We start from the raw sequence: 62,826 nt of genomic DNA on the forward strand, positions 1-62,826 counted from the left end.
CGGGTCATTACATGAATATTAAAATACAATACATAATAATTCATTAATAAGAGTGTTACAAATTTGAAACTTTTAGAAAATTAAATGCAAATATAGTAGAAAATTTCGGTTGAAAAATATGTTTTACGTGCATATTTTCGCGTTTTTTAAGTACATATTACATACATATTTTGAGGAATTTAAGTACATACATATCCGCCCTATGTTCATAATATTGACAATCCACACCAAAAAGTGCACAGGTGGCAGTCGCACATCAATAAAATAAAATAATGTCATATGAGGAACGTAAAATAAGGCTTATTTTTAGAAAACCAATAAAGTTGGGATTTTCAACTAAACAAATCCTTTGAATTTAAAGTCGTACGCTTTCTCTCCGCAAATCAGTTTCAATGAGGAGTATCTAACGAGCATATATCTATTATACGGAGGGATGGATAATAAGAATGGGATAACGTGGCGTGTTTCATTATAACCGAGTGTATGTACATTCCTACTGCGAAAATGGGTGGCTCAAACTTTTTATTAAAAATTCAAACCTTTTTTGTCCATTTAAAAATTGGGTCCCAATATAGACTTCGTTATGCTGTGGTCCTGAAGGTTACATATTTATTATGTCACCAGCTGTGTGAACACAGCGGACATTACCACCATCAGCCGCAATGAACATTACTATAAGTCAACAATAAAATAGGGAGGATTACTGAAGAAGATCTAAAAAGGCAACCATCGGTACTTCCAAGCCCTTCCAAGTTACAATGGCAAGGTTCCCCGTCTGCAATCCTGGATATTGAAGACTTTAAAGTTGTAAATTCAAATTAGTGTAGGGGAAATAAAAGCAGTCGGACTTTTTTATGGAATTTGTAAATCAACGCAATATGCGAACATCTCTTAGGCGTTGAGTTCATTTATTACCTAGAATTTACTAGCGACGATCTACCAGTGAGGACAGAAATTTTCAACTATATATTAAAGTTTTTATCAGAAATGTTATCGATACAATCTCATGGAAAGGTGTATAGAAATTATGAACCAAGATATACATTTATTTACATATATGGGTAAGTACAGTAAAATTACACTAGCTTGCTATGAATAAGTATTGAAAATAAATTAATTTCCTTAATGTGTTTGTATGTACAATATTCATGTGTTACGTACAGGTGATAATTTTTACCACAAGAAATATGTAACGGGTAAAATTTTCAATTGCTGCCTAAATTATTGAAGAATTTTTTTTCCTTTGTATAAAATATCTACATAAGCCAATAGCTAAAATTAATTAAATCAAGAATTTGCGTAGATATGTCCATCAATTTTGTTAACATATGTACACAGTAAGTAACAAAGGCCTGTCACCAGCATTCTGCTATTTAATGACAATACTAATTAAATTCCTCCAGGCAAATTAATTTGTCAAAATTGCCTTCCTATGAAGTAAGGGTTGACGTTATCTCTAAATTCGGCAACCCCACAAAGTACATATGATATGATGCAAACCATATAAATACATATTTGCATTGTCATTATTTTAGATAATTTAATGAAATGATAATATTTTTTTAGATATTTAAGTCGAAATAAAAACAGTAAATGAGAAAATTATTTTACACAATTTATTCTTCACCTTCCACGAATTACGTTCTTCTTGCCATTTCGTCCCCTCCAAAAATGAGCGAATCCAGAACAACCCAAAATTTTAGAGCATTTGCCAAGTTCGGCTCTTTTTTCGCAAGTTTTCCCTATTACTTTTCTACCGAAAAAACAGTCAAAATCCCATTTCTCCTTAAACTTTACTGCTACGGAATTTTCTTGCTTTCTCTAATCATACTTGTGCAAATTACACCAGATTACTTGGCAAATCTTCAGTGGAAAACTACTTCAACTCGTCCCACAGATAATTTCTGTTTCACCTCCTTCATCGCCATATTTTTTATAGTTAAAATAGTTTCCTATGTTATTTGTCTCCTAAAAAATAGAAATATTGTCAAACTTCTAGCATACTTTGATTCATATGATGAGGAATCCCACTTTGACACTAAAAAGAACATAAGTCCGATCGACTTCCATTTTTGGGGTTTATTGACAGGCTCATTGATCACAATTGTTGGAAATTATCTCGTCGCACGGCATCAATTTGTTGTAATTTTGTCCTCAGATAATGCAAAATATTACTTGGTAACTTTGCTTTCTTGGGGAAATATCGACATTGCAATTTTCTTAAACTACGTAGCACACTGCTTTTGTGAGGTCTCTTTCATCTTTCACATGTGCACGCTGGTGTACTTTTTGCGATGTTTGAAGCAAAAAATGATCGCTCTGCAGAATCAAATTGTAGAAAAAAATTTAGCGAATGATAAAGTTGTGGTTTTTGAAAATATGTTATTATCTAGGAAAGTATTTCATATTAATAAAATACCTGGATATGAGAAAGCTGTAGTAGGATTTGAAAATCCAGTGGAAAAGCTGCAAAAACTTGTCAGAATTATGAGAGAGATTAATTGTTTTTGTGGCGAATTTATCTTTGTATTCATAAGTTTGACGTTATGCATGGGAATAGTTTTGCTATATGTAATCATAACTTCGCTAATTTATATGGCAACTGCCGACAGAAACCTGGAAATTATGAAACTTGGCATGTTCGCTCTGACGACGGTGTTTCTTTTTTCAGCATTGAAAGTTGCGGTTTTAGTTAATGCTGGCGAACAGTTGAAGAATGTGGTAAGATTTTTTTTACATTATGCTTTACATAATATGATGTTTTTATTGTGTATTGTTGGCATGGGATGCCTAAACATTTTCAAATATGTATGCACCAAAAAATTATGTACATTTCCTTGTTATGTATCAGAGACAGAATTTCATCTTTAACTTGGATATGATACGACATGAAAATATTCACCAGATTTATGATGATAATACCGTCGGGGATTTAAAGCAATTGATTAAAAACCATAAATTTGAAATAAATGCTTGCGGCTTTTTCATAGTGAACCGAAAATTGGTTGTAGCGGTGAGAAATAAATATGTTTGAAATATATTTTCCAAGCATAAAATTTTTAGTGAAATGTTAACCTCGCGTAATTTACATCCTTATATTTCTTAGATGATTGGATCAATGATATCTTTCATTGTTGTGCTCGTCCAATTTCGCTCCACGGAATGAAATAAATTGAAAGTCATGATTTCTTGATTATATAATAGAAGGCCGAAGATGGATAATTTAATTAGTTAAGATCTTTCGACAACTCAAAAAATTGAAGCATAGTAATTTTCCCTTTATATTGTGCAATTTTATTATGTTAGACATTTGTTAAGATGCATAATTTGTGCAGAGCGACGCTATCACCATTCCAGACTCATTGTACATAATTTGGTCCTTAGCATTGTGATAAAATAATGAATTTTTGTTCAGTTTATTTCATTACAAAACCTTCAATTGTTATCACTTGATCTTTAGAAAGGACTAATTGGCAAACTGTATTATTTCAATAACTAATAAGTAAATTTGACACACCCAGTCCTCAAACTTGGACAAAACCTAATTTCTAAAGTCTCAAAATTTATAAGACAATCATAAACTCTTAGTAATTGCTCCAACTAATTAGGATTAGTTTTCCTAGTTTATTTTTCAGACCCTTGTCAAGTAATCATTGCACGAAGTCTATTAATCTGTTCTAAAGCAAATGGAGACCATCATTGCTTTCAGCCTACATAAATACGAATAAAGTAAATAATTTATTTTCATGGAGAATTTGCATAGGGAGTGTTTGCTATTTTTCTGTTTATGAACGTGTACATGTATTACATTATGTACATTGTACATATGTACATGGTATATATATATGTATGTTCTTCCTAAATAAATACTAGAGTAGAGCAAGGAAATGTGAACAAGTCTAAAATAAACAATAATGCTGTAATTAATTAAAGAGATATCAGGACAAAAATAAATTTACATCACATTATATAACAAGCTTATGTATCAGTAATTATTGCGATCACTTAATTCGTGTCTTGTTCAATTTATTTATGTACATATTACCTTCTGGTGTCCAATGTCTAATTGCATTGACATCATTATAGCACTTAATCGAATCAATCTGCAAACCTATAAGATAAGCGAAAATATGTTCTGTCATTGCCAACTTGTCATCGATAAGTGATGTCCAACGTTCACGGTCAATCAGTACGAGACATCTCTCACACCTCTGCAGGCAAACATTCTGCTGCTTTCTTCCTGGATTTGCACAAAGTTCAGAGAAATATTTTTTGCAAACATGAGACAATCTTTAGCGATTGGGTTAACCATCTTGTCAACTTTCCTGGTTGCAAATGCAACTCAAAATTTTGTCTTTCCTAGTGATCAAGCAGGACAAGAAAAATTGTGGAATGATACAATTCAAGCGATTTTGAAATTTAAGGAAGAGTTCGAATCCAGAAGTCCAGCAGACGTTTTGCAGGCGGAGGACGGAGATGCATCGTTGACTGTGGTAGGTACAGGTAATTTTGTATCGTCAATAGTAATTTTAAATAAAAAAACTTAATCTGCACAGCCAGAGGTTATCCTGCGATATGGATACCCTGTCGAAGTTCACAATATTACGACGGAGGATGGCTACATAATTCAGGCCCACAGGATACCGTACGGTTTAGCGTGTGGTGCAGTTAATGAGGGTTCGCCGAAAAAACGGGTCGTGTGGATGCAACACGGACTGATGGGAGACTCTTCTAACTGGGTCATCACGGGGAATAAGAGTAGAGGATTGGGTATAGGATTAAGAAAAATCAGTAGTACGAAAGAGGTCAATTTTTGTCAAGGTTGAAATCTAATGGAGACATAATATTGCAGGATTCGCCTTGGCCGATGGTTGTTACGATGTGTGGATGGGTACTGAAAATATTCCATAAATTTAATTACGTTAAACTGATCAGTTAAGAGAGAATAACCGATAATTTAGGCAACTATCGAGGAAACACATACTCCACGATGCATACAACTTTACTCCCAAGCCAGCCCGAATTTTGGGATTTCTCGTAAGTTTTAGGATAAAAACGGGTTTCAAAATTATACAATTTTTTAAGCGCCTTATCAAATTTCAAGATGGCACGATCTTGGCATGTATGACATCCCCGCTGGCATCGATTACGTTCTTAATCACACCCAAGCCGAGTCTCTCTACTACATTGGTCACTCCATGGGGACGACGGGCTTTTTCGTCACGATGTCTGAAAGACCGGAATACAACGCCAAAGTTAAACTTATGTCCGCCTTGGCGCCAGCGTTATTCATGTCGCACTCGACCTCCGTCATCACTCGGCTCCTGGTAGAATTATTTGTTCCAATAATTGACCAAGTCCCATACGTTGAGGCATTTCCGATCGAGTGGACGAAAGACTTGGCGGCAGAGCTGTGCAAACGAGGCGCGCCGACGCAACCACTCTGTTCCATAATATTATATCTCATCGGAGGTAAAAATGAGCCCCAATTGGATTTGGTAAAAATAATTTTAACTGACTCTAGAATTGGAAGAAAAAAAAATATTTTTTACTCGATTTATCATCTATTTCAATTTATTTGTGTAGGATAGTTTGCCAGCGATTCTTGGCCATTCGCCGGCCGGATCATCAACTAAGACGTTCATGCATTACGGCCAAGGTATAGTGTCCGGGCAATTTGAAAAGTTCAATTATCGCGGTGCAAACCCTGATAAATATAACGGCTCTCTAACTCCGCCAAAATATGATCTTGGAAAAATTACGACACCGATTGCGATTTATTATGGGGATAACGACTTTCTGGCCGACCCGCAGGTATGCAAATCTATCCCATTAAAGTTCGGCGGTCCTTAAAAAGTCATACCAAACTTATCTTTGAACTTAGGATGTGCTACGTGGAGCACGAGAATTTTCGACACTAGTCAATTTGCACAGGGTAAATGACACCCTCTTCAGTCATTTGGATTTCGTATGGGCATTGGATCAGGGAACATTGATTAACAAGCCGGTCATGGATTTTATGGAAGAATTTGCTAACCGCCTACCACCAAATGGCGTGGCTGGAAGGGTGCAGTTTATGAATGGTTTACTATCGATGACCGTTATCCTTGTAATAAATAAAATGTTGTAATTTGTATTTACATGATAAATATTTGAAAATAATAGGAATAAACTTATGTGTAATTAAGCAACGCATACTAGTCGTCGTTATATTAATATTTAGGGGAAGTATGTATGTAGATATGGAAATCTTTGGAATCATATAATAATTAACTGTTGAATTGCTTGATAAAATTTTGTGCACTTTACCTGTCTCAAAGTTGTCTCGTGGAACAAGATATAGGTGGTCTCACTCGTTAGACAAAGTCAAAGAGAGTGGAATTCTCACACATCTATCGGCTTTGTACTAACTTGTAAAAAAATTATGACTTTGTAAATAATTTGTGTCTATTATTTTTTGTTGATCAAATCGGTCGTATAGATTGAAATATACTCATTTGCGTTGAATATATGTAGTAATTACAGTATTGCCGAGTCGAAATATGCCTTTCACCTGCTTTCTCTTTAAAACAAGTACGCTTAAAAGTAAAACAACGAACAGTAAAAAGTGTGCAGAATCTCTGCGGGGATACGTATGGAAGTCCATAAGAAAAACGTATGGGTGTACCTTGTACTCCTTGTGAATGCATATATGTACATACGTATGAGGTGCTGCAGTTATCTTAATCGGAATAATTTTTACTAAAACAGGGTGGAATTGATAAACTAAATGGTCAGTTTAATATAGAAGATATTTCTTCTGAGTTTCATCTTTCCAACTAAAACTGTAAAATTACAACTAAACAACATTCAGCATTGCAATCCCGGGAATTTGACGATGAAAAAATCTTCAGTAGTGTTATAGCAGACGAAATGTGAAATACTAGTTTGAAGTAATTAAGATTGACGTGGTTGTTCATAGTGAAATAAGTTTAAAAATGAGGATATCCTTAATCACGATACTAATTAAAGTACAGCCTCACTAACTAGATATAGACCAATTAATGGTATTATTTAAATATGTATTTTGATTTGGAAACCAGTTTATTTAAGTTGAGAATTGTTGAAAGGATTACTTGATTCTACTTAAATTAACATATCCAATCCATACAAGCTTTATGGAAAAATTCTTAAACAATGAAACTATGAGTGCGAGTGCTAGGAAGACTAGGAAACTTAATACCATGCCCATAAAACACATGGATACTTAATCAAATCCAGTTCACATTGGGTTGAAATTAAAAAAAACAAATTAGATTATACATACGTACATAAATATGTATGCAAATATGTATGTACATTAGTACAGTACAATAATTAAGGTCCCTATTTCCTGGCAAGTACATAATACAAGAAAAATCACAAAACAGTCATTAATTAATTGATATAATTCTTTTACTCCTTATTTACATAGTTCTTATGACATGCGGATTGGAGGTTGTCCTATTATTGGTCATATGTATATACATACTTTCCGTTATTAAGTCGAGTTTGTGGGCATATTGCAAATAGTGTCCGATTGAAAGCATGTATGTACATATGCAACAGTATCCTTATATCAATCTAATTTGGCTTTGTGGACAGAACTAATCGAGTGATGAGTTTTGTAAATGAACTGTCCATACAAGATGCGTCTGCTCATCAAACGACCATAAATGAGGTAATACTTATTCTTCCGATTCACGCTTCATTTGATTCATGGAGGGAATGAGGAGACGAAAACAGATAGCAAACATTGATAAAAAGTGTATGTATGTTATCTCAGTTGTAATATCTGCCATGACTGACGGAGGGGATGAAAGCAGACTCATCAGATAAGGTACAAGGAATGCACAAACAGCAAAATTATCCAGCTTTAAAACAACGGATGCTAAATAGATTGCATCGCTTTAATTAAAGCCTCCCCATCCCTACTAATCCCACATGAGCCTCTCAGTAAATTAGGGCGAACTGGACGTTGGTATAGCACATCTATTTACTAATATTATTAAAATGTAATTATTTTGAAACTATATATTCAAAGTTCGAAGGCTGGGCTGATATCCCAATCCAGTCATTCATTCATAAGTAGATGCTTAATTACTCTCGATCCAATTTCAAATATTTCTATTCCAAACTCCGTCAAATATCTATTCAACAAAGGACAATGGCTATAGTTAAATTAGATGTGTAGATGACCAAATTATTTTATTAGTTACATATACCAAAACCTCATTGTGTTTCACCCCAAAGGCGATTATGATACAATTGACTTAAATAAATTCCAAGCCACACCAGTAATTCTATTAGTGTAAGATATATTTCATTCGGATTGAGATTTTATTATTAGGATTTATGAGTCAATAATTAATAAATGAGTATATCATACACATGCCAAGTCGAATCTATGCTGTGCACTATTTTTTTACAGGATTCATTGATCAGAGTATGACTTGGGTGAAAGAGTTTTCTCTTTTTCTACTTGTGATTGACTGATTGAGTTTACATATGTACATAAATTAGGGTGGAGAAAGTTGTGATCTTCGGATTAGTTTAAACACGTTTAATGCCAATATTAACTACTCTTATCACAAAATTCATGGGCTAATTTCATGTGACATCGCATGTCCGCATGAGATATATAGCCATGAAATGTTTCTATGCATGAAATCTACAAACTGGAGGATGTGTATGTGATGGAGATTCTCTTGAATATGTTTCATCTAGTGCTCAAATGGTGTAGTGGCTATCACATCTGCCTCACACGCAGAGGGTCCCAGGTTCGAACCCTGGTTTGAGCAGATTTTTTGGCAAAATTTTTGCAATTCAATTTTTTGGCACATTTTTTCGCAAAACGATAGTCAGTCGTTTGCAATATCAGTGAAAATGTATGGCAAATTGGACCATGAAGTAATATGTGCGTAAGTATGTACGGAAAATATAAACATACTTACTATTAATTAAACATTGAATACGTTTTTGTAACACCATCGGAGTTATTTCAGTGTGTACATAGATACCCAATGCGTTGAAATATTACGTGATGTGATGATGCAAAAACTATGTCAAAACACAAATCGTGATTTTGTAAGTTAATGCTGACTCCAATGATGAAGTTCACTAACTCTTGAATATGCAAATTTTTGCACTCTTGAATATGCAAATTTTTGCATGACGCGAATACTTATTTTCAAAGTAATACGACTTTGAGTCAAATCAAATGTTAAATTTTATCCTCAGATTAATACTCTCATTAGTATTAAATCAATATCATTTCAATAAAACCATTTTCAAAATCAACAAGTGACTCATTTTTGCAACTACCGGATATGTCATGCATACATATGCACATGTACTTACTACAACTGCATGAAAAATAATACGCGCAACTTTCATCGTACGATTATTTGATTTCTCTTTTATTTCTCTGCATTATTTCATACAATTTTCATGAATGAATGTGTGAATATGCAACATGAGACGAATATTGAGTGAATTACCGAGCTTTTAACACGTCTAGAATGAAAACATTTTGCGTTAGAAACTCCGTGCAAAATAAACAATAGCAGTAAATTTTTGCAAAAAATTCTGCTCGAACCAGGGTTCGAACCTGGGACCATCTGCGTGTAAAGCAGATGTGATAACCACTACACTATTCGAGCACGCGGTAAAAGAGACGAGTTATTACATTCCCAAGCTCGGAGTGGATTTTTGTGATGTTTTTGCAATATTGCGAACTAACAGCTACGCATTTGCAAAAATTGTAGAAGCACAATTTCAATTTCAATTTACCTTTATTCAAATGTTAGTCACATTCAGTCTATCATTCAGATAAGACTGGACAGGGGCTGGATATTAGTGTGATTTGAGTGAAAAATGAGCATGCAGACATATATATTTCCTAGCAATATTCCTTATCCATATAATTCTAAATTTTTAATAGCAACAGATTAGCATATACTTGTAATAATGGATGAAAGGCTAGGTATGGAAATTGTACCGGAATATTTAATATTTCACTATAATTTTTGTATGCAATTATTAGTTAAGCCAGTTACTTATGCCCAATTAATGTTTTACCAAGTTATTGTGTGCAAAAGTTTTTTGACGATTTTCGTAGAGAATTTTATTTTTGTTTTAATTCTGCAAAATGGCTACAAATTATGAACCGGATACAACAAAATCAAGGGAGGTCTGATAATTTTTACTTTATTAGGTAGAATACTTCTTGGATTTACTTAATAATATATAGAGTAAATGAAACCATGATGCCCATTCAATGCATAAACTTAATAAATATATATATACTATTAACTATAGTATAAAAAGTATTAATTAAGCCCAAGTTGGTCAAGCCCTCTCTGTCACACACATATAGTAGCATTTATATATCTTCAATAGACTTAATTTTATTTACTTACAGATGTCCTCCTGTAAACCAAATCCAATAACATAATTCCCCCAAAGCTTTGTCGCTGATACTCTTATTTTTTATTCCATTTTCTCTCGAATCCACCAAATCAATTCCAAAGTAAACTGACACTGGCTGACAACTGAAGACCGGATTGGTCATAAAATACGAACATAAAAAATCGGCTGAAAAGGGTCGGTGAGGGTTGACACTAACCTGATTTGTTCTCCTACAATTGTTCCGTCGTATCAAGAGTACAGGCTGGTCGTCGTGGTCAATCTGATCGAAATTGAATAATACTTCAGGAAAGTGAAAGTTAGAATAAGTTATGTTTCTCTTTATATTTTTTATATTTGTAAAAGCTTAAACCGATTTTGGACACTCCAACACACCAGTGGGAATTTGTATTAAAGTGAAAGAGGCTTACTGTCAATCCCAAAAGATTCGGGTTTGTGTAGTATTTGGTAAGACTACAAATACACGTTGAAATTTCCAATAAGATTATTGCAATTTGATCCGATCAATTCTAAATAACTGAGTTAAGGAAGAGAACAAAATCAGTATTGGTATGTTGTTGTATGTACATACCGTACATAAGTTGAGGCAATATGAGACGAAATAAAGTTTATGCAATAATTTCACATAAAATGGCCAAATGAGGAATGCCCAAACCCAATTTATGATATGCCAGACGGCTGCAAAAATTAGCAATTGAGATCATCAAATAACGGAATAAAGTCATTATTGGCCAGGGTGTAAGGTGATATTCCACATGTTCCGTTCCGGGATGCAGCACTTATGAATGGCTGCAATTGGCTTTAGGAGAAAGTTCACGCTGCTTATATGTATGTACAATTCTATTGTATTTGAGACTTTTCAAACCAAAACCAATATTACCAAGTCTCAAAATTATGTGTGTATTAAAAATGTTACGCGTTAAAGTTGTGTAAAAATGAATGAAAAACTAGAATCACCACGCTCCCTTTCACAATTTGTTAGGTAAATGTTTATCCCATTATTCCATGTCAGGTAAGTATGTTGTATTGTATGACAGCACGCTTAAATTAAACTGACCTCACGCTATGCCATTGTCCAACGACTTTCCTCGTCATAACAAAGCCAACTATGACAAAGCTATATTTTCGTCGGACGAATTGGATGACTTTCTTAGAGTACATCTGATAACTTTGGTTTTTTGTCCATTGTGTGACACCCGAATTTTGGAAATCCACCCATTTATACTTTTAGACAAATAGCAAGTGTCAACATTCTCATGACAAAGGGGACAAAAAACTGGTCCGCTATCTTGATTCTCGTTCCGATTCATCGCTTGTGAAAATGAACAGCTTTTCCGGTCCAGCTGACAAAAAAATCACATCCGGGTCTTTTCCAAAAATCATGGTGCACTTTTTGCTTGCAACTGAATTAAATAAACTGGTGAAAGTTTTCAGTCGTCGTGATGGATGATTTCGGCGGTGTGTGTTATGCGAATGTTTTTTGTTGTGGTGGATCTAAGGATAAGTCTTCAAGTGTGATCAAGAAATTCTTGTGTCAGGCTTTCACGTTCTTAAAGTGGTGAATTTGAGATGGGAAAGTAAAATTTTGTATATTTTATCGCAGTGCTTTTTTATCCAGATTAAATAAAATAGACGAAAATCAGCAAATATTGCCTATTGCTCGCGAATGTTTGCCCACATGATTTCATCACAATCCGCTTTGTCATGAAGACAGTTTTTTTTAAGTTTGATACCTGACTTGGTATTCGTGATTTATTTTTAAATTTGCATGTGCAGCTTGAACCGCATGAAACGGGCCCCGGTAAAATAACCGGTGAAAGTCTTTCTCCCTCTACATAGTGAATTGGACGGTATGACTAATTCCGAATTTGCATATGTCAATTAAAACATCGTAATTTAATATTTTACTATTTTAGTCGGTGCCAGGAACAGACAAAGCTTTCGTGTTTATATCTTGCTCCCAATTTCCCATGGTTATTATGCAAATTAGAGAGATGGGTGGGTGAACCACTTCACTTTCTCTCCCTTAGTTTTAGACTCATTTACGAGAACAATTGGGCTTGTGCATCCAACACTTTCCTTGATTTATGACTGGATTCATATGCCCAGTTGACCGTGACGATATTTAAAGAGGAATTACTTAGCAGAGTGATTTTCCATGGTTGAACTGGTAGAGTTTATCCTGCTTTTGGTAACTTCCAAGTGTTTATTTGTAAGATAAACTGCTGATTCTAAATCAATTCCTATGTAGATACAATACATAGGTAGCATTTCAATATGAAATCCATTACCAGAATTAATATTGCACTTGTTCGGAGATACTCTATCAAACGAAAATAAACATTTTCTGGAAACTTTGATTACATCGTAGCTGTGTTTATTCAGTATGGTGAGTTTTCAATCCATTTTACAAGCTCAGGTAATTTAAAGTTGAATTTATGAATTGATAAATATATTATTTTACAAGTCCATTTTCTGAGAATTTATCTCCAAGAAGTCGTCATCAAGGAATTGCAAGTTTCCCAACCCAAAATTCCACTTTGAATGCAACTTTTATGAATTTGAGTTAACAATTTCCTAAACAATTACATATGTAACGTGATAGGATGCTTTTGATTTAAAAAATTATACGATTAAACTTCAAATGCGAACAAAAAATCAAAGCTTTGCGATTACACAGTTCAGAAATGATAACAATCCAAGTTTATGTACGAGTAGTCTAATCTCAATTCCTGCCTAAAAATTATGACATTTCGAATGATACCAATAACAAAACGGGAGTAATATTAATGTGTAGAAATATAAAAGTCTTAATTAAAGTGTGTTATTGTCTTCTCAATTCCTTGCTTATTATTAGTGCTATCATCACGCTGATCTAATGTCCTCCCCCTGTCGTCGTGGAGGCAGTGGTGCGATTACCATCCGAAATGCGTAATCATATTCTTTTTACACCCTCTCGTAACTTTTTATTGTTATTTGTCTCTGCTATTTTTAATGAGGCTTCTTATTTAATTGCGAGCTTAACTTTTTTACCCGGCTCGTTTCTCTTACTTTCATTTTGGCAGTTTCGTCCTAGCAAACATGCTGCCGTTTGGTTTCGGTAGCAAGCTCGAAGTGCCATTTGTTTAAGAAATATTTTAATCTAGGGATCAATTTTGCACCAAAATTTGATGATAAATTCTCACACAAATATTTTTATGTTTACTTAAAGCCCAAGTGCCACTAAGATTAAACGACCAATAATATCTTTATTTTCCAGAGTACTTATTTCTTAAACGTGCTTGCGACATGTCTCGTTCCGTCAAACCCATCGTCGTATCTTTGAAATTATTGCAAGGTCAGAAACTGTCAGATTTTACTCAATTTCGGAAATGAAATGGGGAGCAATTGTTCTTCATCTAATCTTCAAAGCCGGAGATTTGTACAGAATTTCTCCTTTTCATTATCAGGAGGAAAGGGAGATTTCGCATTCTAATCATCGAACGTAGATTCAGTATTAACAACTTATATTCGTGGATTGAATGATAAACTTGAATTCAAATCTCCTGTGAAAGGACATAAATCTAATTTGATATTGAAAAGTCCATCTAAATTGAGATAAACAAGATGGTTTAATTGTTATAATTGACACGAACCAGTCACCACATCGGGTTGGACAAAGCAATAAACTTGCCGTTCATGGGTGATTAAGCCATTATTTAACAATTCATTCAATTCCAAAGTCTCCTTCTCCGAAATAATTATGTCAATATCAAAACAAAACGACGAGTTTTCTAAGTAATGAGTCAGACTAATTATTTTTATTACTCACTTACGCAAATACACGTTAAAATAGAAACACGGTTGCAAAATCATTGTATTAATTACTTTAATCCATTAAGTAATCAGTTGGCTGAAAAGTCAAGTTTTTCAATGCTTTGTGAATATTTTTCCGTTTTCACTGTTCTCCAGAAATGCTCTGCTTCTGAGCAGTTCCACATCGTTGATGTCGCATCTCTTATTCCGGCATGCGAAATGAGTGATTATCTCAATTAGCTTTAATTACTCTGAATTCAGCCTGCTCGCCATGGGGAGCATCTAATATTTGTGAAAGGGAAATGAAGAGCAGTGGTCGTTGGTGGGTCGGATCATCCAGATCTGTCAGGTGTCCAACTGTGGACTTGTGCACGGCCGACTTCTTGTGTGATTTTGTTTGATTGAGCTCCATTGTTCTAATCTCATCCACACACACGTTCCCTGCCTTTGTGGGATTGAGATTTTAAGGTTTTGATGCGTTGTTTGGTGTCTCCCGTGGAGACTCGAGTAGCCAATTTGGGGAAGATAATAAATGTAGAGCAGACGCAGTGCAAACGCTTTCATTGGTTTTGAGGTTCACAATTTTAATAAAATTGAAGTTTAAATACTTGAAGTCAGAATAAAACGAAGAACACTTTAAATTATTTTTTTCGATCGAAAAAAACTATATTTATAAGTGGATGCATATGTTTTTTTCCAGTGACTAGAGTAAGTTTTTATGATGATTTTTTTGTTCTTAAACTTTACTAGGAGATTATGCTGAACTTTTTGTCTACGCAATTAAAACTGGATTTCCTATAAGTTATAGTGTATGAAATCGTATTTGCTTATAATATTCCTAACTGTAAATATAACTTGAGCATCTTTTTTGTGCATAAAGTTTTCATCAAATTACAGAATTTGAATATTTCGCGTGGATGGGTCTCATTGAATCGTAAAAGAACTCGTTCCTTGATTAAGATTGAAATGTTGGTGTAAAAAAGGCATTAAAAACTTGAGCCCTCGTTAATTCCAGTCATAATTAAATAATCCAATTAACACACGGGCTGAACCAAGCCAGAGCACTTCCTTATTTAATGACCCCGATGTTACACTGCACATTTTAAGTTGCTGCATTCGAAATGCGTATACTTGAAATCAGCTCGAATGGAGATAAATGAGTAAAACTCGAAAAAAGACAGTCGAGGTTGTCAATTTACAAAAAAATAAGTCCATGTCAAGCGACATAGATGCAAAAGGGCGACAGACGACGGGGAAAAGGTTGCGCATTACTTTCACTCCAGTAAATTATGGGCACAATACGGTTCATAGGGAATACATAGTTGGGTGCCATGGTAAAAAGTAGAAAAATGAATTAAAGGATAGGAAGCTATACCGTGAGCTACGTATTTACAAACCAGACACTAGTTCAGAAAATACGAAGAAGAAAAGAATAGCTTCTACGGTGCACTTCTGCTTCTAAAAAAATCCGTAATTCAGTTACCCTCTGGTGATGGCAAAGTAATTAAAAAAAACTGTGGTGCTGATAATGACAAAGTAGGGAAAGCACGGACCATAATTAGTCAGGAGGCGCGACACTTTTTTCACGTCCAAATTTTTTACCAAACAGAAACAGGATTCTTTTTAGGGGAAGCTTGACGTGAATTTGTCTGTGCAAGAAACAGTGTTTAGAACTTGGTCGTATGTATATGGGTCTGTACAATATCGAGATGAAGGTGCATTGAGACGGGGGGAAAATGTGAGATAATCGTAAATGCCGAAATTTCGAGTCTCATCAGTTCTCCATTTACAAAGATGGTGAAAAAGTTACTACAATTATTTACGCTACTCGTATTTATTTAGAAAGCATTACATGACGACGACGAGTCCAACCTATGTACGTACTCCATTTCTTGTCTCGTCATCGTCAAATAAAGCAGACAAAACATAATAACGGCAGATAATCTGCGTCTACTGACTGGACAATCGGATGAGGTTTGTAAATGAAGTGTCAACACAAGATGTGTCTGTGAATAAAAAGTCTACAAAAATGAGATAATGCAACTACATACGTACATATTCCTCAGTGTCATGCTGAGCTTGATTTTATTTGTATGTTTGGCGTGATGCTGACCAGACGAGAGATGATAAAAAATGATAAAAAACTCGACGTGTACGTATGTACATAAGGGGCCGACAGCAGAGTCATGCTGGGATTAAGAGTAAATTAAAGGAACATGTTTCCGATTTGGGGGGATTTGAGGGATCACTTTTTTGTCCGGACTTATACACACAGAAAAAAGTGGAGGAAAAAATAGTTGGATGGAGTAATGAGATACAACAGAAGAGGATCAGAAGGATAGCTTTACGTAATGTGTACATGAGTGGCAAGGTTGTGCAAGCATGTTCTTTTTACTCGATACCAGATCAGTTATGCTTTGTTAGTCAACAGTTATAATTCACTCTCCCTTTGACCATTTCGTACGACTTCTTTGTGATCAGGAATGACCGATCAGATTTCCATCCATCGGGACATCTGGACACCCACTTGGATCGTTTTGATGGCATTTGGAATCGATCTGCGGCTTTTTTGGGGAATATGACGTATAGATAATTGGTACTTGAAAGGGACACAAATTAGATGAGTTTGTACATCGAAGGTTTTTTATCATTGATTTGGGGTAGATGAATTTCCAAAGTGGTGAGCCAAATTACAAATCAAGCTGATTTCAAGTTTTGTAAATTCAATTGGTCAACTCATACCACTTACGATACTTAACTTAAACATGATTTTAATATTTATGTACTTAAAATTTCGTACATACACAAGGAAAATATTACCTTAAAAAAGTTTCATAAGTTAGGACTGACTTACGGAAATTGACGTGAATTACCCCAAAATATAAAATTTGTAATATATTAAAACAGGTAATTCTACTAACTTTATTTCTCTACAGATTTGCGTTGTTTCTTTATGAATTTCTTGGACAAGTGGAATGCCTGGAAGATTAAATCTCTGCAGGAGGAAAATTGTATAATGCACGAACAAATATTGACCTTCCTTGATGTGAGATACTCTGAAGAGGAATTACATTATCCTCAGTACACACTGGTCAGCCAGTGGACTGGACATTAGTTAATCCTAAAATTAATAAAGCACTTCTCTTATGCTCTCTGACCAAGCAAATACGTTGGAAGGACATTTTAGTGGAGAACAATAGGTGAAGTGCATCCAGACTGCTTCCACCTCATCGCTAGTCTCCCATTTCACTTTAATATTAAATTTCTAGTGGTGTTTCTTCGGTCGCAATCAAACCATGGATGTGACGCTATTCAAATTCACGACCGAGTTGGCCGGTGACCATCCAACTAGAGATAAGTAAGAGGATGATTGCGGAAGAGATGACAAATAAATAAATAATGGGATCATTTTCAAATCATGTCCACACACCACTTCAAACCGACTTCATGTCCGATTTCATTTAGAAGACGGCACTACGAACCGTTATGAAAATTCTTGTACTTTGATTTAATATTCAATATCTCGCCATTATCATGATCAAAACCATTATTTCATTCGGTAAATAAATTCCATGCACTGATAAGTAGACACTAGCGCAGATATTATAGATTTTGATGTAAATACATACATACATTCCCGCATGGAGTGTTTCATCTTTAAATAATAATCTAGATTCAATTCATAGCCCAAATCTGTATAAATAGGATCGGGCAACTGGACATACATAAACATATTACGGCGTAAGTAATGTAATCTCTCCTCTCATGAGATTCTGAAGTATTTATTTCTGGAATTATTTTATTGCCGTCGGAATCATCGACACCCCAGGTTCTGGACTTTGGGGGATGCTTTTGGTCAAGTAATCCTGTCCACTCGACTGCCTCTCAATAATAATCAGAGCAATAATTCCTGTCACGTTAGAGTCCGTCGTGGTGACACAAGCCGAATCTATTGTTGAAATGAGGGAGGCTGTGTCGGGGGCACAATTTACAACCGAGTTCTCATTGTTGCATTTCTCGGTGTAATTCAATAAATCGGACTAAAGTGTAAAATGTTACGCTTGATATATTGTGCGGATGGCGATCGGATCTGGGTGGACGGGATATAAAAATTTACAACTTGTATTCAATCCTGGAACGGACATTGTAGTTTTCCGATTCAGTTGGCTAATTTTTTTATTGGGAAAGTTTGCAAGTTATGATTTAGGAATTAGTTTTTGGAGTGGTTTATGATCTATTCTTAAGAGGATGGTGACGCCCCGGTGGGGTTTTTCAGGTTTTTGGATGCGAAAGTTTGAAGTCTGATCTATGTGTGTGTGTATTTGTGTTTTGTTCCGGGATGAATTGGCCATACATTTGTACATATGTATCGTATACATAAGGCCATATTATCTATATATATGTATGTATACAGTGTGAAGATTTTGACTCGCGAGATATTTCTCCAATGATGACAAATAGTAATAAGTTATATAATTACACATAAACAACAAAATTGATAATCAGCCAATTTAAACAAACATTGCAACCATTACGCAACTGTGATCACCTTTCAATCAAATCGAGTATGTGAAGTCATGTCCATTTGCAGAATAATTGCTTACTTATTTGAGGCGTAATTGGTATTTCCATTTCAAAATTCAAGTATAGTGAGAGTAGGAATGTAAATATGTACGAGTTGTTATTAAACGATGTGTTTATATACATAAAATAGATACAGCATATAAATAAATACGTGCATACATACTTACATATTTGACGCGAATGACACTTCAATACTTCAACACGTGTATCACGTACGCGAAAATGTGTCTACTTATGACTATGTTACTGGTCAGAAAAAGTAGTGACGATTACCATGACGGTAATATGTTGGAATTTTAACCCCAGATTAGATTTCTTCTCCCATATAAATAAACGATTTTTCAATGAAGAACATACATAGACAATCCCATTGCCTTCACTCTTCAATATTTTTTACCAGAAGAAAGAAAGCAGGCACAATGGCGAACATTGTAACCGTCCTTTTCTTTGCGGTGGTGACAATTTTGCAGATGCAAACTACCATTGCGGACCCAATTAAGCTTCACCCCAAAAATGGTATGTGATACGGAATTATAAATTATAAGAAAATAAATTTTACGAAATTGTATAAATTTCTGATTGTACAGAAACTGGGCCGCTTTCTCCTGAAATGTTCTTACTTCATCCACGCCTCGCTTGGTTGGGCAAAACTAACGGAAGAAACTATTACATTGAAAGGACATTTGTAAGGTATCAAAATTACGAGTTTAGTCGTAGATTGATAATTTGAAACTTTTGGTTTCAGAGTAAATGGGCAGATGCGAATAAAGGTTGTCAAGAAATGGGGATGGAATTAGCACAATTTCGTTTCCAAAGTGAATTGGATTTCGTCCAAGCGGCAACTACACCCGATGACAGTAGGTTTATTTATAATATTTTCATAATTTTTGGAAATTTACTAAATGTTTTTTTTTCTTAGATGGTGCCTGGTGTGGCGGATTAAGTGTGACTTCTCGCACAATTTTCCAATATGGAAGTGGAGAAATGCTTCCTGCTTTTGACGTAGGATTTCAAACCCAGCTAGGATTAGTTGTACAAAGAGGAAACCCGTCCGCCTGCTTGTCAACAAGACCTGCAAGTCTTCACTCCACCCTCAACAATTATGTCGGCTACTACTTTTGCCACATTTAAATTCATTTTCGAAACCTTATTCTTCAAAATATAACGTATTTATTTGCATCAATTGACGTCCTTATTTTCATTTTATCTATCCGTTGGAAATCAACTTTCACTTTCACTTTCCTTAGCATTTGTTTCTTATGTACACGGTTTTAGTGGTGTACTCGGTTTCATTCCTACATTAACTGACGCAACGTATCCCAACGACTCTCGGTGACATTTGGAATGAATGAAAAGATCTCGTTGTCATAAAACCTGCTTGGATTTAGAGGAGAGGAAATGAGGGGCAGTTACGTTGCTTCGTACCATCAAGGTTTTTTACTTTCATTTAAGCCGAGTAGGCGACATTTTCTTTATTTTCACTTTCTTCGAAGGAAGCTCATTCACTTGTGGATTAAGTTACACAAGTTTCATGTCTTTTTTGTCAACCCTCCTGGGGTTCCAGGTTTAGCCTAATTTTACGACCCTGCCTTTGTCGTGTAAATAAGTTTGAAAAGTGAAATGAGAGGCAGCTCCACTGATTCATGCCTACATCGGAAATGGACAAGTTTACTTCCTCTGGACATTTCGACACTTTGGAGAAATGGGAGCTCATTTCTGTAATGGTTTCGCCATTGTTGGTCATTCTTCTCCTGCTGAGTCCAGATGAGGTCAAGTAATGTCAAGTAAATGATTATTACTCTGACCGGATTTATTTGACTCGGGCTCGGCTCAGAATTTTTTGGGGAGGGATACAACAAACTTATCGTTTGAATGACGTGGATATAAAATTTGATCGAAAGTTAGTTGCATTATAAAAATATTTGGATATTTCTATATAAATATTTCTCAATACCGCATAAATCATGAAGTTTAAATATCATGAACGGCTACATACGTAGAAAATCGTTTGAAATAACCGACTTTAATGTTTATAGCTTGACTTACATAAATTCGCAGCATGTTAATATACTTTTTAGCGATTTTGGAGAAAATTTTAGCTCAATTTCAGCCATCCTACAATTCTCTACTGGTTTACTATTTAGTGAAAGACTTCCATCCCATCATGAAAAATGCACACTTCGATATAAATTCCCTCAGGTGGAATTTAACGTAAAAAACACCTTTGCAAATTGGATCCGCACTCGAAATGAAAGGCGAGTAAACTGTATTTTATTTTTATTTTATTCAACTCTACTCTAACTGATGATACATGTATTGGGCTCAATTTGGTCACGTAAGAGGGATGCTGAGCAGGAGTAGTTTATGGGATTCTGATGGATGGAATCCTGCATTTCAAATGAGGCAGCGCAACCCTCCAAAGCGTAAGTATTTAGAATGAGTAAAGAACGAAATTGGATTACAGATGTGACCGGTCAGTGAATAAGCTTGTCGAAATTGACTCAATTTCAGCTGCAGTACTATCATCGCCAGCAACGTGATATTTATGCATTAGATGAGTAGAAATATCAGTGGTGAGACTTTTTTGGTGGATTGAGTAGATTTGAGACCTGAGGAGGGTTGACCAACCAAAACAATTCAATTCAATTGCATCAACTTTATTTACTCGGAAAGAATATAAGCTCCAACGTCACTGATACCCATTTGTATCCAGCCAATCCCCACAATGCGCCTAACACGATCACATTGTCTGCGGACAATTGAGAAGAGGTTTTGACATAAAAATAAAATAAACTTGTAAAAAAGAGTCAGGGGACTTCGGTTGAAGTTAAGTCGATCTGTTGTAGCTACACAGATTTATTGTGCAACTTGTATTATGCAGCCAAAAATCTTTGAGAGCATATCCTATCGTCCTTGCACTTTCTTGCAATTTCCATTGAAAATTTATCTTTCGCAGTTAAAAAATGAAGACAACAACTACATATGCAAGATATGTTTGGGGATCTCTTATGTACAAGTTAAGCTACAACCCTGAAAAATTTTTGTAAAAAAATATTACCTATATAAATTACTACTCACTTAAGAAATTTAGCTTAAATTTCGGGAGCAACTTTCTTTCCACTATATACTTGTACTAGTAAATACATATTACAAAGTGATAATATATATGTATGTACCAACTTGATTTTAGCGTACCCTTATGAATACAATGTAAATATAGTGGGAACAATTAAGATGTAACTCTGCGTGTTTTTTGTGACATCCAGCCTACAGGAACCCATCCATTTATACTCTTAGACAAGTGTCAATATTCCCATGCACCATAAAAGTACATAAAACCAAAAAAAAACTCGTGATTTCCACTCTACACTGATTCATCATTTCTTGTGAAAAGGAACAGCTTTTCCGGTCCATGCGACAGAAAAATCCCATCAGCTTTTCCCTACTACTGGATGTTTGCAACGTTGCGATGATTACTTACTGCTACCGAGTGAAATAAGTAGGAAGGAGAAAGTCTGGCCGTGGTGATGGATCGTGGTAATGATGCATTGGTCTTGACCATGCATTGTGGTGCGCTTAGTGAGGCACGACTGACAATGAGAGAGTCGTGTCATATCCGGAAGTGACACGATAAGGTTGAATTAACTTTCATTCGCTTGCTACATATTCCGGCATGCAGGTCATTGTCAAACTTGTGCGGTGATATTGATGGAACTTGAAACAACGGGACAGTTTTTTTAACTTCACATTTTCGTTAGGAATGATAGATTAATGAAACATGAAATCAATGGACAGATTGATTGGATTGAAACCCAGGAAATGACAATGAATGAATTTCAACTTGATTTTTTGTAAGAAAGTGAATTTGTCAACTAAAATTTTCAGGTCATAATTTCAGCTTGATTAATTATGAGAAGATATTACTTTATCATCTTATATTACTTTAGCATCGCAGATTTTCTGGATTGATGCGAAATTGTAGATGGGAAAATATTTACATTCGTCTGCACAAGGTGAATATGAAATGTCATAAATTGTTTCTGACAGGATGCCTTCATCCTAAACATTTTCCAACGATTGCGTAAATGCAAAAGTATTCGTGTTAAGTATTATTGATGTTTAAGGAACTTTGTCTCATTTTTACAGATAATTTAAAAGCTGTAGTTAATTTATTACGAATTACGATCAATTATAAGTAATTGTAGACAAAATGCAGCACCATTCAGTGTGTGCATATATATTCACTTTATTATGCAGTTTTGCATACAGAGAAATCAAATCAGCATTAAAAGAGCAGTTGTATCTAATATGTCATATGTGCTTCTTCCACTTTTTATATATTTTAATACTTACTCTACAATATATGTACATTTGACCAGGATTTATGTACAAGGTGGGTCCAAAGTTTAACACACATGTAAAAAAATTTTACCTTAAAATAAATTATTGATTGAAATTTAAGTTAAAATCACATTGGATGAGGATGGGGTAAATTTGCGTAATAATCTGTTGAGTTCGAAATAAAATAATATATCACTAATTTTGTGTAATTAATTTTCAGTAGTTTGCACTCACGTTTGCTTGGATCATCTTATTTCCTCCCAGCATCCCGTTCCTCCTGTTGTTTTGGATATTATTTCGATTGAAATATTTATACCCACTGCATTCATCAAATAAGAAAATTTAAAATTCTTAAAAATTCAAAATTGTAAAGAAAGTTTATAATTGAATTCTCATCAACTTATTACCTAAATTGGTCAAATTTGTAATGACTAGAAGTTTGCAGTATAAACTTTCCCGTTGTTGGACTGTACGTACATCTTTGCTGCATTTCTAGCGAAATGGTCAACTAAAGAATTAATTAACGCAAATATGTAAATATATATTATTATATATACACATTTGCAAAATTTAACGACTCACAAAAAATGTTAGATGTGTACCTGATTGGGTCAACTGAATTTCATGTCCGCTCGAGAAACAAAGTTGTGACTTATCGTAGAGTTTAATTTATTATGTTGGTGAATGTTATATTTTTTGGACTACGAATACTATTTTAATGTAGAAGTTAAGCAGCTAAATGTAAAGATCTCACATTTTATTGCATCCGTAATGAGCAAATTGAGTGCTTAATATGTTGACGTTGTCTTGCGTCATTTCCATTATTCAGTGTTATTTTTGTATATGGATATATGCTTTTAAGTTATTATTCCTGAACGGCAATTTAGATATACCTATGTATGTATGTGACACAATCACTATTATTATCACTATTATTATTAGGAATTATTACTAAATTGTGTTTGTTCTAATTATTTAGCAATGCTTATTTTGTTATTTAATAGTTAACTTCAGTATTTCGAAAAGCGCCGACCTTGATGAAATAAATAGTTTTAATTATTTGGTATCAATTCAGATCATGACAAGCTTAATATTTTACTGCATGTTTAATGTGAATGTAAATGTATGTTTAATATTAAAACTTTGTTAATTCTGCATCATTGGCTGACTTAATTTTCGATTTGTGTAACACAATTAATAATCTCGCAAGTAGCACGAGTGGAAATAAATTTATGAAATAAATAAAGAGATTTCTGACTTTACTAACATCAAGTGAAAGCTAGGAGAAAGTGAAAAATATTGGTTTACTTTGGGTTCAGACTGGTGAATCTGCAGAGTGTGCAATCTGGTCATGATTGTGACGCCGTGCCCCCGGCACCCACGGTATTTCACGACATATCCCACCTTCCGGAATTTCTCGTCTCGGTATTATGTCCCCCATTTCGACGTGGCTACGCAGCATAGGGCCCACTCCACGACTACGTCTCATCCAAGGCCAGCCTCTCATCCATGGTGCAGGTCCAAGGTTCCAAACTCAAACTTACAGATTGGAATGTTAAGGATTTGTCGTCTAGCAGCTTTGTAATCGTATGGGACAATTTCTCTGCAGTGATTTTCTGAACCACCTCGGTTTATTTGATCAGGATCTTGAAATTCATGCACGTTAGCATCTCCCAAGACGTCTACTCGCTGATCTCGTTCCGCGTTATCATCTCCAACTTGCTCGGCGTCTCCTTCTGGATGGAAAACCTTTGGCACACCTCTGCTCACAAGTGGGATAATTTCTCCGGTCATCGGGGCAACGCGTCGCCACCTCCTCAGTATCATCCTCATACGAGTGCCCAGATATTCGTACATGAAGACTAGGCTAGCCACCGCCATGCATGCAAAATAGAGGAAAAAAGGAACGCGCAGCGTATCCATGGTAACGCCTATCCATTTAGTTTTGTGGTCTGGAGTTACCTTCGGAGTGTAGAGAAAGTGGAAATTTTCCTTTGCAAAGCGATCAATCGTATCAAATCCTTTATTAATTCTGTTGATGGTGCGCCAAGTGGCATTTTGAACGAGACGGCGAAAGTCTCCCAAAAACTGGTAATCTTGTCCATACTTTTGCCAATATTGAAAAATTCCAGACTGGTCCAAACGGCCCAAGGTTCGTCGAATGGTCGGCGTTAGGGGTGATCTCCAGGTCATGATCGCTTTGTGAGCCTTGATCACCACGAGTGGCTCCACTTTCACCGTCACTTTCTCCCCCAAAGCCTTCAGCAGACGGACGTGACTTTCCACACTCATTTTCTTTCCCACGATGGCATACTCTGCTGGGAGTTGATATTTCTCCTCATTCTCCAAATTAAGGGGGCTTGCGTGGGTGCTGTTGATGATGAACATTGCTGTCGTGTCAAAACTGGAATATTCCGGAAATTTAATGTAGTCCCAGAAATCCTTGATTTTATACGTAACTTTGAATTGTTTCATTTTTTCGAGCTCAGTACGCTTTTCCAACTCTAATTTGAGATGCTGGGCGTCTTCGGGGGTACTGACGATGGGAAATTTTGCATCGATTAGTTCCAACAAGCCGGTCGGGTAGGAGGGGATTGGTTTGAGAGAGAGAGAACTATAGAGCTCTCCCTCGTAGAAATTCTTGATGAAGAAGGTAGTGACGAAGACCAGGGCCAGAAGGGGGGCGCCACGCCAGAACGGGCGAAATAGACGGCGCGAGTAGTCGGCACTACTTTGTCCGAGAAATAGAAAGAAGGAAAAGAGGAAAACTTTAAGAGTAAAAAGAAGGTCTCGGTTATCGGACATTAGGAGAAGTTTAAAGGTCACGACAATTCCGAGGACGGAGCAGACAACCAGGATCCAGGTCATAGTGTCGAATGGAGCGAATAATGCACCTGCGCCCGCCGTTTGGACTGGGTCGTTAGCAATTAGCGTGATGACATAGGTGTCCATGACGGACCCGTATGGATGGACGTAGGCATCGAAATATGCAGTTTTATTGTTCCGATAATCTATAACATCATCAACCATGTACGTGTATGTGATGCGATTTGCTACCTGGGCTGGCTTCTTAGGATCTTGAAATGGTAACTTCGAGTTATGTTGTTCCCTAAGGAGAAAATTTAAACAAATTTCGTGAGGCTTGATGTCCTTCTTGTTCCAGTTCTTATCCCCTCCCTCGTCCAAGTAAGAAATCCAAGTTATATTGGAACAAATATCGCTTCCCGAGTCAGGAATGTCTCTGTCGTATCCCAACATGTCGATATATGATTCTTCAAAATTTTTGGTGTCATCAATCCACATTTTTTTAATCTGTTCTTCGGTGTAAATATTTTTGCCATTCTCATTGAAGAGTGGTGTAAAGAGTTTCTCAGGCGTATGCATTAGATGTGCCAAGTATGGTTGACCTTGATGGATTAAGAAAATCTGAGATGTAAGAATCCAATCGGTAAGACGAAGTTGGTCTAAAAAGCTCGTCATGTCTTCTAGCAGCAGTTCCAAGTGTATAATCAAGTAGGTTGGATCCAATCGTTTTTCTTGGATTCGCCATTGTAACCTATGTATTGACCAAAGTAGGCCCTCGTAGTCTGTCGATGGGTAGGGATACAAAACGACGGCTGATTTAAGGATGAATTTGGACAAACGATGCTTCGAATTTGCCGGGTTGTTTGCTTTGTTGCTTGTTCCATCGTTGGTGCCTTTTTTGTTAGTTTTTTTAATTGATGTCCCATTGTTGATAATCACTTGAAGAATTTGTCTGAAATTACCAATCGAAATCTTCATATTTATAAACAATACGCCTGTTGCAAAACTTTAATTTTTAATCATGCTTTATTTAAGAGATAACAAAAAATTTCGATTAAGAACCGTCTTTCTTCGTATATAGGCAAAATGTATTGCTTATTTACACTTACACATTAAATTTAAATCTACCATAATAATGAAAAGACAACCAGACAGATATATATGTATATATGCATGTCTAACTTACAATGGAGGTCTCCCAACGTATGCTCACAGATTTGGACGAAATTAGTGTCAATCGATCACAAACATAATTAGTATGCAATTTGCAAATGGAACTACCTGCCAATGCGCAGGTTTGGCGGAGATATTTGCATAAAAAGAGGAGAAAACGCACCAAACGGCTGGCATATTTTTCATTTTCCAAATTTCCTGCGCATTTCTTCTGCTTTTTATGCAAATATCTCCGCCAAACCTGCGCATTGGCAGGTAGTTCCATTTGCAAATTGCATACTAATTATATTTGTGATCGATTGACACTAGTTTGGTCCAAATCTGTGAGAATACGTTGGGAGACCTCCATTGTTAGCCACCGCTCGTGTGAGTCAGACTCTTAACTGTTAAACTGAATTTATTTGCATATACAAAGTTACAATTAAAGCACAGCGTCTAGTATGACTGGTTTGTGACTAGTTTTCAAGAAAGATTAGAAAATTTATTATTCTCACCTTTCGAACTCAGCAATCTCATCCCAATACTTGTCGAGCAACGTAATTTGACAATCCATTGAAGTCATATAAGTCCCATGCTTGACCAAATCCTCGTCAAATTCTGCATAAATTGTTAACGGGTCCCAGTTATCCAACAACTTTGCCACTGGGGATGGACATGGGTTTGTTTCTGTGTGATTAATTTTAATAAAAATATAAACAGCTACGAAGAAAAAAATTCTAAAGTTCCCCATCAATAACTTTCGCGATTTTTTAGTTTATGTAAGAGAAAAACAGACACTGAAAGTGATGGAAAATGCTCTGCTATTGGGTCTGATCAAGTGACTAAATCTTTACTCGCACAATGCATGTATGCTGGACAAGCAAATAGTGATATGAAGACTTGGTTTTTGCTTTGCATGCAAAATTGTATACACCTTATATGTATGTAAGGTATGCCCAGGAATGAATGACGTAAAATTTTGATGCACTACAGTACGTAAGATTCACAAGTCTCAAAATTGCACGAGAGTAAATTTTGTGCCGAATTTAATTGCCAAGAAGGATCTGAAAACTGAAACTCAAAATTCCAAACCGTTCCAAAATGAGGTGAAAAACTTCAGACCAACTCGCAAAACGTATCAGATACTAACTGCGAAAATAGCTGTGCGCGTTCCGGGAGATCGACATACAGCCGTTTTAAAGAGAAGGAATTCATCAAAGCTCAATTTATAGAGTTTTAGAAAGGTACGAGGCAAGGGAGAATGCAGATTTAAAAAACCAGAATGTTGACCAACGGGTATAATGACCCCCAAAGTCATCGCTTTAGAAAAGAACCTAAAAGTGCCGGTACGAAATTTAGGGCCAAAAATGAAGCTCGTCAAACGAACAAACCATTTAATTAAAGCTGGCATCAAATTCATTAGTCACAATTGCACCAAAATACCGCAAGGGCCAGGAGAAAAGAGCAAAGACCAACGGCCGGAAGATTGCTCAAAAACATCTCGAGTCGGACCGCAGACCATACATGTTGCTCCTCCCATACAATGCGATACACTATCATAATCTCCAAAATGACTTCACTAGAATAAAGTACAACTATCCCCCTTCTAAGAAAACTTTTCCTTCAAAATTAGAAAATAAATCTAAACAAAAATATTCCGCCCGGCTGTAAGCGAGTTAACATCTAATTAAGATAGGGGAATTGAAAATCGTTCCAAAATTTGCCCCACACAAGACCTATTGAAGAATTTTTGTCTTTATCCAGTAAAGAATATCATAGTCGAAAAATGTCAGTCAATAATTTTAATTTATTTCACCCTATGTGGTCAAGAATCTCAAAAAATTAGCTCAAAACCAGCGTCCGACAAAATATTCTCCAAATCAAGACAATTGGGGTGTGCAATTCGTTTATAGCGAAAAATACTTAGGTAAATAGATAAGCTTCAACTACGCAAAGCTTGATTCAAACTGCTTTATCAGTTCATTTTTTGCAGAAACTTTTGCATCCACCACTTTCATTCCTGGACACACCTTGGATGTCACGAATACATTTGATGATAGAATCATGTTTGCTACTAGCATTACCTTAAGCCAATGCTGGTATTCAATGCTTTTCCCTTCTGCCCAATAGTTATGTTTTTACGAAAATTCTATTGTGATTAAATTTGATGCTTCGGTCGCATTTACAAGACCGACAGGATAATTAAGTGGTGCTAGCACTTGAAAATAACAAACAGTGATATTTGCATCCGATCGAAGAATATGCTAAAATGTATGTATTTATGAGTACGTTTGGTTCCTTTTCAATTCTAAAATAATGGTTCGCTATGTTGTTATGTATATTTCTTGTTAAGCACATTGTTATTTTTGTTTGTTTTAGTTTGTCTCCTTTCAATTTGTCAGGTAAGAATTTTTTCTGCTTTAACTTATGTATTAGGTATCGATATGTACAGATGTATTTTGTACCTACTTCACTAATGCAGAACTCCATGATTTCACTGTCTTATCACAGTGAAATTATGAATCATTGGTATGTACATCCATTGAAAATATTCACGATATATTGGTATGTACATATCGTCGGACTAACTCTAAAACCACTTAAGTGCATTCCCTTCTTAATTCAAAATCCACCTATGTGCAGTCAGTAGTTAATTCTAAATCCACCTAAGTGCACAAGAAAAACGAGGAAAAAGACCTAACTGCAATTCCAAAATTATACAGAGTTTATTAATTATGCAAATCATACTATGAGCTGTAATATGAAAGTTTTTGGCAGATGAGGCTAGTGATGCGAAAACGTTCGAAATTTAAAAACCACAGGTTCAGGGGGTGTGGTGCTTGCGCCTAAATTAAGCTTAATATAGACTATCTAGCATGTAATATGTCTTTTTTCAACCAAAAGAACCCCAATGAAATATTCGAAATTTAAAACCACACCCTCAATGGGTGTGGTTCTTGGCCGCTAAATTAAGTTTCATAAATTCATGGCATAGCATATTTAATTGTACTGACAAAGTATAAATCGGATTAGAAACATCCGTAAAATTAAATAGCATGCTTCTGGGCACACCCCCTAAAGATTTTGTTTCACAGTTTTTAATATCCTGAACCGTTCATCTAATTCAGATAGAAAAATATAGATTATATGGTTGATAGTCTTTATTAAGCTAAACTTAGGCGCCGAGAACCACACCCCCTGAGGGAGTGAATTTTTAATTTATCCCGTTGTTAGAATTTCCTTATGGGACTGAAAAAAGATAGGTTACCAGCCAGGTCTTTTTTAAGTTTAAAATAGGCGCAAGAACCACACCCCCTGAACCTGTGGTTTTTAAATTTCGAACGTTTTCGCATCACTAGCCTCATCTGCCAAAAACTTTCATATTACAGCTCATAGTATGATTGGCATAATTAATAAACTCTGTATAATTTTGGAATTGCAGTTAGGTCTTTTTCCTCGTTTTTCTTGTGCACTTAGGTGGATTTAGAATTAACTACTGACTGCACTTAGGTGGATTTCGAATTAAGAAGGGAATGCACTTACGTGGTTTTAGAATTAGTCCGACGATATGTATATAAGAACTATAAATTTTTGTGTTTGTGTACATTAAGATTTTTAATAATTAACCACAATACTTATGTATCCTTAAAACTCATTAGGCCAAAATTCCTTACATCTTAATTGAATATGGGGTTGGATATCATTACGAAGCATCATATTCTTATCATATTTTTTCAGCACATAGTTGGAGGATGTCGCTCGGTCCATGTCTCCCAGTTTGCTTGAAAATGATTGTCACAATGGGCATGACAATTGGGAAAATTATACTCTTTATGCGGAGGTAGGCATTTACTTTCCTTCCCTTTCTGGCATTTCTTCCGACAGTTCTCAAAGGTAATCTGGGAATATAGGTAAGCACAGAAATTTACAAATCCTCTCTACTAGGTTTGTAGAAAAAAATTTGGGTAGTTTACCTTCCCTTCGTCTACTTCTGCACCTAGCAATGTGTGAACATGAAGAAGCAGCACAAGAAACCACAAAAATTGGATGTTCATCTATTAAAATAAATATAATTAACCGCAAAGTATAAACGAGATCATGATACGAGGTAAAGGTTTCCTCACTTTTTATATTCCTGAAAGAAGAACTTTATGAACTAAAAAAATATGCAAGTTGTGGAAATGAGCAGTGGAGTTGAAGTGGTCGATACTTCATATCACGCAATGGGACCATATCCCTGAATTCTTGCACAATTGAATAATAAACCAGGCACAAAATTTATGAGGTAGTCTTTGTTCCAAAGCTTATAAAGTTGAAAATAACATGCAGCGTGAAGCTAAAAATGTCAGGAAGTTCAAGTACACAATGGGTAACTTAAGCTATTAACTAAAGCTTATTGACGCTATTTGAATGAAGTGATTAAACCAACAAATCTATCATAAATGACTGAAATATTCGGTTGTTTAATCGTTTTTTGATGAAAAATTGCACATTTGAGAGACCGTTCAATATGCATTTTTTCAAATTTTAAATCCCTGTAAGACAAGAACTTGCAAAATAATCACTACTTAAAAAGAACGAAGTATGTACTCCTCATTTGGTAATTTAAACTTGTGTCATAAGTGCCGAATGGATTGTATAAATTATTTCTTTATAATTGAAGCAATAAATTTGCAAGCTTTTGTTCGGTACTAATCCTGAGTTTGTTACTATTTCAGAAATCTTGTGGACGTAGATTATCTACATGTGTCAAACATATGCTTAATGGTAAAATTAACTAGCTGGGTCAACCAGAAATATAAACCATAATTATCCGTACTTTGAAACAGGTAGTGGTTGACTCCATGTATGCAACCTTCATTATATAAAATTTATATCTAATGAAGAGTGCTAATAAATTTCAACGCTGATAAACATTATTTATATGTAGTTAAAATTTATTACCTACCGAAGAAATCAAATGGAATTACGCTGGACCTTTATACCAAATAGAAATTTCAGTAGTTTGCATATTTGGACCTCAGCTTGTTCTATTTAAGTTTATCATGTACGTATGTATTTACATATCATCATTGACGCAGCCGAAAGAGCCACCTCCTATTCCGACAACATTGGTTATAGCTCCTTTGGCAGCTTCAACGACAATATGCATGTATGTGCATGCATGTTTAAATGGTCTCTATATCTCAAGATTAACAAAAACTGCAATCAGCTAAGAAAATGTGCATATCATTTAGATTAGTTTGATAAACTAAAATTCTCCAGCCTTCATCCTACGTGTCGACAGAAGCGATATTAAGTGTGCATTTTTTGTGAACAGAATTCTTCTGCCTGGGTTAAATTCAGGGGGATATTTGCTCAAAATGAGCTTTTGAGAGAACGCGGTGAGGCAGGTGCTTTTCCCAAAACCGTCGAAACTTTAAGTAACATGCAAATTATAACGTCAATTTTGAAAGATCGCTGGATTAAATTGTGGATCATCTTTCGCAAACAAATTATGTAAAATCTCAAAGTTAACTTATGCAATTATGTAGGTCACCTACTTACATTAAACATTAAACCGCACGTATGCTGGAGAATATTCTACACATAAATTTAATGCTTATTTTGAAATGCAGATTTTGACGTTTGTTAAATTTGTTTGAATCGATTTTGGGAGAAACATTTAAGACAAACGAGAAACATTTAAGTCAATGGTAGTGAAGTAAGCAAATTATGAGATGATCAATTCGATTTATATACAAGAAAGGAAAATAGTTACTGTTTCAGAGGAGGGATCTTCCAGCGTTAACAACTTAGCCAAGGAAATTCTCCTAAGTCCTTACTTACTAAGGGTGACAAAGAGACGACATGGTTGGCTGGCAAAACAGCAAGTCACTGAGTCACTGACAAATACTAATTAAGGAAACTGGAATTGTGAGTTCAAATCCATTTTACGACAAGTTGCAAGTTATTCCGTCGGGCAGAAATATGACTGACATTCACACGAATACGAAAATGGGTGCAGAAATATAAAAGTCTTAATTAAAATCTGTCCTTGTCTTCCTGATCCCTGTTTATTATCAGGGTTATCATCGCTGTAATCTTACCCTGGCTCGTTGTGGAGGGTGCTGGTTTTGGGAATTGGTACTGTAATCCTTCGAAATGTGTAGCGAATTACGATATTATTCTTTTTACACTCGCCTCGTTAAATTTTACTGTTATTCCTCTCTACCCGTTTTTCATGCCGGTTATTTAATTGCAAGCTTTCCTCGCGTATACTGAAAGTGCGAAAATAATTTATATATTTCTGGCAGCATGGCATTCATATGAGAGCTAACTTCATCTGGGGACAATAAAATTTAGAATTTATGCAAATGTTGGTTTTTAAACACATACATCCAGCATTTTAATCTTAACAAATTTATATGGTTTAAGAAATGTCATAAAATTTACGATAAATGTTTCATATGCGTTCAGTAATTCGTGCACTGTTCTTGATTACGCATCTCCAGGAATTTTTGCAGAGTCACGTTTCAGTTTTGGCAGAGGGGCGATTGTCTCATGTCTCATAATTCACCAACTCTTGATTGCAAATCCACCCCAACTTCTGCTCTGCATGATAGAATCTCTAACTCTACTGAAAATAAAACCGAGTAGGATTCCGCAATATCAGCAGCATTCCACTTCATCTTCATCAAAGTGGGAACCAAATCGAATCTCCTTTTGCACGAAGGGCTGCGTAACGAGATATGTAGCCGGTGGCAATTTGCGAATGCAATTACTCCTTATCTAATCCCCTAAACTAGAGATTTGCACAAAATTTGTCCATTTCATTAACAAAGGGCGACTTTCAGAGATAGCAAATTAACGAGAATTTCGCATTCCAATCGTATTTATGTAATTCGATTCCCACTAAAAACATGTTGATTATGCAACTTGAATTCTAAATCGGCATTCACATTTCGTTTGAAAAGGAATAGAAATTCAATTCTACGTCCAGAATTTCATTCATTTTGGAAATTGCGATAAAGCAGACGTTTTAATTGCTCATTACTCGTCACAAAGCGATCACCACATGAAAGGGGCACAACAATAAATAGAAGAACCGTCACTTTAGGGGGTAGTTAAGCCATTACTCAATGCATCAAGTTTTCCCTCGCTTTTGCCACGACTCCCGTCGTACAAAGTAGTTGTCCCCATCACCAAAATGTGGACAAATAAATTATTTTTATTAATCTCAGGATTTTGAGCTAAGAGAATTCTTTTGACAAATGGCAGAGCGGGGCCACGCGACGCTGGGAATCATTATCTGCCCATTTTGTAAGAAGCTGGGGAATAATTTTGTTAATTACTTGAATCCATTTGGCATAGGTAATCAGTCAGTCGTCTAAAAAGTCAAGTGTTGCACGGGCTGAGGTATTGCACAGCCAAAGAACTTTCTCCTTGATGCCGTATTTTGTTCGTGCATGACTTTGGGAGGGAACCACCGAAGTGGATCAGCTTCCTCTCGTTCCGCCATGTGAAATGAGTGATTATCGCAATTAGCTTTAATTACTCGGGATTCCGGATGCCCACCATGCGGTCTTTGTCTCTTCGCTTCGGAATTATTAAAAATGTCAATGAAAAATTGCGGGTGGTGATGTAGAGATTCCGGAGAAATGGTGAAAGGGGCAAATCAAGAGATTTTTTTGGGAAACGTCGCTGCTTTCTCTTTATTATGAAGTTGAAAAGCTTTATTTCAATGAGCAGCTCAATTGTGGACTTTTGTGCTGGAGTGTCAGCCTAACAATTGTTTGATTGACTCGCATTGTTCTAAGGACAACAGACACACGTTTTTAAGCCATTGTTTGGAATTGTAAGAGTTTTGACGGTTTACTGGCAATCGTGTGTGTGGTGGCATGTGGAGCAGAAATTGGAGGGAATAACTTACACAATTTATAAATCTAAATGTTACACGAGTTCAGGTAAAGAAGGCGTCTGCATTGATTTTTTATCAATAGTTAAATTATGTAAGCGTGTTAGTTACTGGGACATCTTTCGAAGCACAAAAAACTTCATGTATAAAGGCAGATTTCATGTTCACTTAACGTTTTCTTTTCAACATAACAAAAACCATCCACTCATTGAATATGGTTTTTAGTGTTGCTTTTTCTGAAGGCGTAAATTTAACCGATCTATTTTTAAGGTCACCTGTACTTCTGCAGAGATTTAAGTTTCACCTGATCAAAGGAGTTAAAAATCCATGTTGATGATCATTTTTGTTGGGCGAGATGCGAGAATACGAAGGATCATCCCATTGTGGATCAACCCAAAAAATAAGGGTCGATTATAATAAGCACGAGAGGAATACGGTGAAATGAGCCCTTGCTATTCCACCCACCAGCCAAATATCGACCAGTAATTTGGGTGCAGAGGGAGATATAATTATGAGGGATTTCCCCACGTTAAATGTTCAGTGGTTGCATATTGATCGCTTGGTCGTCATTATGCGAACACCTGCATAATTTTTTGTACCCCTCCTGGAGTTGTTCTCCTGTGCAGAAGCATTGACCACTTGTGCCCTCTCGAACCCGAATTTGATAATTAGTCTGATAATTTCGCATTCTGCATGATCGAAAATGGTTGATAAATAATTCATGCATTAACAAAGCAAGGGCATGAAACATGCTGGTCACTGGTCAGACAGATATGCTAGATATGTTAATATAATATTTCGGGTGTTCTCAATCCACCCCAAAAGTATCGAGGAATTACCAGGTGCACGAGTTTTCAGAGGGTAGCGATATGTCTCAACTTGCCTCCAAGTTTCAAGCACTGCTTTGTGTGCATATTCTCATTTCCATAAAATGAATCTCTTAAAAGCTCCGTCCAATAATTCCAACTTTTTTATGGCTATTAGTGAAAAAGTCATGAGTTTAAGTTTGCCAGAAACAAACTCAAAAATACATTCTGTCCAGAATTTAAATACAAATGAAGAAATTCTTTAAAAAACGTGAAACTCTAACCTGTAAAGATTTGGTAAATTGTATTAAATCCTTCATTTGCATTTTTTCACTCGAGTGAATCTGATGACAGAAAAAAGATCTCAAATTGTCAATACGTTTTTTGAGAGGATATTTTAATGAAGATTGAAATGTCGGTGTAAAAAACGCATAAAAAATGCAATCACCCTTAATTTGAGCTCATAATTGAATAATCCAATTAACACCGAGTTAAGCGCTTACCGTATTTTTTTGGATATTTATGCCTATACATTGCCTAAGCATTCAACCATCCATTTTCCAACACAAATAAATTCCCTTTGCTTGTAAATTAAATGAGTGGAACTTTTCACTTTACGGAAAAAGACAGACGGGGATGTCAAGTTACAAAGAATAAGTCAATGCCAGAAAATAAGGAATTGAATGCCACTAGCAAAGTGAGACAGACGAAAAAAGTTGCGCATTACTTCCACTGCAGTTGATACGCTGTGCTTTCTATGAAAAATTCCCAATTCGATTACTGTCTGCCGTTGGGAAAGTAATTAAAAAAGCCAAAACGTGAAGCACACATTTGTAAATATGTCTTGAGGGTGGCAGGCACAAAACGGGGGACGTATGCACACTTCAACCATAACATCAGTAAATGGTACGATTTCTAGTTTCTTGAATGACAACATTTTTCACCATAAACGGCAAAATAAACAGAAAATACTTCAGATTTTTCCGTTAAGTCCAGAATTTTAGGTGGAATGTGGGAAATTCTTTGGTAAATAAGGTGTCAGTGTGAAGAAATGCGAAACAAAGCAGTATAAATGTCCAGGTTATCAGCAGTCCATTTGTAACTTGCATTTGTAACTTGCAACTTCAAGAATGCAGGCTAATTAACAATGGAGTAACATTTTTCTGTCTGTATCCACAAACATTGAAGGCAGGACAGACATTGATTTCATAGCAAATAATTGAAAGCTACAGTGTATTTTTCCCTAAAGAATAATATGTTATTACATATTGTCAGAGTCACTATGAAAATAACGTAAAAAACCCATATTACAAAGACAGCAACAGACCAACAACATCGGGATCAATCTGATTATTTGTATTTGTTTTCTGGACCGGACAATCGGATGAGTTTTGTGAACGAAATGTCAACACAAGATGCTCGTCCCTTCTCATCTTCGCCACACACAACCAAACAAATGAGACAATAATCGTATGCACTGCTCCGCCATCAACTCCTGCTGCGTTCGGCTTTGTGTGGGAGATGAGACGATGACCAAACGAGACTGCATAAAAAAATTGGTAAAAAAAGCAACGTAAAAAACCAGAAGGACAGCGTGAGTGGGGACGAAAGCAGGGATTAAGGATGAATTAGGAGAAAATGTTTGGATTTTGGGGGATTTGAGGGATCGCTCTGTGTCAAAGCTGCACATAAAGTGGCTGTCACCGAAGTGGAGGAAATAAAGTAGGGGCTAATGAGCTAGAGAAAGAAGAGGATCAAAAGTATCACGTTTCTCGGATGAGAGTATAACAGGAAGGTTATAATAATTGTTTTTTCGCTCTTTATACATACATACATTTTTGGGACAAATTAACCTTACCGTGACAAGATCGGTCACTATTTATTCGATGATACTAGATAAGTAATGGACAGAATTTTTGTTGTTTCCCTGACCATGGAAATGTTTTTGTGATCACGATTAGGATTGACCATGTAGCCACAGATCACTATATCATTTTCACATTAGAACATCTGCAGAGACCTGGATCATTTTTATTTCAGTTGGAATAAATCTGCCATTTATGGTAGAAAATGCATACCGCATGGATAATTGGGTGGATAGTTGACAATGTAGATTTATGGTGAATTGTGGGTATACTTTAGTTCAACGACGAAGAAATTATATTGGGTATGACACATAATAGAAAACGCTGGTTTGATGGAATCGTGTGCAACGTTGTGTATTTTATTCAGGATGAAAGAAATGTATTCCAATATACACAGTAACTTTTATAAAATAATGAAATTATGTATGTGGGTGGAATTATTAAAATCAGACCATTCGTCTTGTAAGTGGTGTATCTGTAACAATGAAGTAGTGCATGTCTAAATTAAATAGTGGACTATAAAACGACGTAATGTTACCAAAATTCAAACGAATTTCATACATATATTTCTTACTATCTATAATATTTACCAGATTGCCGAGTAAAGCTTGTAAGTGGAGTAAGTAAGTATTCATGTACATGAGGATAAACCGAGGAAATGATTAAATTAAAATGCAACCATAATAAACTTTCTCCTGCCTACGGACCGGCTTGGATTTTGAATTAGCTCTTTGAAATTAAAATGTTACTCACTCTGGTCAAGCAATCTTTAGTTCAGTAAACGCAGGACACGGGATTTGCAGAGCTCGATAATCCCTAAGGAATCATTAGGTACATACTTATATAAATGTATGTATTTATATGTCGCTTTGCAGTAATTACACTTTCATACATACATATTCATTAATCCCACAAGTACGGGCTGCACACATCTCTTTGTGCATTTAAATTAATTGAACTGGACTCTGGGCAGTTGAGTCGTTATTGTGATGCTGATCTAATTTCTAAGCCATCGACTAGAGGCAGTGAAACAGGAGATCAAAGAGATAACGAACACCGTTAGATAATCAAATAATCATCATCTCCACATGCATGACAGAGATATTCTCAAACACCCAAAATTATGGAAATTGTATGACCAAAATTACATCAAAATCTCGTTATTACGATGTATCTCCATTAAAACGATAATTTCTCTCGGTGCATAAATTCCGCTCTTATTGTGCACAAATGTCAAATATTAGATTCGGATTTGAATAAATTTGAGAGAATTGGACTGAATGGGCAGTAAATAATAATCTAATGATTCACAGTGATGGAGAAAATGTAAGGTTGGTGTATGCACACGGATCGTGAATCGTATTTCCGTGGTGTCATGAGTGTAAATCAATTCTTATTTTGAAGTATTTATGGAATTATTATATTTATGGGTATCATCATCAACACTGCGGAGGACCGCTTCTGGTCAACTAATCCGGTCCACTCGACTGACTTTTGTAGTAATCCGAGCCGTAAAATAGGGTCTGTCGGGTAGTGAATGTGTATTTCTTTTGACCTGAGAAAGCCTGATGGTGAGCTGGAAATAAATTCGGAAATGCTTCTCTGGGATAACAGAATTTTTGTATTTGTAGTGTAGGCAAGATGTGTGCTTGGCAAGTTCTAGATTATTTTGATGATAAAAATTTATAATTTGTTATTGTTTTAAGTATAAAATTTGCGGCTTTTTTAGTGTTTTAAAATTTCCAGATTTTAGCTCTTTCCGTAACACACTGTAGTTTGCAGAGGAAGTGGTTTTCTAGCAATTTTGGTCCAATTACATGGAGAAAGGGTTGCTCGCGTGCACATGGATTTTGTTGACTAGCCGGTATGTTCTGGGATAAAAACCCTTACGAAACACAACAGTTTTGAGAGTCTCATTGTTGAAAATACGTTTACTCTTGTGTCCTTTTAACGCAAGGGAGAAGTTACAACTGGAAAATTGTCAAGGGGCGTATTGAAAACAAAATTTAATAAAAAAGGATCATGTTTCATTGTCCATTTTTGAAATTCAATTACAACAAGTAAGTGGACATTTTTGTGACCGGTTTTTATTTATGTTTAAAAACTGCTCAATTGGGACGTACACGAGATATTTATTATGATAGATTTGCAGCTAGAACGTACTTAGGAATCTTGAGAACAATGACACAATCCACATTGATGTTCGAGGCACTTGTCCTGCTGTGTTCCCGGTCAAGTGGCAGAGTAGGAATTTGCAAAGGCAGTGACTTTGATGTTGAAGTGGTTAATATATTTCTGCAGTATATGATATTTATGTAGCCCATGTGTCAAACACGCCCTTATGCATATTTATGTGCATAAATTACACTCATGAAGTTTATATATCATAAAAAGTTGCATAAACATAGACGCCAAAGAAAATATTCACATATTTAAATTTACAAGACGTTTTGTGCATCAATCAGTAGCGTCTTCTTAGCCACTATTTATTCGGAGGTATATCTCGGCTAGTTTGTACGATACCAAAATTATTTTCGTAATTTTACCAACTTTTCCAGCAAAATTTAGTTTCCAAAAAAATGTGTCGCGAAGTGGAAAAAGGAGAAAAACGAGTCGGTCACAGATGGTGTAGTCCTCTAATTAGCTCATTGGTGACACTTTGACAATGACGTGACTCAAGAAGTTGCACAACGTCAAGGGTTAACATGTGCTCGGTTAGAAGCATTGTACATGTTCCCTGCCTCGTAACTGGTAAAATGTCAATCAAACCGTAAATGAGACGACCTGCACAACAACAATAAAAACGAGGAGCATTTTGTATATGCAACCAAACAAATTGGACATGCTGGTTTTTCATGTCGTTGTTTGTTGGACAGTTTTTTTATCCACTTGATCGCTCCGAGTCAATTGTTAATTGTTAATGGTTGGATTAATAACATTATTATTGCGAGAATTATGGAAATGTTGTGCGCATTTGAAATTTAGATGTCAAGAACTCGACTCATTTCTGTCACTCTCCACTTGAATCGGAACAAGTGTTCGGAAAACGGGGATAACTACTTGTCAAGCAAGAGAATCCAGTGTGCGAGGACCTTTTATGACCATGAAGGGGCCAGATGGCCAAAGTGTTCTGTTGTTTTTTTGTTGTTGTGGCTTTTTCAGAAATGAGGAAAAATATGACAATTAAGATTTATATGCGGGTTCGATTAGTCATTGAATATGCCATGGAATACATATTGAAGAGTGTTTTTTACTAATGTAAAAAAGCCATGAATTACGCACGCGTCATTAACCGTGTAAAAAACAGACCGCAAGTCAAAATTTGGGTGGTGGCAATAAAATTAAACCATGAATGAATTATTGAAAATGCACATTAAGGTTTTTGAATGAAATTTGATAGTTGTGATTCACCGGAATTCTGTGAAATGTAAATCCTTTTCGAAAATCAGAATTTTATCTGTTTACAACTTATTTCCGTGTCATTGTTAATTTTTGTGCCCAATTTGTATGTACTAACGGTGCCATTTGTAAACTTTTTCAACTTAACTGAAGGCACACGTCGCACAATGCATATTTTATTACACCCTCCTTTACAGAAATTTCTTATTTGTTACAAAGTTGAGGTGAGGAGGTTGGTCATTGGGTGCAAATTTAACACCGACCCGGTAACTGACAAGTTGCTTGTAAAGTTCATTCTTAGTTTCTGTGAATTAAAAGTTCAAAGTTTATGGCCTAATCGCACAAGCCATAGGTCATGAATTTGTCATTTATTATTTTTAGAAATTCATTAACAAACTCGACACGCTAAACATAAATCATATTATTTGTTTGGTACCTAACATATTTTGACTGCAATAAAGTTTTCATGGTGAGTATTCCTATGTGGTCGCTACTTTACTCAAAAGAGGACAATAAATTAAGTGCGAGCTTTATTTTCGTCCATCATCATCATCTCATCCGTCCAAATCTCTCACCCACGCACTTTGTCTCTCCGTCGTGTCCGTCAGGATTGTCTTTTTCGAGATTGATTGATTGCCGAAATGTGTATGGAGTTGGGGGAGGAAAGAGTTTCCGAGGCTGACTTTTCCCTGGCTGACACAATGAGTCATTATTATTATTCATTGTTCTCAATAATTTCACATGTTCCGAAATATTGGCACCACACACAATTCCAAATTTCGAGAGAGGAGACTCGACGCACGCACGTGACATGCAATCACTTTTGAAGTGATGGACACCGAAAATCCGGGCGACGCGACTCCTTCACTGACTTTCCACATTTTGGACTTTGGGAGAATTGAAGAGGTTTTAATGAGTGCTCGTCTGTCTCAAAATCCTGCCTATTTTACGACGACAATGGATGACGGACGACTGGACAGTCTCATCATGAGTGGAACGAGGTTGTTTAGAAGCATTCACAAAACTCACCCAGAGTATTTGTTTCTCGTTGTATTTCCCCTCAGGAAGAAATTTAGTTGTGCAGTGCGTGTGTGCATTAGGTAGCTAAATTATGCTCGTGATGAGATGAATCATTTTGAAGTGGACCATCGTGAAAGTTGTAATGAGGCAATTACGCACAATAAAAAACCCACAATGGCAATAAAAATACAGATTTCTTATTTATTTCAACAACTTTTCTTCACACTTGAAAGATAACTTTTCAAAATAGTGATGAGATCAGTGTTTACATCATCATATTGTCTGCGTTGCAACGTCACCTTCATCCTGCCGGGCTTAACGGGTATGTTCATGTGTACTGGATCCATTTCTCGTCGTCCAGTCATCATCACGCCGAAGGGTTTTCGATAAGGGGTTATCATCACAGCTTTAGGTTTGAGGGGCTTCATTACACCGAAATAAGGGTGCGGCTTGGGGTCAGTTGAGACGGCTGAAGGACCAGGGCGACTGTTTTGTTGTGTATCCGAGTATGGATGTGGATTTTTGACTGCAACAGGGTGACCTTGAGGGTTCATCCAAGCTGGTGGGTGTGACTTTGATGGGTGTGGGACTGGGTTCATGACGGTGTTGTGATGTGTGGGGAGATGAAAAGACCAGGAGAATTTAATGGTCAAGAGAAGAATTGTCACAATTTCGGGAAATTCCATCTGAAAATTACAGTAATAAACAAGGTCCTAAAAAAGAGGAAATCTTAGTGAGGCGGTGCAGTTACAACTAGGTAATAAATAAAATTAGATTGCAGAATTTTTGCATCACCGCTCTCGGTACCATTTTTACTATAAACTTTGCTTCGTATATGCGTGAATTCTTGATTTTCCTGAGTAAATTGAGACTTCAAGAAGGTGTTTTTGCTAGGAACGAGAATTGGGCTAAATTTACTGAGAAAATATAATTGGTAAACTATTGTGAACTATATATGGATTTGCTTTAAAAAGTTCTAAAAAGCTAATCTATAATTTCCCTTATTAATTTGAATATTCTATTATTCTTACGAACAGAGCAAATAAATATTTTAAATGATTAATGCTTCCAGAAAAAATTGTACCGAGAGCGGTGATGCAAAAATTCTGCAATCTAATTTTATTTATTACCTAGTTGTAACTGCACCGCCTCACTAAGATTTCCTCTTTTTTAGGACCTTGTTTATTTAATACTTGTAATTGAGTCTGAGTGATTTACATAATAAACACCACGAATTCCTCAAATTTAGCGTTAGCATAGCATTTGTTGTCAGCTAAATGCCTTGCGTGACTACCAAGTTTCTAAATGGAGTGTTGTAGCGGTTTCTTAACCGATTTTGATTCTCTTTATCTTAAAATTTACAGAAAAATACTCTATAATCCATGGGGGTTTGAAAACTTTCTTAGCTGTTCTATAAATCAACCATAAAGGAAAATGCGTTAATAAGATCACATTTTTGGCTGTAAAAATTAAAATTACAAAAGCGACTTCGATAACCATTGCGTAATGATGATACGTGTAATTTAATCAAAATCAGTTGAAGATGAAAATATTTGCATGAGTTATCCTGCAGTCACTATGTTGGGGTCGGGTGAATGCATAGTTAGTGAATTTTTTGTTGCTAGGAATTAGCCTTACTAATAAAAATCATTACGCAGTTAATTATTAACCGATTTTGGTCATATTTGACTTAAAAACTCCAGAGTGAGTTTATCTAAAATTTTGCCATCAGAAAACTACCCCTGATTCTCCAGTAATTAGTTAAAAATCAAAATGTGTTACCAGGGGTACATTTTCGTTAATAAGTCGAGTAAAAATCAATCAATCGCTAAGTCCAATAGCAAATCGTTTTCGAATTGAGTTAGAATGACCGGTGCAAAATTTCATCAAAATCGGTTGAAAAATGGCTAAGTTATCGTAAAATGCCACTTTTTTTAACGTGAGTAACTGCATACTTAGTGTTTTTTCGTTGCTAAGTATTTTGCCTCACTAAGAAAAATGTACAAAGTGTATAAAATATTTACAAATTTCCTGCAAATATAGGTAAATTTGTTAAGTTTACTTTATGCACCTTTTTGAGTTATACAAATGTGTGTAGCACTCCAGTCTTCCGTGATACGCAACTAAGTCTCCAAGTCCGTACAAACCCTACTTTTATATCCAAGTAAAATATCTGTAAATTTGGGACACGCACGTTCGCAGAATTTGAGATTAACCATTGACAACATACTCACGTATTTAGGCATTTATTACGTGTAAATGAACGTAACTGTCTTGCGCATACAAGAAAATCTACACTAATAATCATAATATTCATTGTTCCGCGAAAGTTAATCCTCATGGAACGCATTTGGGTACAAATTTTACTCTCCAAATTCCATTGCTCACGATCTTTCAGTCCAAACAACGAACCAAAAGAACGTCTACAACAGCAAAGAAAAGATCCACACATTGATATGAATATGGGCCAGTGGTGTAAAGTTTACACCTTTTTCACACCTTTATCCTGTAGTAGTCATAACACTTTGACATATTTATGTCACCCTCATTAAGTGGTGGACTACATCATAATTACCTTTTTTGACCGAAAATCTATTTATAATTCATAATTTTTGTAGAATGGTCGTACCCAGAAATTTATGACTTCATCACAGAGAAATTCCATTGCAACCAAGTCTCGAGAGATCCGTTTATGAATGTGTGCGGCTGAAATATTAACAACGGTATAAATTTTATATATTTATCTCCTCGACATTCGGATTTGCCTCAATGTATTCGACAGCAAAGTCCAGTCTTTAGATTCCTCTCATTAAAATAAACTGCGATGCCAATATCAAATCAGATCTGAGAATTGTTTATGTCGTGGACTGACTGGACTGTTAGGCAAAGTCGGCGACTTCCGGATGTCAAGTGCTTTTCAGGAGACGTGCTGGTCGTCGTCGCAGAGTTGTCATTTGATTTTATGACGCCGGAGATTGTGGCGAGATACGAACGCACGTATGATTGTGTGGGTGACGATGAGGGTGAGTTGCATAAATAAATAAGTGGAAATGCGATTCGGTTTGGCAGATGAAGTGGATGCGCAGAGACGACCAGCGACGACGACGGGGTGGACAATTGTCATAAATTAATAGAATGGCATTGTGTTTCATGTGGAAATGAGAATAAATGCTCAAACCACCGTGAAAACCAGTGGTCACTCTCTTGCTGGGATTCTATTTCTGTGTATCATCGGTCGAAAATCTCACATGTCGTGAAGGGAGACATTGCTGCTCCCAGTTTGATGACCAATTCACAATATTCTATCAAAGATAGCCAAATGATTGCAATAAATTTGCCATAAAATCTCCAAAACGGAAAGAAACACGCCGCGAGATATCTGTTTCTCCACTTGCGAGATCTTTCTCTCTGCCGAAACCAATTTTATTTTAGAACCTTCCTCTTCGCTTTTATTGCCCTCAATCCAAGTGAAATACGCTCATCTAATCGTCATCATCGGGAACAATTGCAGTTCTCACTAGTCACATTTTATTAGCAAAGAACCAATTTACACCTGGAGATCTCCCAGAATACTTCTTTCGTTGTATTCACTGTCGAATCAAATGTATTCCGCAACTTTCACGGCGAATAAAAACATTGGACAAGTTTTACCCAACGGTTCGGTAACTGTTGATTATTATTTACGTTCTAAATTCGTAATTAAACTTGGATATTCCAATTTCTACAATGAATTCCTCAAAAATCTCATCTTCCCCGACACCCATTTTTCTCCCCTCTCCAAGCTAAATATGCAAATCCGTTCCCATTTGTCAACCCCATTAGCTCCTAATTCCTTTTTTCTCTCGGAATAAGAAGCCCAATCAAATCCGAGTTAACCAGTCCTCGCTAATTACTGGATCAATTACATTAATGCAGTCCCAGCCTCACGACTTTCTCTCGCCTCCTGAAAAATGTCACACCCACGGAACCCACACCGTGACAAATTATTCTTTTCTCACCACTTCGCCTCGCTCGTCACTCGCAGTCTCAGTCTGCACCAGAGTTGTAGAATAATTAAGCAAAGAAAGCCAACCTCCGGACCCCTTTTTCTCATCTAATCTGCATTTACTTACAAGAACTCAATACCGTCACAAGAAATCCGTCATCCTGTCTCCGTCGCCGTCTTTGTGCACACGAAATCCCACCGGGCGATGCATCATCGTCAAGAAGTGTTGGATCTTATTATTTGGAGAGATTGGGCAGATTCCCAGTCGACTCAATCTCACTCGTCTTCACAGTTGATTAGCTAAAGGTTTTCCTTGTTGGGATGACTGTGATGAAAAATGTGGTTTTCCGCTTTTACTTAATTGTTCGAAATTGAGAGAGTAGGGACACATTTTTCTTTCGACACAGCGTTGTGCTGATGGATACGAGTGGGGGAACGGAGAAGTATATAATAGTAAGTTCCAGCTATGATTCATATGTATAATGTATGTATGAATTTCTTGAATTAGGGAATATTTGTTTATGAAATGTTTCATCCAAGTGTTACATACTTATTAGTTATGTATGATTATCTGACGAAAGTGAAAATTAATAAAATTATTGTTAAAATTTGGTCAATTAATCAAATTTTAGGTCGTGTTCATTCATTGTAAGTTCTGGTAAGTATTGGTAGTTTGATTGTCCCGTATTTCTGTCATTATTCATGCCCGTGAATAAATCCAAAATTGTTACCATCTAAATTTGAGATTCTCAAATCTTGCATTCTTTGTGCTAAATTTGCAACATTTCAATCAAAACGAACATATATTCGGCGTACTCGCTGCAACCTTTGCATGGATAGCTGGTAAATCTGTCAAACTGAGCATATCAATAAGCGCAACTTGACGTATGATAATTACTTTGTTTCAATTCATGCTTGTGATTATCTTATCATACTAATTACTTTAATCGTCCTGCAGGCATCGTATCATTGACCTAACTCAACCATGCAAAAATATGACGTACATAAGCAGTTCATTGCATACATTTCATTAACACTATCTCCGTGCACACACATCATGCCATTTAATTAAAATATTCCACTCATTTCCAATGTGCATATGTACATACGTAAGCAGAAAACGTTCATATGATGCGAGCACGAGGAAAGCGTATGGCGCAGAGAAACTAACGAATCGTTAGTAACGATAGAAAAGCTCAAGTTCAAGGCGATATCGATCAACTCCGACTGTGCAAATATCACATGTACCCAAGTTTGGCACAGACGGACTCGGTTCGCCAACCAGTTGCAAAACGTCACTTTAAGCTCAGATCTCCTCAGCTGAAGCACATTTCCTTCTTGCTAAAAAAGCTAATTTCTTATTGCTAATTTTTGCTAAGATTATCGTCATTCCAAGAAAAAATGTTTGTGGTAACATTTGTGAGACAGTAAGTAAGAATCATTTTAATCAAAATATTTACAGCTATTTAGATATTTGTAACGAACTTTCTTTAGTGGCGAGACGGAGTGCAATGTGGCCAACATAATTCAATCTCACACTCCAGGACAGTTAACGGAAAGGGGAGTTTCTATGGCAGAACGTCTTGGAATCCATCTCGCGGACGAGAAATTCACACGGATTTATTCCAGTGATTTAAAGCGTTGTCATGACACGACGCTCAACATTTTGAAGCAATCAAGTCACCACGTACCCGAAAAAGAAGGGTACAGCGTTGAAGAGTTGTTAGTGCTGGATGAAATGTTGAGAGAAAGGGTGAGCATTGTTTTAGTTCAATTTGGCACATTTGAAGGATCAAATACATGCAAAATTGAGGTATTGGGCGTACTCACGACAATGTTTAATTTCTCATCGTAACCCATTTAGCTTAGAAAATAATTTACGAAATAAATATAGACCCATTTGCTGAGCGAGTTTTGTGAATAAAAACCCTATGATTTTCCCGCAAACATTTTTGCTAAACTTCGCAAATTTTGCAAACAATGTTAGCATACTAATTTGCGAGGTTTTCCACCTTTGCAAAAGTTGTCGTGAGTATGCAATTATAATCCTTAAATAAGTAATTAGTAAAAATTTCGGATATTTATTTCCAGTCATGCGGTCCTCTTGAACTCCAACCTGGAGAAGAACTCGCAAAAATTATGCGAGAAACGGGTCTGAAATTTCCCTACATGCCGATACCTGGTGGGGAACCGTATCCCGATTTTAAGCAGAGAACAGCCAAGTTTTTTAATGTGAGCAGATATGGATCAAAATAATTGACGTATATATTATTTAAAGCTTCATACCCTATTTGCAGATGCTGTGCAAACTTGCCGATGTCGCGGAAAATGAGGAAAATGTGTTAGTTGTGACGCATGGTGGTTGGCTGATGGGTCTTTTGGATCACTTGGTAGACTGCCCCCACGACATTGAAGACTTTGACGAATCTCTCGTTCATTTGCGTCCCCACAACACGGCCACGACCAAGCTGGTCATTCACAAGCATGACTACAGCAAAAGTAACGAGGGGAGCAAGAGAAAAGTGACGGTAAAACATGTCCATGACATAAGTCATCTTCCAGATCATTTGCAGAAAGAAGCTTAAAAACTTTGGTGAAGGTTGACGTTCCAAAATTTTGTATTATGCAAAATGTATTAAAAATTGTGAGAGTATGGAGTTAGTAAAATGCATGTCTAAAAGTTGACAACATAAATGGTACCAATTTTTTAGTTGTTAAGAAAATTGTAATTATTTAGTCAATGAAGCGGAAGTCGGGATATTGCTACATACTTGTAAATAATAGACTCCGGAATTTAATTTTGTAATAAAATGATGATACCTTTACAAAAAAGTGATATAATCAAAGAGATCTTATCAAATTCTAATAAAATGGAATTAAAAAACTTTCCATTATACGTACTTCCGAAGAGCATGCACCTCACCAGACTTCATTACCTCACAAAGTATGTAAGTCCGTATTTACAAAGTTTAATAAAGAGCTTAGAATTTTTTCCAATTTCCGAACTGCCACAGACACCAGACCACAGGGAAAAAATCTCACCGCTTCATTATCTCCTGCTTGACAACAACGTCGTCTCAATTTCTGTGAAAGGAACCCCTTTTTTATTCACGGTTAAACCGAGTTGACTGATTGTATGAGCATAAAATGTATGTATGCACACAAGAGGCAGTGCTGGCTTTCATTACTCCATACAAATAGTATTCAGTGATCAAATTCACATTAATTCAGCCCAGATTTTCTCACGACAATCCATCATACGCATAATCAACCTTGTTGTGCTTGTGTTTGCTAGTGCTATTTATCTTATCAATCACTGCTCCAACACCCACCAAGAAATTGCTAAAACTGAGACCAACTTCCGATTAGGATCCCTCAAAATTAAAAGGGAACAAATTACAACCCGCAAAAAGACGACACGTGTCAAACCCTTTTTCGTCCATGGTTCACTTGTGTGAAGATGAAACGATGTGTTATTCGAGCCATCGTCTGATGACCGTTGACCAGCAAAGCCAGACCAGACCACCAAATATTCCGCGTTCGACAACACCCCCATTCATTATCATTAGGGAGCGAAATTTGGGAGAGAAAGATCGGGAGAGAAAGATCGGGTTGCTTGCTGGTAAGCATTTGTAAATTGACCTGTCATTTACGACGCGTGTCGAGTGGACTGGACACACTGTTGAAATTCTGAAGGACCATTAGTGACCATAAAATAAGTACATAGACAAAAGTAAGCAGTCAATAGTCTCATTCAATTTAAAAACTTTAATGCAAAACCATGCCCAATTTCTCCAGTTACACCTCCTCCACTACCCAAAACGTCAAAGGAAACAATGGAGAAAATTGTGGGTTTACACAAAAGGATGAACTTTGATGATTGCATGATCACCAGATATGTTCATCCATTTTCGCATTTCCCCACCCAGATTTCTAAACAGACAATGAAATAAATATGTATATTGGATTTATTGTGAGACCAACAATGTCATTATTTCATCGAACCTGTGCAAAAAATGGACACGTGACTCGAACAAAGGGAAATCAAACTGTTTTCCTGAAATGTTCGTATGCATGCCTGTATCGCCCATCCCATTATCAAGCATATTATTATAATTGAATGCGAGGATGGATTTGGATTTTTAAAGTGGGCTTATTACTATTATTTCACAAAGGAAAAAGCTCTCAGGATTTAAATAGGTTTGGTTTTTTGTGGGGTTTTCATTTTGGAGGGAAATGCAGAGCTCGAGGAGAGGAATGGAAAGTCAATTTAATCTCGTAAAAGGGAAAGTGGAAACATTTATGATGCGAGACAACTAATATATTGGAGACTTTTCAATATGCCGTAACCCAAGATTTTTAGTGCGGTTGTCTGTTCGTCACAGGATTTGAAAATTTTATACTCTGTCAGAAAACGAGGGACCATTTCCTTTTTTATTTCACAAAGTGGAAGCTATTATTTAGAACAAAGTCACCTGCTCCAAATGACCCGATGCGGACAAAGTCTTCAGCACGTTTAACTACCCGGATTTTCTTGACAATCTCGGTTTTCGTGTAAAGTAATGAGCTTGTCATTTTGAGAAAGAGCTGTTCAGTCGTAAAATGTGTCGCAGAATATCGTAAATATTTCCTTCGCGGAGACCTAATAAGAGTAAAAATGTGTATATTGTGTTTTCGACACTTGTAATTATTGTTTCTCTCGTTCGTTGGAATATTTATGGGAGAGATTTTAGTATTGGAGAGGGACTTATTTTTAACAAGGGTACGAAGCAAATAATTACTTTCCGCATAAAAATACCAAATTCTGATTACAACAAAGGGATCAACTCAAACTAACAAGAAATCCATGTCACGTGAATTTCAAAAAGGTACACAGTCACCATGAAAGTTGTGGAAAGAGGTGGCCAATTTCATGAAAAGTGGAGTGTAAATTTTTAATAATTTCCCTTAGAGTCGAATTTAGATAATACAAAAATTTTCAGGAACGAGTGAAAGATTTTAGATGTATCTACTTACTTAAATATTGATTTTTGGCCAGTATGATCACCTAAAATTTGTCATTGTTTCAGTGGCGATTGTCTTTTCGCACGATAAATACTTTAGGTTTTTCTTGTTTTCAATATACCTAAAACATAAAATGTTATACATCCAGGTCACCATAATTATTGTTCGTTATGTATGCAGTAACCTTCTTCGTTTCCTTATCACCAAAGCGTACGCAAATTAAATGCATAGGAAAATGCATCTCTCAATATTTTGTGTTTTATTATTGTCCGGCGAAATACTTGGAGGTACTTGAATTTCGCATTTTCAGATATTAATTTTTTCAGTAAATTACCAAGTTTTCACAATCTTTACTCAGAACTTAGATCAATCCGGCAATTCAAAGAAGTTGAAAGCATCCATGAGAATCAAATTTATCCAAGAGGAACAGAAAATGCAACTATGGCGTCAAATGATAACCGGATAAGCGAAAATGCAAGGAAACATAGTGAGTTCGTTAGTGACTTTAATAGTAACCATGACAACCGTAAAATTAAAAATTGTAGTAAACATGGAACGAGAAAAAGAAGGACTTCCCCCACTGCCCGAGGCTGCAGATCCAGGAAAAGGTCACCAGCAAGGGCGTGGATTTATCGACTCTTTACTATCTTCGCCAGTCATGTTGGTTGGAGGATTAGTGAATGGGGTAAATTGACGATTAACTTTAAATATGAATTAAAAATTAAAAATTTGCAATATGAAGTTGGTCGACGTGACGTCGTCAGTTCTTGGAGAGACGTTAACATCAGGCATGCCTAAAAAAATTTTTTAAAAATTTAATACAAAATTTCCAGGATAACAATTTTGCACCGAATTTTGCAGTTGGGGGCACACTTGCAAGCACTCTTGGCGTGGTTTCGGGAATTACTGGTGGCGTGTTGAACTCTGTGACGGGTTTAGTGGAAAACTTGGGCGAAACTCTGGGACAAGTTGGTGGCGGTTTGGCCGCCACGGTTGGGAATTTGGGGCTTCAACTGGGCGATACCGTTGTGGGCGTGGTGGCGCCAGCCGTTGAAAGTGTGGTGGGAGAGGTAGATAATCAAGATGATTCTTCTCCTCCTCCTTCTTCTTAGAAGAATAGTGTTTGAAATTTGAATGCAAGAATAAAGATACATTTTTAAAAATTCATGTTTTTTAAGAATTTAGTCAGTTTGAATAGAACACATTTTGCATTGCTTGTGGGAAATCGGGAGATTTTGTTTAGTGTGCGAATGTATTCTGCCTGTTTTTTTTTAAATACAGAAAGTTATTAGGTGAAAGTACATTTCAGCATAAATACACAGGTCCTCTATATTTTTGCAAAAAATTGCTCATCACAATTTAACCTGCTTAATCTTATCTTTTATTGAGTAGAGTAATTTTGGTGTGTTTGTTTTACTGGAGCATCAAAGTGTTTGGACTTCATTGGGGCGCAACGATATCCCAAAAATGTGGCTTAAGTAGCAGACTTCCAGACTGTAACTTGACCTTAATTTATGTCTTGTTTTGGCCCCTCGGTTTGTTTGCACTGGATAAGATAATAAATTTTGTGGGCTGGAGGAGACCAAGGCCAACGTAGGAATGACATGTGGAAATTGTGGAAAAGTCGGTGGTGTGATAAATGCGTGTCGACCAAGTAGTTAAACACTCCACATTAACGTTGCATCCTTGTAACAGATTCCACATTAAGAGCTCAATCGCTTTGTTCCCCAGCAAAAGATAATAAATATAAAGCACATGCAACGTATCACTCACCATCAGAAAAGTTCATCGCCTTATTTCCTTTTGTCAAAAAGAACGGTTTCGACTCCACCCAAATTAAGAGCGACAAGTGAATACAGATGTTTCGTTTTACACCCTTTTACATTTCTGCACAATCTTTTTCTTCGAATTTTTTTGCAAACTGCCGGAAATGGCGAATTCCCGTGTTTATCGATGTTTTCCACTTTTTGCGGAGGAGTGATACTAAAAGAGAAAAGAATGTGTGAATTTTGCTTCCGACTTGTTTATTACTAAATTTTTTATGTGGCGAGATTTTCTTTGAAGTGATTGAATCGAAGAAAAAGTGAATATGTCACGACACTTTTTCATGTAATGATGGATGTTATTATGGATTATGAAAGGGTTGTGAAATTTTGATAGGATTTTCAAAGCTGTTCAAAAATACTGACCACCGTGCTTTTGTGGAAAAAATAAAATTTCATCATCTATTCACACAGCCAGAAAATTTTGATCACAGAAGAGATGAAACCTGTCCGATTGGACGGTGTACAAAAGAAGGCACCTTTTCATCAAGGACTCAAAGGGTTATTTTTTCACTATGAATGTCCCATTGCCCAATCTAATACCCAGGTGTAAAGCATTAACCTTGCATTGCTGTGCAGTCCCACCGTCTCATTTTCCCATCCCACACAAGCAACTTGTCCACTGTACAAATAAATCCGCGTAATAGCTTTCATCACACATTAAAATTACAATCGGACACCACTCTCAAAAAGTGTTTTAATATTTTTATAAAATCCTTGTCAAAAGGGTTCGATAAAGTCGTAAAATTGAGATTTTTTATCGGTTATCCGGGATTAGCGAGTTTCCCACGTTCAGTAGAATTCTTCTTGAAGAGAATCCTTATAACGGAAAATGTAAACAAAAGTGGTAGTTAAAAGGACTTTTATTGGGTCATAAATTTGCACCAGTTGTATTTTAAGGAGTAAATGTATGTACTTGGTAATGTGAAGTGGTGAACTTGTGGAGAACAAGTCTCACTTTACCTCCAGTGTATTATTTCAGTAAGCGATACTGAAATTTGATAATGATCAATAGAGTTCAGAGAATGGGATAGAATTTCGACTAAATGAATGCTTAATTGATATGAGCAGGCGATTATGACAGACTGATTGTTATTTCAGACAAAGTGGAGACGATATGTGCATGATCACTTTACTAATTTTTGACAGGTTTCTCTTTAACTTGAGTAAACGAATATCATTTTCCCATTCTTTGTCCTAATAATAATTGTGCAATTCAATTCCAAAATGTGGTATAAAAATAATCTAACCACAAGTGTGAGATTAGATTGCATCGACAATGCGTGAGAGCTAAATTTATTTAAGTCTTGATCAAAACTCCTCAAACTAAGGAGGAGCTTGTATGGATATAGTACAAAATTAATGAATCTCAGGAACATTGAAAAAACATAGAAATGTGAACTAATCTAATTTACGTTATGTGTAAAAATTTATTTTAAGTTAATTTTCCTTTGGTTTGGAAGTATGTACTTATCAGTCGTTTTTTATATGTACTCCAACACATTAAAGCCATGCTTTTACTGCCAACTGTTGATGCATGTATGTGTTTATGCACATATGTATTTATGTATTATAAGAATTTGGCTTAATTTGCGTTTTAAAACTTTTCGCGAAATTAGTAATTATGAGTTATTTGCAATTGATTTTAATCCTTTATTTTATTCATTAAATAAATATGTACTTAATTTTATGTACAAAAATTTGAAAGACTTTGCGGATATATCTAGAATTATTCCAAGATGTACAAAGTTTACAAGAGTTATTGATTGCTAAAAAATATTGCTATTTTTATGACCGACGCATCTTCAGAAATAAGTTACTCTTCTGCTTTAACAAAGTTCTATTCTTTATCTAACTAAAAAGACTGGATTATTTAATCACTAATCCACCATAAAATTATTTATGTCAAACTAAAAATTTGAGATGAAATTGATAAACCAATATCGTTAAATGTGCGAAATATTCTGCATGACTTTAATAATTGAGCTTAACATAATGGCACAAATAAAGTGAAACTACTAGGCAAATCGAAATCACATAAGTATTTACTACATAAGAACAATGAACAGTGAATTAAATCAGTCGATATTGCAGTGAAATTCGGTCCATCATGTACAGTTTCTTTTAATAAAGGCCAAGCTGAGTCCCACGAGTGTCAAAGGAATTGTGATTTTGAGGGCAAATCTGAATTTTATGTCAATTTGAAGAGTCGGGATAATGGTTGGTCGATGGTTTCCGGCTGGATGTCTAGTTCGGCGATGCGGTGAGTTCTAAGAAAACACAAAATATTTTTTTGTCAAAAATTGTAAAAAACGGAGATAAGGAAGTATTGTACAATGAAGAAAAGTAATTATTGGGAGTCTGATTTGATATTTGAGGCGAATTAAGAGAAAGTTCAAAATTTCGAAACTTATGTATGTATATATTTACCTTAGATCTGTCAATCTCAAATTGGTCAGCAATTTTTCTCAAGCCTTCTCCAATCATACGGTAAGTGTATTCAGCATTAACTTGAATTTCTATCATGGAACGGTCGGATGTGTCAGTTTCGATGTCTGGGGTACTTGGGAGTTGACTTTCTTGTCGTCGTCGTCTTGGTACTAACTGGGAGTTGGTATTGTTGTTAAGCTCGTCAGTAGTTTCTTGATCTCTTTGTTGACTGGGTTGGTTGTTAAGCTCTCGTTCTCCGTTAATTGCCTGGACATGACAACACACCAGGTCCGGAGGGGATTGGCGAGTTGATTGGGAGGTTGAATTTTGAGGCAATGATTTACCTGCAAGTTAAATATTGTTAAAATTTTGAAGAAAGTATAGTTTAGTAAAAACTACATTAAGTTTTAATTTACACAGACGTATGTATTTTTACAAATTTCCTATTATGAGAAAAAATCTCACAGTTTCCATATTAATTTCCCTTGTAAGAAATCTAACTCCATCATTCCCTTGCTACAAATACCAACAATTGTTGTCTAAGAAGCCAGTCTCACTTTTCCCACATTGCATTAAAGTCTCAACGTACCTCTATTTCTACTCCTGCTCCGACCTGAAGTTCTCCTTTCACTTTCCTTCCTCGTAGTACTTCCACCAGAATTGCACATCTTGTAGCGACAGTAACTCTTCACCAAGTCAAGTAAGAAACGTCTCAAAAAACTAAATTCACTTTCACCTGAAGTCTTTTCAACAAGCTCACTTTCGTCTTCTTCCTCATCGCCGTGTGTGTAAAACGGAATTGCCATTAGGGCAAAAAATTGTGAAATATTGTTCTCAAAATTAAAATAGATACGAAGATATTTATTTGTTAGGTAGCGCATTGAGTTAACTTTCCAAGTTTCACATTCGTGTTCAACTTGAGACTCGCTTTTTGTTCGGAGAGAGAACTTTTTCGGTGTTGACTGGCTCCACTCGAGGCTCGGACTGAACAAGTGGCTGAGGTCGGAGCGGGTTATAGCCGACGGGAAAGTGAGATTGAAGTGGGGTTGAAGTTGTGCTGTCTGGTTGGATAACTTTTGGAGGGAGCAGAGAGAGAGAGACGCACGAAGCGATGATGATACGCATCAAGCTTGGCTCGAAAGTCACTCGAACAACAAAACCAGGAAGGAAGAGCAGTAGTTGGAGGAACATCAGGGGCATACATACGTTTCCAATCTGATCTGTATCATCACCGTATTCGAAATGAAGCTACATACGCTTACGTGCTGGACGCGTCCCCCTAGCTCAAAATGTGATGCGAGTGATTATGGTTCTGTTTTTGTTATTGCATTGGCTTTTTTATGAAGGAAAAGTGTTACAAGAGAGGAGATTGGATTTTTTGTAGGAGTGAAAGGATAAGCGACAGGTTGTATGTGAGTCATAAGATTAGCTGGTCTGGTAGTGCTACATTATCTTTGTAAAATGCTCGACTTTAAGGGAAATTAAAAAGTAGATAAATGAATTTCGAAATTTCAAAGTAAAATTATTTTTATATTCCTAAAACCGAGTACAGTTTGCAAAAATACATAAACTACAAGGTAGGAAACAGACTAGGGATGGATTATCATCACCATTATGAAATTCACAAAATATAAATACGTAAGATAACAGATTAATGATAAAACATGACGCTACCCTTCTCGTAACATCGCCTCCAACCATATGGCGCAACCTGGATGATTTTTTTGCGGATTTTAAACATGTACATGGAGCGTGCCAGGGGTCCGACGAGGGGGCTTAAAAGTTTAAAACCAAAAGTTAAAGCAGATGCGAAATATTGACGAGTTGATGACTTGGGGTCACCCCCAAGGGGGCGAAAGAATGATTCGGATTATATTGGTGACGCTCTGGTCTGGTCGATGACAGCTTGGTTTGATTGGTTAGGTGTTGTATTGCATGTTGGTAATATGGGAGATGAGTGTTAATTAAATTATGAAATGGTTGAAATGATCTGTTGTCGTATTTAGATTGTCAATATTTTTTTAAGGATTAAAAAAATAATATTTTTTAGTAAACGTAAATACATATTTATCCATCCAGATTTCGAGTCCAAACGAAAACTAACTAATTCCAAAGCTGAAATCCTAAATCCAAATAAATACGTATAATCTTTGCAAGTTTAAGTAACCATTTGTTGCCGTCAAGCAGGATGGCAATCTGTGTTTGTTCTTTTTTGCCTATTTGTCTTCTCAACCACTTGGTAATGCACCAGACAAGGAAATAAATTTCCTCAACAAAACAACACCGATGTAACGAAGCGAGAAGGATTTAAAGGAACCCATTTTTTTCTACTTGGTTCGTAATAACTGTTAAAATTGTCGTTACCAAGTTCGAGATCACCTTTCGTACCAAGAAGATCACCCAACTGTACACATGTAAGATGTGGCTAACTGCTGCGCACCTCTCACAACAATCACCTCCTTTTCACCTCTTTCACCATTATGTGACTACCCATTAAGCCAACCAACCTGGAGAAGACTTGTCTCTATTATTATGTAAATTATTATCCAACTCGCCACCTCATTAAAGACATTAATATCACACAAATTTAAATTACCCCGCTTGCCGATTTACATAGTATATATTTTACATAAGTGAAAATGCTAATCCACAAATGGTAATTTAAACCATGCTGAGAATAGGATTGGAAAAGGGGTCAGTTTTTTTTGGGCAATTTTTTATAGACATGATCTGAGCAAGTACAAATGGTGTTGATTATCTTTTGAGCTACTGGTCTTTCCAATTGTCTGGGCAACAACCTCACATCTTGGGCTACAAAACCAGCCAGCCCTGTTAAATCCATCCCTTCCTTCCTCCTTTTCCATCTCTGTCAAGGCCAACAACACAATAACGACCCAGCAGGATTCACTTTGTACTTATGTAAAGCTCGACCAGAAAGCTGAACCCATGAAAAAAACAGCTCTTTAAACTTTTACTCTAAGTTTCCACCCCTTTTCTTCCCTGCGAGGGTAGAGTGGTCCATGTTATTGCGTAACGTGATCGCTGTGAGGGTGGATGGATGTGGTTGGACAGATTTTAAAAACTGGGATGATGGTTGTTTAAAGATTATCTACGAGGGTCTGGCTGGTGTTGTGTTGGTGAAGTTGTTTTTTGTACGGTTAAAGAAATTACATTATTCAAACTGCATCCTGATAATGAGGACAAGGTCCAAGTCGTATCGTATTTTGGAGTCTTCTTGTTAAGTGGTGAATCCCGTTTGTAAATTTACATTATGTAGACACGTGAAGCAGGCAGGGAAAAAAGTGTGCGTCTGTTAGCTGACCTTTAACTTGTGGGTGGATGAAGAAGAAATCAAGACTTGATGCTCAAATGCACGTGCAGTACTGGTTTGTGTACGTCTAATTATTACTTATGTATATGTGGAAGGATAATTTGAAATACAGAGATTTTTTGAACTATGGGATAACCTTTGCTCTTGTAAAGACAGTATTTAGGATTACGCCAACGAGATCAAGACCAGTTGTAGAAAATTATTTACTGAAAAGCTATTAATCACGGATAAAAAGTTGGACGTATTTTTTACGTACACAGAAATTCACCCGTTCACCCCTTAAAAATAAGGTCCAGATAATCCCGACCAATAATATGTACACTTGTTAAGTTGAAAAAGTTTTATGATTATTTTGAAATCCCCATTTTTACATTTATGTATTTCAGCAAATTCGAATGACTCTGTAGTAAAATTAATTTGCCCATCTGCGTAAAGAGTTACACATTTTTTTCACAAGGAAACAATGATAAATCGCAGATGTGGATGTGTGGTGAACGTATTTAAAGGTACTGATGTGGAATTGAAACAAAGTAGCGTCAAATTAGAAAATGTCACCTCCTCGCGTTCTGACATTGACAGATGTCTGACTTTTGCATTTAGGGCCGAGTTGTGCTACGATTTTTTATAGCGATTTCCTTAATCAATTGATTCCATTTATGTTCATCGATTTGATTGATTTGATTGATTTGTACGCAGCGGACTCCATTTTTTTTCAAGTCAAGACACAGCATGTGGTGTTCAGAAAATGTTTTTGTTGTTATCATCCATCGTATAGTTGGAGTGAAAGAGAAGTGTCGAACTTGAAAAATTGGAGACCTTTTGTTAGTAAACTTTGGTTAAGTGGTGTAATACGAGATTGTAAATTGTTGCGTTTGTTTATCCCAAGAATTGTAGTCTCTTCTTCGGGTGAAATATGTGCGCACTTGTAATTAAACACTGTCAGGTCATGGCTTGACGAATTATGCGCAACTTAAAAAAATAGACGCGGGTCTAACAGTGAATAAGGCATGAAGGGTCAACTTTTTTATAAGGCCTGCTTATCTTTTCCGCATCTACGTCTATCACACCAATTTAATTTACCAATGCACTTGAGCCGTACGTATGTAGATGCAGATCTTCTCCTTGTTAATACTAAGGAAGGAAGCCGTAGTGGTGACAGTGACAGAATTGAGTAATCTATAAAGCACCACAACCAAAATGATCAAGACTCGAGGGCATGATGATTACATTTCACAAATCTCATTTCATTAAGCTCACTCTTGATTCAGACCATCATTAATTATCCTGTCTCAAAATAGTAATCCGAATTCAACAGGAGTTCATAATCTCATTGTCATCTCCGGCACCAAGTTCATCTAAATAATTAAACTGAGACACGACAACCAACCATGGCTTCCGATGCACCACCGCTGGGTATTAAAGTTGGCTTCGTCATCAATAAAACGAGACCTATACGTTGCTGGCGGGATGATATATTAGATTGTCAAAATTTTCAGGGTAAAGTCTCAGAATTGGATTTAAAGGAGAATCATGATGATGGTTAATACTTACGAACTGTGTAGAAATGACTCACTCAATCAAAAGTCAAAATTTCACAGGATCGTTCTACTTAAATCGAATTTGTACTTTAAACTGGAAACCAGCCAACCAAATTGTAGTCAAGAATTGAATAAAAATCTTCTCCTTTTTTATTAAATGAACCATAAAAGTCTTCCCGTAAGAGAAACTTTTACTTTAAATTCTTAGTAAATCCATATTTCCAAATAAATACGTAATCTCATTCGTTCTCTCATAAAATTACAGGAATATTGTACCAACGGCTGATTTAATTTAACCACTACACGACCCCGGCAGCAGGAAGAAGCAGATTTATAATAATGAATAAGTCTGGACGTTAAAAAATGTCCAATTTCCGCGAGAATTGATGAACCCTCGGGTTCTCCGTTTACTGAAAAATTGCCAGTTGCACCCTTAATGATCAAGTTGCGTCTGGGGAGGAGGAGGAACTCGCATTTGTAATGCGATAACTTTTACACGGAACTGGGCTAATGTGGGTGTGAGGTTACAAATTAAGTGAGTACCGTGATTACGGAGGAAGTTGGTTTGGTGGCAACATTTTTATATACTGAGACCTTACGTGGGCTCAATTAATCTTATTGTTCGACCCAATAATGCCCCCGCTTGGAGAGGAAATGCTAAATCCCATAATTCGTGGGTATCGTTATCTCGGGAAATTTTCAGAAATATTTTTATCTTTTGTGTCCTCCTCCTCCTCATAATCAATCCCTCTTGACAAGTTGCTGCCCTCCTAATCTGGGCAAATTTTTCATCCCGAAATCACATTAGCTACACCAGACAGCCTCCGATGATATCGAATATCCGTAATGAATTGAACTAGTATTGGGGAGTGGCAGGGACAGACAAAAGTGAGCAACTCGGATGTACGATTGAATACGCTGCACCATTATTTATTTCAAATTTAAATAGACCTGCGTTTTCTTTCTTTTCCAGACTAAAACATCACTCATGTCACGAAACAAAGATCACAAACAAGTGAACAAAACGTGGAGATTTTTCCACTGAAATCAAAACTGACAAGGGCGCGTGGCTCTCAGCTCGATTGATGTCTCATGGGAGAATCTCTGGGGTTTCGTTTTCATCATGTTTTTTATTGTCAATTATAATCAGTCAGTCAATGAGGAGTAACAAGATTTTTATTAAATAGACTACCACACAGGCAGAGCTACGTAAAATAAATTTCATCAGAAAGTAGTAAGTAGTTGATGCAAAAATAAAAGGATTGTCAGAGAGAAAGCAGTGATCACGAACGCCACGCGACCTGTCCATCTTTCCTGGGCGAAAAGTGTCACTCATTCCACGCTGGGATGATAATTGGTGGGAAGTGTGGGTTACTGAATCAGGCAAAACAAACATGGTCCAAAATGTAAAGAAAATACTGATAAGGGTTTAATCAGGCAAAAGTTGTTGTCACCAGTGAGGTACTGAGTGAGTTGCATACTCGATGTGCCTCCGAATTACGTGACAATGACAACCCTTTAGTTACGTCAGTTCGTATTGGATATGGGTATTCGGTTCGAGTTGGAGATTGAATTAAGGAGTGGATCTGCCCTGCGTTGGCCATATTATGTAAATACATGTTTGCAAGGACACGTGACCATTGGGGGATGTTCGCATGGGAGAGAGGACATAATCGTAAAAACTTACGAGCTCATTTTAGTTTCGGGAAATTCAGTGTCGTCAGATTGGAGTTGGAGTTATGCTGCTATGTACATGTGTATCTGGTTGTGTGGTGAGTCACCAAACAGTCAGAGCTGAAATATGCTGAAGAACATGAGAATATATATTTTATTTGACAATATTTATCTACATTGTGACACTAACGTTAATATCGACACGTTTTTAAAACGAATATAAAATATGCGGCAATTGATTTAAAAATATTCAAAATTTGGGACGGGACAACAAAATCAAATTAATTAAAGACGGAACTTGCTATATGATACCATTTAAATATTAATTTCAAATCCACAAACCTCAAAGTATCGGAAAAGGCGGAGAATATTGATTTTGGGGAAGCCCACCTAATTACGCCAAGTGTTAAACAAGTCGTAACAGTGATTAAGTAGAGTGATTGTAAAAGTTTGAGAGGCGGATGAGAAGGCGGTTCCATGCGTAATAATCAAGCAATTGGTCCTTCCGTATGTACATATATTTAGTAGAAAGTTTCTACTAGAAACTGTCAAACAGATTCTCTCTCCCGATAAAGTAAACTAAATACTTACGCCAAGTATGTACATATACATAACTTTTTGGTTGTTGGTGTCACGTCACTTAACTCGAGCACATGCAAGACGACACCTGCTCCACTTTGTTTTAAACCACGCATTTGTTTAATGAGAATGACTTGTGTATTTTTAACGACTTGACATTTTCAAAAATGATTGGATTTAATCAATCAATCACTTTTTCCCGAATCAATTGTTGCATGCGTGTATTTAATAATAATAGTTTATGAGGCAAAGAATATCTAAATTATAAATAAGTGCATAATAAATTTATAAGTAAAGGATATTTGTTATTGTATGAGCGTACATTTTGATGACCAATATTAATTAAACATTT

General features: G+C 36.2%; 5 protein-coding genes, 2 long non-coding RNA genes and 2 other non-coding genes across 9 annotated transcripts; 6 read left to right on the forward strand and 3 right to left on the reverse strand.

The window, feature by feature from the left end:
- Positions 1-1,646: 1,646 nt before the first annotated feature.
- On the forward strand, positions 1,647-3,754 carry LOC118433547. The gene is made up of 3 exons (XM_035845550.1): positions 1,647-2,721; positions 2,852-3,013; positions 3,107-3,754. Exons 1-3 carry the CDS (start codon positions 1,672-1,674, stop codon positions 3,164-3,166), a joined length of 1,272 nt encoding a protein of 423 aa, XP_035701443.1. The 5' UTR covers positions 1,647-1,671; the 3' UTR covers positions 3,167-3,754.
- A 168-nt stretch (positions 3,755-3,922) lies between these two features.
- LOC110862442 (lipase 3) lies at positions 3,923-6,195 on the forward strand. Its single transcript, XM_022111641.2, has 7 exons — positions 3,923-4,493; positions 4,557-4,770; positions 4,853-4,891; positions 4,962-5,037; positions 5,105-5,498; positions 5,587-5,814; positions 5,885-6,195. Exons 1-7 carry the CDS (start codon positions 4,281-4,283, stop codon positions 6,128-6,130), a joined length of 1,410 nt encoding a protein of 469 aa, XP_021967333.1. The 5' UTR covers positions 3,923-4,280; the 3' UTR covers positions 6,131-6,195.
- A 2,551-nt stretch (positions 6,196-8,746) lies between these two features.
- Trnav-cac lies at positions 8,747-8,819 on the forward strand. The gene has a single exon. It is a non-coding gene; the product is annotated as a tRNA-Val (tRNA).
- Positions 8,820-9,607: 788 nt separating this feature from the next.
- On the reverse strand, positions 9,608-9,680 carry Trnav-uac. Its single transcript has one exon. It is a non-coding gene; the product is annotated as a tRNA-Val (tRNA).
- A 9,397-nt stretch (positions 9,681-19,077) lies between these two features.
- Positions 19,078-20,008, forward strand: LOC110862457. The gene is made up of 4 exons (XM_022111654.2): positions 19,078-19,341; positions 19,413-19,510; positions 19,571-19,682; positions 19,745-20,008. Exons 1-4 carry the CDS (start codon positions 19,170-19,172, stop codon positions 19,954-19,956), a joined length of 594 nt encoding a protein of 197 aa, XP_021967346.1. The 5' UTR covers positions 19,078-19,169; the 3' UTR covers positions 19,957-20,008.
- A 3,123-nt stretch (positions 20,009-23,131) lies between these two features.
- LOC118433537 lies at positions 23,132-23,675 on the reverse strand. The gene is made up of 3 exons (XR_004833430.1): positions 23,574-23,675; positions 23,401-23,485; positions 23,132-23,331 (listed from the first exon to the last, which is right to left on the reverse strand). It is a non-coding gene; the product is annotated as an uncharacterized LOC118433537 (long non-coding RNA).
- Positions 23,676-47,324: 23,649 nt separating this feature from the next.
- On the forward strand, positions 47,325-48,982 carry LOC110862444 (fructose-2,6-bisphosphatase TIGAR). Its single transcript, XM_022111642.2, has 4 exons — positions 47,325-47,522; positions 47,590-47,848; positions 48,187-48,327; positions 48,393-48,982. The coding sequence occupies exons 1-4, from the start codon at positions 47,497-47,499 to the stop codon at positions 48,678-48,680; spliced, it is 714 nt and encodes a 237-aa protein (XP_021967334.1). The 5' UTR covers positions 47,325-47,496; the 3' UTR covers positions 48,681-48,982.
- A 387-nt stretch (positions 48,983-49,369) lies between these two features.
- LOC118433550 lies at positions 49,370-50,062 on the forward strand. The gene is made up of 2 exons (XR_004833435.1): positions 49,370-49,828; positions 49,894-50,062. It is a non-coding gene; the product is annotated as an uncharacterized LOC118433550 (long non-coding RNA).
- Positions 50,063-54,640: 4,578 nt separating this feature from the next.
- On the reverse strand, positions 54,641-56,514 carry LOC118433540. Its single transcript, XM_035845536.1, has 3 exons — positions 55,942-56,514; positions 55,353-55,696; positions 54,641-55,192 (listed from the first exon to the last, which is right to left on the reverse strand). Exons 1-3 carry the CDS (start codon positions 56,231-56,233, stop codon positions 55,031-55,033), a joined length of 798 nt encoding a protein of 265 aa, XP_035701429.1. The 5' UTR covers positions 56,234-56,514; the 3' UTR covers positions 54,641-55,030.
- Positions 56,515-62,826: the final 6,312 nt, after the last annotated feature.

Source organism: Folsomia candida, unplaced genomic scaffold, assembly GCF_002217175.1.
Source record: "Folsomia candida strain VU population unplaced genomic scaffold, ASM221717v1 Fcan01_Sc057, whole genome shotgun sequence".
Classification (NCBI taxonomy): domain Eukaryota; kingdom Metazoa; phylum Arthropoda; class Collembola; order Entomobryomorpha; family Isotomidae; genus Folsomia; species Folsomia candida.

Excerpts from the sequence above, each read along its gene's own strand:
- LOC118433540 (XM_035845536.1), bottom strand. The coding sequence starts at position 56,233 with ATGCGCTACCTAACAAATAAATATCTTCGTATCTATTTTAATTTTGAG. Across the intron at positions 55,697-55,941 it reads GAGCAGGAGTAGAAATAGAG|GTAAATCATTGCCTCAAAAT; the intron begins GTACGTTGAGAC and ends TTTAACTTGCAG. Across the intron at positions 55,193-55,352 it reads TTGAGATTGACAGATCTAAG|AACTCACCGCATCGCCGAAC; the intron begins GTAAATATATAC and ends GTGTTTTCTTAG.
- LOC118433547 (XM_035845550.1), top strand. The coding sequence starts at position 1,672 with ATGAGCGAATCCAGAACAACCCAAAATTTTAGAGCATTTGCCAAGTTC. Across the intron at positions 2,722-2,851 it reads GCGAACAGTTGAAGAATGTG|AGACAGAATTTCATCTTTAA; the intron begins GTAAGATTTTTT and ends GTTATGTATCAG. Across the intron at positions 3,014-3,106 it reads ACCGAAAATTGGTTGTAGCG|ATGATTGGATCAATGATATC; the intron begins GTGAGAAATAAA and ends TATATTTCTTAG.
- LOC110862442 (XM_022111641.2), top strand. The coding sequence starts at position 4,281 with ATGAGACAATCTTTAGCGATTGGGTTAACCATCTTGTCAACTTTCCTG. Across the intron at positions 5,038-5,104 it reads CCCGAATTTTGGGATTTCTC|ATGGCACGATCTTGGCATGT; the intron begins GTAAGTTTTAGG and ends TCAAATTTCAAG. Across the intron at positions 5,499-5,586 it reads ATGAGCCCCAATTGGATTTG|GATAGTTTGCCAGCGATTCT; the intron begins GTAAAAATAATT and ends TTATTTGTGTAG.
- LOC110862457 (XM_022111654.2), top strand. The coding sequence starts at position 19,170 with ATGAAGAACATACATAGACAATCCCATTGCCTTCACTCTTCAATATTT. Across the intron at positions 19,342-19,412 it reads TAAGCTTCACCCCAAAAATG|AAACTGGGCCGCTTTCTCCT; the intron begins GTATGTGATACG and ends CTGATTGTACAG. Across the intron at positions 19,683-19,744 it reads GGCAACTACACCCGATGACA|ATGGTGCCTGGTGTGGCGGA; the intron begins GTAGGTTTATTT and ends TTTTTTTCTTAG.
- LOC110862444 (XM_022111642.2), top strand. The coding sequence starts at position 47,497 with ATGTTTGTGGTAACATTTGTGAGACA. Across the intron at positions 47,849-48,186 it reads ATGAAATGTTGAGAGAAAGG|TCATGCGGTCCTCTTGAACT; the intron begins GTGAGCATTGTT and ends ATTTATTTCCAG. Across the intron at positions 48,328-48,392 it reads GAACAGCCAAGTTTTTTAAT|ATGCTGTGCAAACTTGCCGA; the intron begins GTGAGCAGATAT and ends CCCTATTTGCAG.